Source organism: Salvia splendens, chromosome 20 (assembly GCF_004379255.2).
Source record: "Salvia splendens isolate huo1 chromosome 20, SspV2, whole genome shotgun sequence".
NCBI classification, from domain to species: domain Eukaryota; kingdom Viridiplantae; phylum Streptophyta; class Magnoliopsida; order Lamiales; family Lamiaceae; genus Salvia; species Salvia splendens.
The window spans coordinates 8,344,804-8,405,751 of NC_056051.1; the positions used below are offsets into that span (position 1 = coordinate 8,344,804).

At 39.3% G+C, this 60,948-nt stretch overlaps 10 protein-coding genes and 2 long non-coding RNA genes across 16 annotated transcripts; 3 read left to right on the forward strand and 9 right to left on the reverse strand.

Moving 5' to 3' along the window:
• The first annotated feature begins 1,453 nt into the window (after positions 1–1,453).
• Positions 1,454–3,823, forward strand: LOC121782813 (UPF0301 protein CAB604-like). Its single transcript, XM_042180773.1, has 3 exons — positions 1,454–1,788; positions 2,599–2,747; positions 2,941–3,823. Exons 1-3 carry the CDS (start codon positions 1,551–1,553, stop codon positions 3,592–3,594), a joined length of 1,041 nt encoding a protein of 346 aa, XP_042036707.1. The 5' UTR covers positions 1,454–1,550; the 3' UTR covers positions 3,595–3,823.
• Positions 3,824–3,929: 106 nt separating this feature from the next.
• Positions 3,930–6,505, reverse strand: LOC121782812 (probable serine/threonine-protein kinase At1g54610). The gene is made up of 8 exons (XM_042180772.1): positions 6,074–6,505; positions 5,714–5,998; positions 5,329–5,646; positions 5,025–5,252; positions 4,834–4,934; positions 4,688–4,760; positions 4,309–4,605; positions 3,930–4,229 (listed from the first exon to the last, which is right to left on the reverse strand). Exons 1-8 carry the CDS (start codon positions 6,503–6,505, stop codon positions 4,008–4,010), a joined length of 1,956 nt encoding a protein of 651 aa, XP_042036706.1. The 3' UTR covers positions 3,930–4,007.
• Positions 6,506–7,999: 1,494 nt separating this feature from the next.
• LOC121782074 (ethylene-responsive transcription factor ERF019-like) lies at positions 8,000–8,476 on the reverse strand. Its single transcript, XM_042179773.1, has one exon. It carries the CDS (start codon positions 8,435–8,437, stop codon positions 8,108–8,110), a length of 330 nt encoding a protein of 109 aa, XP_042035707.1. The 5' UTR covers positions 8,438–8,476; the 3' UTR covers positions 8,000–8,107.
• Positions 8,477–13,582: 5,106 nt separating this feature from the next.
• On the reverse strand, positions 13,583–15,569 carry LOC121780650. Of its 2 annotated transcripts, XM_042178269.1 has the most exons (6): positions 15,167–15,569; positions 14,698–14,812; positions 14,546–14,627; positions 14,268–14,345; positions 14,084–14,135; positions 13,583–13,880 (listed from the first exon to the last, which is right to left on the reverse strand). In XM_042178269.1, the coding sequence occupies exons 1-6, from the start codon at positions 15,500–15,502 to the stop codon at positions 13,818–13,820; spliced, it is 726 nt and encodes a 241-aa protein (XP_042034203.1). In that variant the 5' UTR covers positions 15,503–15,569; the 3' UTR covers positions 13,583–13,817. The 2 variants fall into 2 exon arrangements, with proteins under 2 accessions (XP_042034203.1, XP_042034204.1); XM_042178270.1 differs by lacking the exon at positions 14,268–14,345 and having other exon boundaries at positions 15,167–15,562.
• A 4,234-nt stretch (positions 15,570–19,803) lies between these two features.
• LOC121780718 (40S ribosomal protein S5-like) lies at positions 19,804–21,467 on the reverse strand. Its single transcript, XM_042178351.1, has 4 exons — positions 21,313–21,467; positions 20,465–20,736; positions 20,141–20,344; positions 19,804–20,050 (listed from the first exon to the last, which is right to left on the reverse strand). Exons 1-4 carry the CDS (start codon positions 21,406–21,408, stop codon positions 19,996–19,998), a joined length of 627 nt encoding a protein of 208 aa, XP_042034285.1. The 5' UTR covers positions 21,409–21,467; the 3' UTR covers positions 19,804–19,995.
• Positions 21,468–34,970: 13,503 nt separating this feature from the next.
• LOC121781887 lies at positions 34,971–37,069 on the reverse strand. Its single transcript, XR_006046201.1, has 2 exons — positions 35,747–37,069; positions 34,971–35,126 (listed from the first exon to the last, which is right to left on the reverse strand). It is a non-coding gene; the product is annotated as an uncharacterized LOC121781887 (long non-coding RNA).
• A 3,843-nt stretch (positions 37,070–40,912) lies between these two features.
• On the reverse strand, positions 40,913–42,521 carry LOC121781840. Its single transcript, XR_006046193.1, has 3 exons — positions 41,559–42,521; positions 41,386–41,479; positions 40,913–41,071 (listed from the first exon to the last, which is right to left on the reverse strand). It is a non-coding gene; the product is annotated as an uncharacterized LOC121781840 (long non-coding RNA).
• A 161-nt stretch (positions 42,522–42,682) lies between these two features.
• Positions 42,683–44,243, forward strand: LOC121781839 (cytochrome c). The gene is made up of 3 exons (XM_042179541.1): positions 42,683–42,934; positions 43,433–43,566; positions 43,898–44,243. The coding sequence occupies exons 1-3, from the start codon at positions 42,823–42,825 to the stop codon at positions 43,988–43,990; spliced, it is 339 nt and encodes a 112-aa protein (XP_042035475.1). The 5' UTR covers positions 42,683–42,822; the 3' UTR covers positions 43,991–44,243.
• A 343-nt stretch (positions 44,244–44,586) lies between these two features.
• LOC121782423 (protein FATTY ACID EXPORT 2, chloroplastic-like) lies at positions 44,587–46,675 on the reverse strand. Of its 3 annotated transcripts, XM_042180269.1 has the most exons (4): positions 46,549–46,675; positions 46,381–46,449; positions 46,072–46,178; positions 45,416–45,624 (listed from the first exon to the last, which is right to left on the reverse strand). In XM_042180269.1, the coding sequence occupies exons 1-4, from the start codon at positions 46,583–46,585 to the stop codon at positions 45,556–45,558; spliced, it is 282 nt and encodes a 93-aa protein (XP_042036203.1). In that variant the 5' UTR covers positions 46,586–46,675; the 3' UTR covers positions 45,416–45,555. The 3 variants fall into 3 exon arrangements, with proteins under 3 accessions (XP_042036202.1, XP_042036201.1, XP_042036203.1); XM_042180268.1 differs by lacking the exon at positions 46,072–46,178 and having other exon boundaries at positions 44,587–45,624; positions 46,545–46,649; XM_042180267.1 differs by lacking the exon at positions 46,072–46,178 and having other exon boundaries at positions 44,587–45,624; positions 46,549–46,620.
• An 83-nt stretch (positions 46,676–46,758) lies between these two features.
• LOC121782422 (tubulin-folding cofactor E-like) lies at positions 46,759–51,257 on the forward strand. The gene is made up of 15 exons (XM_042180265.1): positions 46,759–47,116; positions 47,559–47,729; positions 47,930–47,976; positions 48,099–48,245; positions 48,329–48,403; positions 48,571–48,680; positions 48,783–48,931; positions 49,017–49,078; positions 49,459–49,566; positions 49,662–49,696; positions 49,882–49,947; positions 50,211–50,302; positions 50,374–50,450; positions 50,537–50,614; positions 50,864–51,257. The coding sequence occupies exons 1-15, from the start codon at positions 46,813–46,815 to the stop codon at positions 50,960–50,962; spliced, it is 1,620 nt and encodes a 539-aa protein (XP_042036199.1). The 5' UTR covers positions 46,759–46,812; the 3' UTR covers positions 50,963–51,257.
• Positions 51,258–51,438: 181 nt separating this feature from the next.
• Positions 51,439–57,148, reverse strand: LOC121782345 (far upstream element-binding protein 3-like). Of its 2 annotated transcripts, none has more exons than XM_042180135.1 (8): positions 56,755–57,148; positions 56,028–56,413; positions 55,425–55,610; positions 55,225–55,326; positions 55,019–55,090; positions 54,827–54,940; positions 52,656–52,922; positions 51,439–52,555 (listed from the first exon to the last, which is right to left on the reverse strand). In XM_042180135.1, the coding sequence occupies exons 1-8, from the start codon at positions 56,999–57,001 to the stop codon at positions 51,716–51,718; spliced, it is 2,214 nt and encodes a 737-aa protein (XP_042036069.1). In that variant the 5' UTR covers positions 57,002–57,148; the 3' UTR covers positions 51,439–51,715. The 2 variants fall into 2 exon arrangements, with proteins under 2 accessions (XP_042036069.1, XP_042036070.1); XM_042180136.1 differs by having other exon boundaries at positions 56,028–56,410; positions 56,755–57,147.
• Positions 57,149–58,805: 1,657 nt separating this feature from the next.
• LOC121781809 (flowering-promoting factor 1-like) lies at positions 58,806–59,412 on the reverse strand. The gene has a single exon (XM_042179507.1). It carries the CDS (start codon positions 59,321–59,323, stop codon positions 58,985–58,987), a length of 339 nt encoding a protein of 112 aa, XP_042035441.1. The 5' UTR covers positions 59,324–59,412; the 3' UTR covers positions 58,806–58,984.
• Between the last annotated feature and the right edge of the window lie 1,536 nt (positions 59,413–60,948).

Sequence of the window (60,948 nt, forward strand, 5' to 3'; positions counted from 1 at the left end):
GTACTCAAAAACAAAAATAGATTAATAGTCGAAGTCTAAATATAAATTTTTTTAACAAATAATAGTCCTATACGGCTATACATCATTTATAACACACTAACACTCCATTAATTATATTTTATCTTCCTCTTTTTTACTTTTTCTCATCTCTATCTTACTTTATCAATTATATATTAAAATTTATGTTATTTATAAGTTTATTTATTTATTTATTTTAATGTAAGAATGTCAACTTACTATTTACAAGTTTATTTATTGTTTGAGAATGGAAGGAGTATTCAATACATTGGTGAATACAGTGGCTAAGCTACATTGGGGCCAGGGTGCCCTGATTACCCCATCAATTTGTCGCTTGAGTATATATAATATATGCAAACTACACTAATCGGATAGTATCGCTAGCGCAGTTGGTTTGAGGCGTAGTTTGGCAACCGCAGAGATTCGGATAGTATCGCTAGCGCAGTTGGTTTGAGGCGTAGTTTGGCAACCGCAGAGCTTCGGATAGTATCGCTAGCGCAGTTGGTTTGAGGCGTAGTTTGGCAACCGCAGAGAGAATCTCTGCGGTGCCATATTTCTCATTTTCTATTATATGCTAGTTTTTTTTTCTAATTCAATATTACTATGTATATTCTAATTCTCTCTACTTTATATTTTTTGGAACATACTTTCTATTTGTTATTTTTTACACTAATAATTATGTGAAGTTTAAATCTTTGTGATATGCTAGTTTTTTTTCTAATTCAATACTACTATGTATATTATTATTCTCTCTACTTTATATTTTTTAGAACATACTTTCTATTTGTTATTTTTTACACTAATAATTATGTCAAGTTTAAATCATTGTCATATGCTAGTTTTTTTTCTAATTCAATATTACTATGTATATTCTTATTCTCTCTACTTTATATTTTTTAGAACATACTTTCTATTTGTTATTTTTTACACTAATAATTATGTCAAATTTAAATCTTTGTCACTTCATAATTGAAAATTCGTTTTCATATATACTATTCTTATATAAAAATTGTAAAAATATTAAATATTAATTATTTTGAACTTCTAACATCATCGACATCGAATGAACTCCATAACTATTAACAGTGACTCGGGCCCATCATAGAATTCCTAGCTTAGCCACTGGATGAATAGTATAGGTGTTCTCAACTTCTTAATACTCGAGGACTGTGGTCATGCTCAAAATCACAGGAACAAGGTCATTGCTCGAGTTTTTTGTGTTAGTCAATACCCTAAATTTTAACTTCGAATAATAATAATAATAATAATAATAATAATAATAATAATAATAAAATCTATGTTAGGAGCTTAGTTTGTGACGGAACTATTATGGCCATTTAATTATTCTTCTCCATAGTAGAAACGTTATAAATTAAGGAAGCGTCGCTTGTAGGGCCCGCCGAAGCGGCGCAAGATAAAATATCTGACTTAAACTCCGCTAACTTGTACCCATCTCCAGTACACAGCGCTATCCATCTCATGACCACCATACTCTCTTCTCTCTCATTTCTGCTTTGAATTCTGGACAAACTATGGATCTGTGGTGTGTGCATGTTAAAAGCAGTGGCTTTATGCCGAGGAATTCCTTCTCGGAGAAACCGTTTTGCTGGATTTCAAACAATTATTCGATGAATTCGGACCTCCGATTGTCCAAGCCAGAATTTGTGCCGAGTAATTGTAGGCTTCGATCTGTTTCAGCTAGAGCTATGGCGAAAATAAGCTCCGGAAATTCCAGTAATTCTAATTCGAATTCCTCCTCTTCTGATTCTGGTAAATTTTATTTCTAATTAATTGATCATACAGAAATTTATAATGCTGATGCTAGAAGGTGTTTGATCAATTGACCATGATCAATTGATCAATTGACAACGGAACATAAGCCGTTGCTGCTATAAAGTTCTTGCAGTAGAGAAATTCGGTGATCGCTGTATTTTTTTTAGTCAGGATTGTGAAAAGCAATCAGGATTTTAGTCAGGCTTCTTTATAAGCATATTTTTGGGATGCTAAAATCGAAAATTTCTGTGTAGAATGCTAAAATATAAATACTAATAACATGTAAAGCTCTGTTCTTGAAAGGTTTATGCTCATTTAATGGTCCGGGTTGTAGCCATATAAGTTAGTACTGTATGAGTATACTTCGATAAGTTTTGTTTGTGACATCAAGGAAACCTCGGTTTGGTTGTTTTCCTGCCAAATTTTACAATGTGTGAACCATTTCGCTAAATAAAACAATTTGAGAAGTCTTCCTTTGGTTGTTCCGGATCCTAATATTTCAAGATTAGGTCCTATACCATAACAAACATTAAGAAAAGATTTTTCTGTAACATAAGTGTTTTAATCTTTCTTGCTATATGAAGAACATTTTACACTGCCATGTATATTCTTTAATCCATGTCAGTCTTGTTTCCTCCAGTACTTTAATGTTCTTTATAAAAAGCGGATTATTTGTTTCCTGTAGTAGTCGTATGCTGAAAAGGGAATGTATGTTATGTTTGTTGTGGCTGATTTCTTATAACAAGTAACATAAAGCGAGGCCTCTGAACCGCTTGTGGACTTATATCTCTGGTTTTGTCTTTGCAGGAGGGAACAGTGATAATTTGAAAGCTGGAGGAGATGGAAACACTCCTTCTCCCGGGATCAAGAAATCAGATGGTACAAACTCACAGAATCCCCAGTGCAAACCCTTGGATTGGAGAGAGTTTAGGGCTCAGCGCTACTTTCTCGAACAGGTATTTATCTTTCCACTTGATGTCATTCATTGTTGAGGTTTTCAGATGTTTAAGACTTGCATTTGATGTTGTGGGTACTTAGTGTAATTGGAAACCCGCTGCTTAAATAAATGCTAAATTTGGTATAGAAACTTGAATTTGAGTTACAAAATATTGTCCTTAAAGTTGACTTTTTACTGAAATATTCTTGCAGGCTGAAAAAGATGAAACATCACCCGGACTAAAACCTCTTCCCTCCAAGTGGGCACACCCTATTTCAGCACCAGAAAATGGCTGCCTCCTTATTGCTACGGAAAAACTTGATGGTGTCCTCTCCTTTGAGAGGACGGTAGTGCTTCTTCTCAGATCTGGAACCAGGAATCCACAGGAGGGGCCGTTTGGGGTAGTCATAAACAGACCCCTTCACGAAAAGATGAAACATATGAACCCCACTGGTATTGTATTGGGAAACACGTTTGACGATTGTAGTTTGCATTTCGGAGGACCCCTCCATGCCAGTATGTTTCTGCTAAGATCTGGGGAAACTACGGGTTTTGCTGATTTTGCAAAGGTCATTCCAGGGGTATATTTTGGTTCCCGAAATAGTTTGGGCAAAGCATCAGCAATGATCAAAAAAGGGAAACTTATGTCTCAAGATTTTACATTCTTCACAGGATACGCGGGATGGCAGCTGGACCAGCTAAGAGAGGAAATCGAGTCAGATTACTGGCACGTTGCTGCATGTAGTTCCAACTTGATATCTTGGGAGTCACAAAGTTCTCCCCCCGACAACTTGTGGGAAGAAATTCTGCAACTAATGGGGGGTCCCTACTCAGAGTTGAGCCGCAAGCCAAAACAGGACATCTAGTGCTATCCGAGCAACTTCAACTCGGATTCAAGAACGTGGAGGGAGCTTGGTCATATGTACAGTATTTGCCTCAAGAGTCTTAAAATAATGTGAATAATGTGATGATGACCTTTATTAGGAAACTTTTGAAATATAAGATGGAGGTTTTGTTGACATTGATTATTCAGAGAAAATACTGCTCTGTAATTGTATGTCATCCTACACTTTGAATCTACATTTTCTGCCAAAATATAAATCTCCTTATATACTCGTATGTTTTACTTAAATTTTCTCGACTAACTGAGCTAACATTAGCGGAGCTTTCCCTCCTTCAGCTACTTTGACTCTCATCTTCTGCCCGCAACAAATTATGCTTCTACATTAATCCTCTTAAGGAAATTACTTCCATACACATTTCATATATGTTTTTTTTTTCATTTTGCTGCATTGTCTAGTAGACATATTCTTGATCGTTGCGGTTCGTTTATCATCAGATTGTCTCGATCTTCTTGGTCTGACCTGACTTTCTTGACCTGTGCCTTGCGCACTGCCACTTGGATTTTCCTCTCGTGCTCTTTAAGCATTTCCTCCATGTTCCCTCCCAAAGGCATCAACGACCCTGAGTAAATTATCCTTTTTCTCAACGGCATGTATCCCTGAAAACGGGTCAAATTTCAGACAGGTGTTTTAAACCACTGAAGATAGTTAATTTGCTGTGTTTTTGAAGTAACATACTGTTGAATCGTTATTAGATCTCCTCCAGCCATTCTTTGGATGGAAGTCTGAGGAGCCTTCTACAGGTTGACGTAGTTCTGTCCCCTGTCTCATGAGCTCTGTAGGATGCTGGTCGCTCAGGCCGTGGACTGGATGATTGAGACCATCATTCATATTCTTGTTCCAAGAGTACCCTGCTGCGTTCGGGTGGATGAAAGAGTTCGACTGGTGAGTACATCCATTACTAACTCTGGGAGGCACAATAGGGAAGGCACTGTCTAGATTATACTGATAATTCGTGCTCTTGTTTGGTTTCCCCTGTTTTTCAGAAATGTTGTTTATAATCTCGATTATTGTGAAATTGCAGGATAATAAAGGCATGTGAAAATAGATAGAGAACCTGTCCCTCTGGAATAGCTTTCTGTGTGTTTGAAATCTTGCCTTGACCTCCTTTAACGCTCTTGCCTCTTCGCCTGTATTATGAAGGAAATATATTTTTCTCAGAGAATAGTGCGTGTTTTATGCATTTTTTGTTAGCAGGCTTACCTCTTTACTTCCCCATCCCTAGTCCAGGCCTTGACCTCCTTACTTGAAGGGTACCTCGCCATTTTAGATGGCTCACAGGGCAGACGCATCGAAGTGAAGAACTGAAACCAAGAGACGCGCAATTTTGCACAAGCCAGTGATTCAATATGGCTTTTTTTCAAAGAGAGGCAAGAAGAAAGTAATAGATATACCCCACTCCTGAGCGCGGAAGAAGCAGTGCCCCGTTCCTGTGGATCCATGGAGAGGAGGACTTCGAGAAGAGCCAGTGCAGACGAGGGTAAGTCCTTGAACGTCTGTGAAATGTTACGTTTGTAGACACGCTGCGATCTGAAGCAGCTCGCAAGTGGTAACTCAGTCTTTTTCCAGAAGGCTTCTGTTGGTGAACCACACAGCTTAAATATCTTGTGCGTTTGTTCCACCTGAAAAGATGATACAGTTTTAATCAATTTTTGTTGTTATTAAGTAGTATAATGTTTTGATTTGATTTGAAAATACCTCTGTTCTTCCAGGCATGATAGGCCTCCCTGTGAAGAGCTCAGCAAGAATGCAGCCAACACTCCATAAATCAACGGCTGCTCCGTAATTCATTGTTCCGAGCAAAAGCTCCGGGGCTCGGTACCACAGAGTCACAACGCAGCTCGTTAACTGGCACTTCTTGCGAGGGTTGAGGATTGTGGCCAACCCAAAGTCACCGATCTTGAGGGCTCCGTTACTGTCAACGAGGATGTTTGCACCCTTGATATCGCGATGAAGAATTCCCCGGCTGTGGCAATGCTCAAGACCGCGTAAAATTTGCTGCATATAGAATTTGATCTGCACAAGGAAGTTGTTAGTTGAAGTCATGCCTCCTAGAATTTCACTCAAGCCAGTTTTAGTTCACCTGTGGTTCGGTGAGTTTGAACTTGGAAGACTCTAAAAGTTTAGCTAGGTCATGCTTCATGTAATCGAACACGAGGTACAAACTCCCTGATATGCTCGATATCACGATGGCTTTGAGCCTCATCACGTTCGGGTGGTCTAGCCGTCGAAGGATGCTAATTTCCCTCGCCATGAAACGAACACTCTCCGGATCCATCTGATGGAATTTCACCTTCTTCATTGCTACGATGGTGTCGCTCTTGAGATCGCGAGCCTTGTAGACAGTACTATACGTCCCTTGTCCTATCTGCACGGATCAGTATAATTACGTTAGCAAACCAATGTTGTGTGCAAACTCAGACGAGAGTTGGAGAAACCTCACTTTCTTTAACTTCTCGTATGAGTCCACACTCCGTGGAGACCATCCTTCGACGGCCTCCCCAGCAACCGAAGTCAACCAGGGTGGCCATCCTGCGGCTACAGCCTCACCACGGGGAAGTCTCGTGATACTTGGGACAGGCGCTTGCTTCCCTCTTCCTCGCGCAGAACCGGACCTCTGATGTCCGCTAGAGGGCCGCTCGATGATCTTTTCCTTGGGGTTTTGTTCGACATGTTGAGCCTTAACATAACCCGATTGCAAGCTCGATTTTACCGACGACCGGGAGTGCACAGCGGAGCCGTTGTTGCCTTTCACTAAGACCTCCACCGGTAGAGTTAGCTGAGTTGGAGATTTGCTTCTCTCCAATTCTTTCGTTGCTTCATATTCGCCAACATGTTTGTTAACATTAGCTCCTTTTGAACATATGCACCCCATAGTAGGTTTATAATTTCTCAAAAATTAACACTAAAATTCTCAAATAACACATAATGCCCTTGAAAAATCTTGATGATATGTGGAAATTCTTTCGCAATCTTGAAATTTCAAAATTGTCAAGAAATCCCAAAATCTATTGAAAGTGTATGGAAAAAAAGTCCAAGGGGGGAAGAAATATGAGAAAAGGGTTTGAATTTCAAAAGCCTAGACCGGATTTTAGCATTACATCATAAGGTTTTGCATATGTTTTCGTCTAACTGCATATGAATATATATATATATATATAGATTGAAGCTATATGATTTGTTACAAGAATCCTGGTCAAGGTTTGGAGGTGCCTAATGGGAGATTTTGGGTTCCAGAAAACACTCTATCTTCTTTCCTTAAATACCATCGACACTTATTTTTTAATATTATTTTTTTTAAATAAAAAAACAAAACAAAAGGAAATTGGAGTAGTAAAATCTGTTTACTCAAGAATTGGAGCATTTAAAATTGCGTGCGATCATTTATTTTGCAGAGTAAAGTTCAAACTTAAACTGTAATTTGTGTTTATTTCATTTTTAAAAATAATAATTATTGCTATTATATTATTATAAATTATTAATTAATTTAATGTAAAATTATGAGTCATATTTAATTAGAATAATAAATAACTATTATTGCAATAGAAAAATATTATTATATATTTATATTACTATGATTTTATCAACTAGTAATAGTATGTATTATGTAAACGTAATTATTAAATTTAGAAATAGTAATAAAATCTAGAATTATTATTTTTATGTTTTCAATTACTCTCTTATTAAGCAAATCTTAATGTAAATTAAAATTATGGGTCGTCCTATTATTACTTTTAACTAAAAATCTTATATTAAGTCAATTGGTTCATTCACTTATTACGTCAATTAGTTAATTGAATTTAATATATTCATATAAATTCAAAATTCTAATAATATTTCTAAATATTTTCAAACACATGATAAGCAGTCTATTAAAAATTATATACCTTGAAATCACATTCCAAAAGTCATATTCCTTGAAATCACATCCCATGAATCACATTTCATATAAGAATTACATCCTCAACTTTTAATTAGCAACATTAATTAGTTGATACAAAAATTGATTCTCTATCCATTATATAAAAAATAAAAGATGAAACACTTAATATTTGTCCCAGGGGTCCATAAATTTTAAGAAAACCCTGTAATTGACTTTTTTACATGCGTAAATCATAGTAGTAACATTTATTCTAAATATATATAGAGCCAAGACATTTAGTATTTGATTTCTTAGCACAGTGTATATTATAATAGATTTAACTGTTTTGTTTTATTATGTGGTTGAACTTCTAGAAGTTGAATTAAGAAGACCATATTTTAACCATAAAAGAAGACCATATTTTAAATGTGTACTAGAATATTTATTAGGGGTAAACCCACTATTACTCAAATCAAAGTACAACGTAAGTAGAAAGAAATATGACAGCAGGAAGAAAACATTTCGAATGAAATTGGTGTTTCAATAAAACAAAATTCATGTATATAACTAGAGATAATCTTGAAGAGGAGAAATATAGAAATATATGTCTGTCTGTCATGAAGTAGGTCTGTGTAAGACGAAGTGGGCGTCGGTGGCTAATCCAGCGTCGGACGCCGCCCTCTGCACGGAGCGGGGCGACAACCCCATGTAGACACCTGGGGGCAACTGCAGCGCCTGAAAGTTGAGATTCTGCGGCGACGAGTTCCCTCGCAGGCAGTAGAATGCCACGTCGTGTGCCACCGCAGCCGCCTCCGCGGTGGCATACGAGCCCAGCCACAGCCGCTCTTGGGTGCCGGGGACCCTTATCTCCGACACCCATTTCCCCCACTTGCGCCGCCGCACGCCCTTGTACTTCCTCTCACACTCCTCTGATGAACTGCTCATTTTCTTTATGGAGTATAACAATAAATAAAATAAAATAAAATAAAAGATTTGGTTGCACGTTTGTGTGTTTCAATTCTGACTTGAATGTTGGGACTTTATATTAGGTTGAAATATTGAAAGTCAGCGAATTTCATAGTAATCTTAATATCTCTAGATAAATAGTAGTAGGAGTATTATTTTGTGGTGTAGTGACAAGTCATGATTTTCAACGGTCAAAGTAAATCCTTTTAAGTTAATATCTTGAGCCCACTTGTGGAGGAAAGTTTATGTATATATCAACTTTCAACTTGGAGAAATATTGATTCATTACTTCATATATATGGCTTGTCGTAATATTTCATGCCCTGTCTTCTTCGCAGTCTATTTCATCAACTATTACTATGACTAATTTGATCTATTTAAAATATATTTCGTTTGATCTCATATTATATTTCAAAATTATCTTATTTAACTTACGTCATTAATGTTAATGAAGTTATTGTTTATTGGTTAAGAAATTTGGGTCTTGGATTTATTGACAATTTGGGTCCTGCATTAGATACCAAAATTAAAAATTGTGACATAGGAGTAGATTGATTATTCCTTAATTTCGAAATTGACTCACATGCTGCAATTTGCTAGTGACGTCATCATAAAACTGGGTCAAAATGCTGCAGACTTGGCCATATACTATACGTTTGTGGTAGTTTCCGTCATGCCTGACATCATTTCATTTGGTCGGCTTCATCTATATTCACCAAACCAAACTAATTTATGTTTTTCTTACACGTCCAAATCGCTAGTTTAATTATAATTATCTTTTGCATTTAATACTTTCATCTTATTCATTATTTATAAAATAGGTTTTTAGTATTATTATCATGTTAGTCAATGACAATCTAAAAGGTCGCAAACGATTCAGAAGGCAGAACTAGGTTGATGGGTATCACTAATAACGAGTAACAAATGAAGAAAGAAAATTAACATCAATCTAGAAGAATTTAGAAAGAATTATTGTATCATAGAATTATTAATGAACATTGATTGTTTATACTAGAACTTTCTTAGTCTTTGTTTAAATTCAGCCATAATCAAGATTATGACCTCGAAGGTTTTAGTCTCTTAGATGTAGAGCTTGTTTCTAAGAATTCTAATGACATCAATTTAAGTGAGGAGTCTTCTTAACGATGGTAATCGAGAGAATTGAAAGGGCTATGCATATTGGAAGTGTTAGAAGAAGATAATTGTGTTTATTTCGATATGTATAATACTACAATTCTTCTCCTTTATATAGTGAGGTGTACAATATATTTAATGTAGAAGATAATTCTATTCTAGGACAATGAATGCCATATCAATTATATATCTTTTCCTTTTAATGCCTCCTCTGATTTAGATAAGGTAATCTTCGATGATTCCACTAATTTCTCCTTTGATATTTGGTAGGTTTGACACTCCCCCTCAAGTTGAGCAATGGTATCTCCGATGCTTAACTTGCCCAATATTTCTTTGAAGACATTTGGGTGAACAGGCTTGGTTAATATGTCCGCAAGTTGTTCTTCAGACCAGACAAAAGGAAATTCAATAATGTCTCCTTCCAGCTTTTCTTTGATAAAGTGTCGGTCCACTTCCACATGTTTTGTTCTGTCATGTTGCACCGGAATTTCTGAGATGCTAATGACAGTCTTGTTATCACAAAACAACTGACTCTTCCGAGTAGGTGGGAAACCAATCTCAGTGAGCAATCTTCTAAGCCATAGGATTTCCATGAGTCCACTTTTCATTCCTCGGAACTCGGCTTCAGCACTAGACAGAGCTACAACCTTCTGTTTCTTGCTCCTCCAAGTAACCAAGTTTCCCCCAATGAACGTAAAGTAACCCCCGGTAGATTTCCTATCCACTGGATTGCTTGCCCAGACAGCATCCGTGTAGCCATCAACTTCTAAGTCTTTTCTCTTAGCTAGAAATATTCCATAGCCTATGGTGCCTTTCAAGTAGCGTACGATCCTCAAAGCGGCCTCCATGTGATTAACTTGAGGTTGGTGCATGAACTGACTCACAATGCCCACTGCATATGCGATGTCTGGTCTAGTATGTGAGAGATAGATGAGTTTCCCGACAAGTCGTTGATAACTTTCTCTGTCTGCTGGTTCCGCTCCTTCCTCTATCTTTAGACCATGGTTCGGAACCATTGGGGTGTCCGCAGGTTTGCTTTCGAGGAGACCTGCTTCTGCCAACACATCTAAGACATGCTTCTTTTGCCTTAGGAATATTCCGTGTCGATATCTCAACACTTCTATCCCCAAGAAGTATTTCAGTGCACCTAGATCCTTCATCTCAAATTCTCTGAACAGGTTTTCCCTCAACAGCTGGATTTCTTCTACATCATCTCATGTGATAATCATGTCATCAACGTAGATAATCAGACATGTTACCTTGTTGTCTCTCCTTTTTGTGAAGAGCGTGTGATCGGAATGGCTTTGTTGGAATCCATGCTTAGTCATAGCCTGGCAGAATCTTCCGAACCAAATTCGTGGAGACTGCTTCAAACCGTACAGTGTTTTTCGTAACCGGCAAACCTCTCCTCTTCCAAACTCTTCAGAGAAACCTGGTGGAATCTCCATCTATACTTCCTTGTTTTGTTCTAGCTCTCCTTGGAGAAAGGCGTTGGTCACATCAAACTGGTATAGTGTCCAATCTTTACATGCTGCTACTGATAGTAGTGTTAGCACGGTTTCCATCTTCGCCACCGGGGAGAATGTCTCTTCGTAATCTACTCCATAAACTTGGGTGTACCCTTTTGCCACGAGTCTTGCCTTGTATCTCTTGATTGAACCATCTGCTCTTCTATTTATGGTGAATATCCACCGACATCCAACTGGCTTCTTTCCCGCTGGCAGTGTGCATTTCTCCCATGTGTCATTTTTCATTAAGGCGCCTATCTCCTTCTTCATGGCTTCTCTCCAGTGTTTATGTCTATTGGCCTCTTCAAAGGACTGTGGAATGTCTTCTTCCTCATATAAGGCAGCTTCGAATGCCTTGGCCATTTCTGAAAGGTGGCTGTGAGCAATATTAGATACTGCATATTTTGCCTTTCTTCCTTTCCACTCCGGTGAGTACCTTCGTGGAGGGACTCCTCTTGATCTTCTTGGGGGTAACTCGTATAAGCCACTTGTCTCTCCACTAACTCCACATTCTTCATTAGTGCCCCTATCAAGGTTAGTGCATTCCGAGGGTGAACTCTCAAAATCTGAACTGCTTACCTTAGGAATCGAAGACGAGGCTGATTGTTGGTCATTGCCACTTTGGTCTTCGTTCTGTACTACAGGACTTGACGGCCCGGCGGTGTTGCTAATTTCCTCAGGTGGACCAACGTCTGTGACAGGGCTTGGCTGTGATTCTCCCCCTGTCTGTGACTCTCCCCCTAAATGTTGGTTTCCTATATAAGGTAGGCTGGGGTTGGGGACCGAATATAGGGAAATTTGGGGTTGATTTTGAATTTTCAGAAAGACGGCCATTTAAATAGGGTTTTGAAACCCTAGCCGTCTCCCAAACCGCCGTCTCCCATATTTGGCTTGGGGGAACCCTAGCTCTCTCTTCCGCCCCATTTGCGCTGCCACCACCGTTGAGGTCTCCGATTTGTGAATCGTTACCTTCTGACCATGTCCTCGCTAGTGCGACGGACGCGATTTGGGGCTTTTCGGCTGCTCTGATCTCGCAGCCACTGGAGTTGACTCCGCCGCCGCTGCCTCCGCTGTCGCCCGCCGGTATCTCGGTGCAGGTGGCGTGTTCGAGAGCAATGGCCGCTGAGGCTCGTACGCCTCCTCTGCCTCCACCGTTCCGACTAGCATTTCGGGCTTGTCTTGCCCGTTTCATCTCTTCCCACCATTCCGGGAAGCCGTGAATATGGAAGCACGTCTCCCTGGTGTGTTTCCCCCCCCCCCACAGTGGCTGCACACTAATTTACTCTTATCTTCATCTCTGAGATTCCTCTTTGGTTGGTTCTGTTGGATTGTGGGCGTTCGATTTCGGTCGAAAATGGCAAGTCCGACACCGATTCCAGGTTCTGGATTTAATAGCTTTTCATTGACGGATTCTCGTCTTACCAGCCCGTACGCTTTCCTTGCCGACGGGATTGGGTCCATATTTAGGATTTTCCTCTTGATTTTGCTATATCTGTGGTCGTCCAAAGCCCATACAAATTGATATAACATGTGCCTCTGTGTGTTTTGGTTGAATCTTTCAATGCTTGACGGTGTGTCCATCGGGTTTGGATCTCTGGGATCGATTGATATCCAGAGATCTTGAAGTTTCTGCCATAAATTCTCCAATGTCATTTCGCCTTGTTTGATGGTGTACGGTTGCCTGTGTAGGTCTGAAATCTGAAATTGGTCGGCGCCGCTCCCATATGTTGTGGCTAGACTATCCCATAGGTCGAATGTCGTTTCGTATTGGGAGACCTCGTTTACGAGGCTGGCGTCAATGTTGCTTATAATCCAGTTGAAGCAGCAATCACCCCGCTGCTGCCACCGATTGTAGCTCGGGTCCGTTGGTAGGGGAGGGTCTGTAACTCCAGTTATGTGAGATGCCAGACCCTTCCCACGAATTCCTCTGCTCATCAATTTTGCCCACAAGGGGTAGTTATCTCCATTGAGTTTTTCGGCCATGCGCACTTCGCCTAGTGGTTCAATGGATTGAGGCTGCTGAGTTTGGTTTTTCTGACACATACTAAGTCTCATGAACTCAGCGAACTGTTTGGCTGAGAGGGTCACCGATTGGTTGGTTTTTGGTGGGCTGTCTGACATGGTTTTTCGGTTTTGTCTGAGTCTCAATCCCGAGGATACCTGCTATGATACTATCTTAACGATGGTAATCGAGAGAATTGAAAGGGCTATGCATATTGAAAGTGTTAGAAGAAGATAATTGTGTTTATTTCGATATATATAATACTACAATTCTTCTCCTTTATATAGTGAGGACTACAATGTATTTAAGATAGAAGATAATTCTATTCTAGGACAATGAATGTCATATGAGTTATATATCTTTTCTTTTTAATGCCTCCTCTGATTTAGGTAAGGTAATCTTCGATGATTCCACTAATTGCTCCTTTGATATTTGGTAGGTTTGACAAGTCTGACATTAATCTGCCTCCAAATACACAAATTTTCAAGTTTCTATGTTCCAAATAAGGACATAGACATTACATAAGCAGTGTGTGTATAACTTCTATTTTTCATCCATAAAATACAATAAGCTACTAGCATGTAATCATACACATATTTACGAGCCAAAAGTCCTCGCAACTACAAGAAAAAATAGATACGACATCACACATACAACATCCGTTTTGTCAAAAACTGGCATTGTATGGGTTTTTCCCGTTGTCGTTTATTTGTAACTATAAACGCTCGCCCAAGAAAGGGAAGCTCTGCAGCAGCCAAGTAACTCCTCTGATCACAACCTACAAATATTTAGACATTATAATGAAAATATATTAGAATTTGGCTGTTAAGCTGAACTGGTTTATGGTTCATGTAATGGCTGAATGGTGAATAAGTATATTTGATATTGACAAACCTTCTCTATAATTAATCCGGTGCCTAATACTAGTATTTTATAATGGCTGCGTGCTAAAGATGGTTGATTGAGTTAGAAAAGGCGTACCAGGGCAGTCTCTCCAGGCTTGATGGCAGGTTCCACAGCATCTCTTCCGAATCTGTCCAACAAAGTCCAGACCAATTTGGTTGATAGATGATATTGAAATCTTGGTCGAATAAAACAAACAAATTCTATATTTTCTTCTGAAAATTAGCCAGAAATATTCATGTCATTCATGTTCTTCACTTGCATATGCATGAATGAGAGCCATTCAAAGCTTATACAGTCTTCCGGCTCCATACATATTAGAACAGTGTAGCTACTGCATCTGAAAAGGTAAAATGGATAAACGAATCCCGATCATTCACTCGAGGAAAAATGTGGCCTAATGTGAATATATATGTGGATGTCATTGTCATAAACTAGCTTATGGGCTTGAGCATATGAAGAAAATCCTATTAACATTGTTTCCAATAAGCCATCTACAATGATTCCATCACAAAAATCAAAACAACCAAATTCACTCACACTATTTGTCTCTGCCCATTAATCACATCCAATCGATAGAAGCTGCATCCTCTGCTAAAGGGAAAAGGTTTTCCCTTCCATTCTGTTGCATTAAACTGAATTTAACCTCAGGAACTTCGAAATATCAAAAAAATAGTAATATTGCAAGTTACCAAGATGCCAAGTTACTCCTACAGCAGAGGTGTCTTCCTCGGATATATCGTCAATTGCAAACTGTAAATCCCCACTGATAGAATCACTAAACTGCTTGAAGAAATCAAGGATTGCCTGCGGAGATTATTGATGCTTTATATTTTAAGAGCAAGCATGGAAAATGTTATGACTTTTTAATAGTACTAGTAAGTATAACATTGTATAAATCTACTACTACTATAGAAAAAGGCATATGTCCTACTTTCTTTTGTGAGTGCTGAAATTATAGTCATCTGATTTAAGCTAAAATTAGGCCATTTCACAGATAACTGTAGCCAACTGTTACAGTAAAAAAAAGTTGTACTTGCGAGCTAAAAAATAAGACTAGAACCTAATTACGAATTCGCCTATTTCAAAGAGGAGTCAATCTCCTATCTCATTATCACAAATTCATCATATCATTTGATTGAAAACTGAAATTTTGGTAACCTTACGGCCGGAAAAAGGGTGAGAGAAGATGAGATCTTCGTAGACGCAATTGAGAGCGATGAGATCCTCCATCGACGCCAAATCGCGGCGGTTGATTCCGTCGTAGAACTTCCTGACAGTGGTGGCCGCGGAATCTAGCTCAACGGTGATGGAGGCCGCCGTCGGGGAACTCCGGCGGAACACTGGTCCGCTGGTAGCCGCAGCTCCAGTGCCGGCAGAAAGAGAAGCGAGTGAAATCGTGTGGGAAGTGGAAACAGCAGCGGTGGCGGAAGTTTGGAAGTAGTCTTTTTGGAGGTGAGGGAGATAAGAAGCGACGGTTGGTATTGAGCGAATCATAGCCTCCGACTTCAAAGCTTAACTGTTTTGATAGCAGTACGAGTATTGATTTTTTTTTATAATAATAAAGAGATATACTATATCTCATTTGCTTCATAATCATTACGACTACTAAATAATAGGAGTATTAATAATTCATCAATAATTATCATACTTCAGGAAATACTCCTTCAATTCGAGATGAAGCATTCTCAGGCCATCCACAACGCTGTCTCTATACCGTCTCTTAAACCGTCTCTTAACTACTATTTGAGCACTATTTGAGGGCCCCACTGTCCTTTTTTCCTCCATCTCTTACCTAAGAGACGGAACCTGCAACGCTCCGTCTCTTAACCGTCTCTATACCGTCTCTTAATTACTATTCATTCAATTTAATTTATAATTTTTTTTAAAACCCAATTCAATTTAAACAAACACACTTTATTAAAATTAAAACAATATTACAACTTAACATTAAAAAAAACGAAGACATAATTAAAATTCTAAAAAAATAAAAATGACATAATTTAATCTTCTCTTGCCCGAATAGCCAACCGTTCTTGTATAGATGGATGCGCTCCACTTCGCGGCGGACTACTTGCGGTTGAGCTTCCGGGGGATTCGGGGTCGAACCAATTTCCGGCATCGGGTCCTTCGTCTCGGACAATCATGTTGTGCAAGATTATGCACGTATACATGATGTCGACCATGCTCTCCATGAACCACGAACGAGCCGGGGCTTTGATGATGTTGAAGCGCGCTTGGAGAACCCCGAACGCCCTCTCCACATCCTTGCGCGCAGCCTCCTGCTTCTGCGCAAAAAGAGCCTGCTTTGGGTTCGCTGGCCTGCCGCACGTCTTCACGAAGGTCGGCCACTTCGGGTAGATGTCGTCGGCGAGATAGTACCCCATTTTATACCGCCGGTTGTTGGCGACGAAGTTGATGGCCGGCGCTTTACCATCCAAAACTTCGGTAAAGAGGTCGGACTGTTGGAGCACGTTTACGTCGTTGTTCGAGCCAGGGACCCCGAAGTACGCGTGCCAGATCCAAAGTCGGTAGTCGGCAACGGCCTCGAGTACAACGGTTGGGTGGGTGCCTTTGTGGCCGCTCGTGTAGGAACCCCTCCAAGCCACCGGGCAATTCTTCCATTGCCAGTGCATGCAATCGACACTGCCAAGCATCCCGGGGAATCCGTGCACTTGTTCGTGCAGGTTGAGGAGGAACTGACAATCCTCCGTGGTTGGCCTCCGGAGAAATTCGTCATTGAAGGCTGCCCGGACGCCTCTGCAGAAGTTGAGCAAGCACAAGCGCCCAGTGCTGTCTCCGATGTGCAGGTATTCGTCGAATATGTCGGCCGTTTGTCCAGTCGCAAGCTGCCGGATGGCTGCAGTACATTTCTGCAGCGTCGTGTGGCTGGGACGACCGACCGCGTCGAACCCTTCTCGGAAGAACTCCTCCCTGGCCGCCAAAGTATTCGCTATGTGGAGAAATAGCGGTTTCCGCATGCGGAAACGGCGACAGAAATAGGTATCTCCCCAAATCGGGTTATCGCAGAAGTAGTCGCGTACTAACCGTGTGGCGGCTTCCTCCCGGTTCCGATTGATGTACTTCCGGGAGCGTCGTGGGGGTGGTGCGGCTTCCTCCGCCTCTCGTCGTCGATCTTCTTCGAGTGATTGTTCCATTAATTGGCGCATTTGCTCAAAAGGATCCATTTGTTTGAGTTGATTGAAGATGGAAATTGGAGTGATAGAGAGGATTTGAGAGGAATAGATGTGTGTTTGTGTTTGAAATGAGTATGGAATAGAATTATTTATAGAGTAAAAAAATTAAAAATTTAAAAAATGAAAATAAATATTTAACGGTAATATTACCGTTTGAAAAAAAAAATTTTTATTAAAAATCGATTTTTTTTTTAAAAAAAATGAATTATTGCATCATCAGTGACGACGCCCACTCGCGGGCCAGCGAGTGGGCGTCACGCACGCATGGGGACGTGCCACGTGTCCCTGGCGCGTGGCGAGACATCTCGTCTCGTGTCTCGCCGAGACGAGCTACGCGACGAGACGGTCGCGAGCTGGAGACGAGATGGGCGCTGCAATGCGTCTCGCGGGGGTCTCGTCTCTCCGAGACGAGACGCGAGCCCGGCGCGAGACGCGTTGTGGATGGTCTCATCGCCACTTTAGTCCATACGTAATTACAACTATTCAGGTGGTTGTTTATAATTCGACTAACTCATTCTATTCACATTTTATTATAAAAATAATAGGAATATGTATACGTGAAACTCATATATTTTAATATTTTTTTCATTCACTTTCTTTTATATTACTCTCCTTGTTTTACAAGAATATGCACTTTCTAATTTTAGAAACTCTTTTCACTCTAATAAAATGGGGGCGTGGGGCTATTCTCCACTAATAATACTTTAATTACCTTTTCTCTCTACCTCTCTCTTACTTTCCCAATTTTACATTAAAAATCATGCCGAAACCAAAATGCATACTCCCTCCGTCCCCAAAGAGTATGCACTTTGGGTTCGGTACGTGTTTTAATGCATTATTGGTAAAGTAAGAGAGAGATAGATAGAGAAAATATTTTAAGTATTGTTAGTGGAGAATGAGTATCACCTCATTAGAGAGAAAAAAGTTTCCAAAATTAAAAGTGCATACTCTTTAGGAACGGAGGGTGTATTTTTTTAGGATGGAGAGAGTATTTCTTAAAATTAGTGTTGAACTCAACTTGGACTTCTAATCACAAAAGAAAGGACTAATGTTTTTCTAGTATCGATAAATCATGTCAGATCATCAATAATGTTTTTCGGTAAAGTTGATCATCGAGCCTCAGTCACTGCAACTCCCTCCTTTGATAGGGGAATTGGCTGTGTATATAAGTAGCAAAGTTAAAAAAAATATTTCCTCCGTCCTTGAAAGTTTGTCCCATTTTTTATTTCCGTCCATTCCTTAAAATTTGTCTCATTTCACTTTTTACCATTTTTTGAAATAAACCTATATTCTACTAACTCATTTCTACTCATATTTTATTATAGAACTAATATATAAAAGTAAGACACACGTTCCACTAACTCTTTCACTCACTTTTCATTATATTTCTTAAAAGATGTGCCGAAAGTGAGACAATATTTAGGAGATGAGAGAGTAGTAAGCTGTCTCAGCACACACCATAGCATATGGGCGACATCAATATGTGGCACCACCGTTTTATCCACGGACATAAATTTGGTTGGAATGCATTGTAAGTTTCATTGGAAAAATGATTGTATGGGGTGATTATGAAATTCTAAAACTTTGATTTAACTATTCTTCATTATTTATCGGCAATTTGCCATTTTATACTCCATCCGTCTATGAAAAATATGACACATTGTGAATGACACGAATTTTAATGTGGAATTGATAAAGTAAGAGAGATGTGAAAAAAGTAAGAGAGATGGAAAAAAGTAAGAGAGAAGTAGTGTTAGTGAAATGTGGGTTCCATATTATTAGTAAGAGAAAAGGGTAAAAAATAAGAGAGAAGCAGGGTTAGTGGAATGTGGGGTCCATATTATTAGCAAGAGATAAGGGAAAAAGTAAGAGAGGGAAAAAAAAGTAAGAGAGATGTAGTGTTAGTGGAATGTGGGGTTCATATTATTAGTAAGAGAAAAGAGAAAAAAAGTAAGAGAAAAGAAAAAAAAAGTAAGAGAGAAGTAGTGTTATTGGAATGTGAGGTTCATATTATTAGTAATAGAGAATATTAGAAATGGGTCACTCACCCCTTAAAAGACCTTATAAGGGGGAGGGGTATCTATACTTTTATAGAAGAGTCAGAATCATCACAAGTAGATGTGGGACAAGATTTAAGAGTTTTAACACGCCCCCTCACGTGTTGGTCAGAATGACACATCGAACTTCCATCACGTAGGTAGGCAAGAGAAGAGATAAAGTGATAAAATTCATCATCGACTTGGGCCCGCTCTGATACCATATTAGAAATGAGTCACTCACCCGAAAAAAATAAGAAAGAAGTTGTTGAAAACTTTCCTTTTTTAAATGTACTCTATTTTTTATGGATGGAGTATATATGGAGTATAAAACAATTTTTTATTTAAAATTTTCTTATTCATTTCTTCACCAAGTTACGAAAAATTATTTTCTAAATCACCATTGAAATATGACTTATGAGCACAGAATTATTTCAATTCCAAACATCAAACAACATATAATACCAAATTGATCAATAGATTCGATAAACATTCCACTGGCACATGATATTATGCATACTACCAATAAATATTGCCTTAAGATAACCAGGATTAATAGGAGTAATTAAATTAAACTGGGACAATTTATAACAAACCAAAATAGCTCAATCGTTTTTAACAGCTTTCGGTGGTCTTAAAATTTTAAAAAAAATGAGAGTACTCAGTAGATATGATAGGGAAGACAGAAAGCACAAAATCCCATAATGTTCAATCCTACTAAGATACAACTCCAAACCAAAACTGCTGCTCAATGTTCTTAACGATTGGCCTTGGCCACCCTCTCGATTTCATCCTTCTTCTTGATGGCATAGCTGCAGATAAACAAAAAAATGGTGGTAAACTGATGACAACACACTTATAGACAAACATAGGGATAGCTGTGAGTCTAAATCCCTTCTTACCTGTTAGATGATCCTTTAGCAGCATTGATGAGCTCATCAGCAAGGCATTCAGCGATGGTTTTGACGTTCCTGAAGGAACTCTCTCTGGCACCAGTTGTCAGGAGGTATATAGCTTGGTTAACACGACGAAGAGGTGAGATATCAACTGCTTGGCGTCTCACAACACCAGCAGAACCAATCCTGGTTGCATCTTCTCTTGGGCCACTGCAAAGGAAAATAGAGTGAACACCCAAGTTTGGCCAAAACAAAAGACTACAAACTATTGAATGAAGAATATATCTTTACAAATGATAGGTGCAATGAGAAATCTGACTGTTTTTATACCTGTTGATGACAGCATCAACAATGATTTGAATTGGGTTCTGGTCAGTTAGCAAGTGGATGATCTCCATAGCATGCTTGATAATGCGGACGGCCATGAGCTTTTTGCCATTGTTTCTTCCGTGCATCATGAGGGAGTTGGTCAGCCTTTCAACAATGGGGCACTGGGCCTTTCTGAACCGCCGAGCCTGGTACCTCCCAGCAGTGTGGGGCATGTAGATTGGGCGCTTTGAAGCAGTTGCAGTAATGTAATCCTCCACAGAAATGTCACTGACCTATATATAACATTGATAAGGCTAAATTTAATAGTAATTGCATTTAAGCTAACTATCTTGCAACTAGGTATCTCGACATCGAACTTGTTTATCTCCACCAAACATCTTGTTATATTACATAATCATACAAATTCTTGTGAGCTAAGCTCATAATGATGATGATGATGATGATGGAAATTCTGAGATTCACTGCAAAATTAATCACATGGACAGGCCAGCTACGCAGATTTAGCACAAACAGCAACAATCAAATTACTTCTTCAGCTAAATAATACTAGTACTACTACTAACCATTCTGCATAAATTCTACTCCTCATAGCAAAAGAGACAGGTCGAAAAAACATCGTCTCAAAAACCAATTACGCAATAAAAAATTAATATCAAAGCAACGATCTGGTATGACCTAGAAAAGGGGAAAACAAATGGAGTAGTATCATACCGAAGCATTCTGACGAAAATCACAAGCAAGGAAATACCAATAATTCAACGCAAAGTAACTTAATAAACACGAAATAATGAACATGAAAAGATCAAATCGAATGGAATCAAATATGAAGACAAAGGAGAAAAGGTTACCTCAACTCCGTCGTAAGACCACCGGTTGAAGAGCATGATCTCGCTGCCGCTTTTTTCCTGAACTTCATCTACTACGGCGGGGACGGCGACCTCCATGGCGTTGGATCTTCTGTGCAGCGGCGGTGGAGGGTGCGTATGAGAACGTAAAACCTAGTTTTGGGCTTATTTTGAATTTATAGCTATACTTTTATGGGCTTCTCTTCAATTTATGATTATGTTGTTTGGGCTTACACTAGATTTCGTATAGTTTATTGGACATACAAATTAAAACTGAATAACTTAGCTTCATAATTCTTTCACACTTAATTTTAATTATTGAATGTAGTTTGGTGACTTTAGATTTGGATGTTTATAGGGTTTTCTTGTATTGATCAGACTAGATTAGAATGTGTGAGAAAAGGTTTTATATATTCATTCAAGTATATTTACAGTGAAGGGAATTACACGCCTGAGAATTACTTATATATGGTATGATTTACCCTTGCTATAAATCAGGAAAGAATAATTACAATTAATTATAATTGATTCTATAATCTTTGTATATCTTCCTTGATCTCTTCTAACACTCCCCCTCAAGTTAAACAATGGGATCTCCCATTTTTAACTTGCCCAATACTTCACAGAAACTTCTTGCATCCACAGCTTTCGTGAGAATATCTGCTAACTGTTCTTTTGAACGAACAAATGGAAGGTCTATCACCCTTGCTTCTATATTCTCCTTGATGAAGTGGCGGTCTACTTCAACATGCTTTGTTCAATCGTGTTGTACTGGATTCTCAGATATGCTGATTGCAGCTTTATTCTCACAAAAGAGTTTGCACGGCTCCTTTAACATCAAGCCAAGTTCTGTCATTAACTTCTTCAGCCATAGGATCTCTGTCAATCCACTCTTGATCCCACGAAATTCTGTCTCTGCACTTGATAGAGCTACCACCGTGTACTTCTTACTCCGCAGTCACAAGATTTCCCCCCACGAAGGTAAAGTACCCTGCAGTCGACTTTCGGTCATTTGGGTTCCCCGCCCAATCTGCATCTGTGAACCCATGCACCTCCAAGTTTCCATGGTTCTCGAATAAAATCTCGTGCCCTGGTGTCCCCTTCAAGTAGCGCACAATTCTCAAGGCTGCTTCCCAGTGATCGGCTTGAGGCTTATGCATAAACTGACTAACTACTCCCACTGCATACGCAATATCCAGTCTAGTATAAGAGAGATAGATAAGCTTACCCAACAGGCGTTGGTATCTCATTTGGTGTGTGAGTTCAGCTCCTTCAGTCAGTCGAAGACCATGGTTCTGCATCATTGGGGTTTCTACAGGCTTGCAATCTAGCATTCCTATTTCAGCCAAGAGATCCAAAACATACTTCTGTTGGCTTATGAATATTCCCTTCTTGGATCGCATTACTTCAATGCCCAGAAAATATTTCACGAGGCCCAAGTCTTTCATCTCAAACTCGGCAAACAGGTCCTTCCTCAGCTGCCTTATTTCTTCCTCATCATCCCAGTAAGGATCATATCATCTACATAGATAATCAGACACGTGATCTTCCCTTCTTTTTTCTTTAGAAACAGAGTATGATCTGAATTACTCTGTTTGTATCCATACTTCTTCATTACTTCCGTAAATCTTCCAAACCATGCCCTTGGTGATTGCTTCGAAACCATAAAGGGTCTTTTTGAGTTTACACACCTCTTCTGCCTTGAATTCCCCATCAAATCCTGGTGGAGCTTCCATATAGATTGGTTTAGTGAGCTCGCCATGCAGGAAAGCATTAGTCACATCAAACTGATGTAGTGGCCAGTTCTTTGTTGCAGCAATAGAAAACAGTACTCATCTTAGCTACTGGTGAGAAGGTCTCTGCATAATCAACTTCATAGGTTTGAGTATAGACTTTTGCTACTAACATCGCTTTGTAGTGTTCAATTGACCTGGCCGGTCTCCTCTTGATTGTGAACACCCAGCGGCATCCCTCTAGTCTAGACCCCTCTGGTCTCATACACACTTCCCACGTTTTGCTTTTCATCAGTGCCTTCATTTCTACAAGCATTGTCTCACTCCAATGTTGGATTTTCATTGCTTCCTCCGCCGTTCTGGGAATATCATCTTCCTCATACAGGGTTTCCATAAAGGCCCCTACCGTCTCTGTCAGATTTGCTTTAGCCAAATTTGCCACTGAATATCTACTCTTCTTCGAGATACGCTCTTGATTGTACCTCTTGGGTCCTTGTGCTTCGATATGGGAGTATGTACTGCCCAGTATCCCCGTCAATCGCAGCATTCTCCGTTGGTTCTGCGGCAGAGTCATTAGGAATATTTGTACTATTGACTCCAGTTTCAGTAATTACCTCAGATATCACTGGAGGAGGACTATTAGGTGACGGCGATTGAGGAGGCTCTGCTGGTGACGAGACAGGCTCGGCGACAGTATTAATTATCTCTGTTGGTTCCACGGCATAGTCGCTTGGTAGTGACACAAACCAACTTAGGGGTCCACTCGACCTATCAATAGTTCTACTATCCCCCTGACCACTAAGGTTGGTGTAGTAATACTCACACTTCAAGAAATTGCAGTTCATGGTCGTTATTATCTTCTTAGACGACGGATCAAAGCACCCATAACCCTTTTGATTGATTCCATACCCAAAAAAACATATTTTACAGCGCAAGCGGAAAATTTTGTTCTTTCGTGTTTGGGAACATGAACATACACAGAACACCCAAATATTTTAAGGGGTAGGGTAAGAGGTTCGGGTACGTCGGCTAGTAAGGATAAAAGTTGCAACGGAGTTTTCATTTTCAAGATTTTTATAGGGAAATGGTTCACCAAATAAACAGATGTAGCAACTGCCTCATGCCACATAAATTTTGAAACATTAGAGTCAAAAAACAAAGCACGAGTGATTTCCATAATGATCCTATTTTTTCCTTCGGCTACTCCATTTTGTTCGGGGGTATATGGGCATGAGGTTTGGTGAACTAACCCTTTTATCCATGAAAAAATTTGACATTTCCCGATTGACAAACTTCCTCCCGTTGTCAGACCTAAGGACTTTAATGGTTGTCTGAAATTGAGTTTGGATAAATTGTAAAAAGGACAAATTTTTCATAAAGTTCGGATTTGTTTTTTAAAAAATATACCCACGTCATTCTCGAACAATCATCCACAAATAACAAGAAATATTTAAAACCATGATCACTAGTAACGGGCTCAGAGCCCCAAACATCAGCATGCACAATGGAAAAAATACTCTTAACACGAGTTTCAGTAGACTTAAAAGATTGTCTATGGCTTTTAGCCAAAATACAAGATTCGCAATCAATATTCTTGAGATGGGAAAAATTAGGAAAAAGTAGTTTAAAATAACCAAGCGATGGGTGACCTAAACGTCTGTGCCACAACCAAGCTTCTCGAGTCGCAGATCTGTGAGCCAGCATTGCGGCACTGCCTTGGTGAGCCATCTCATCAACATAGTAGAGGCCTTGACGCTCAGTGCCATGCTCAATTATCCTCCTCGTCCTGATATCCTGTAATACACAGAAATTAGGATGCATTAGCAGTGTACAATTTAATTCATTCGTCACGTGGCTAATAGACATCAACTTATGTGCCAATTTGGGAACATAGAGACAATTCGACAATTTTAACGTTAGTGAAATCTCAATCGTTCCACTACCCTCTACTGAAGTTAATTCCTCATCCTCAGTCTGTATCTGACTTTTCATAGTACCACAAAAATTTACAAAATCCTCTTTATCATGTGTCATTGTATCAGTTGCCCCACAATACAAAATCCACATTTTATCTTTTTCACTAAACTTATGTTGTACAATACATGCAATAGGCAGTTTGTGCAGTATTTCAAAACTATTGGGACTGACAAACATATCATCACATAATATGGGGTCTTTTTTCGAATTAGTCGAAGTATGGGGGCAGACTGCAAGGCATGGGGTATATCATGTAATTTACAGAAATTAGGAGGACTAGGCATTAAATTATAAAATGGGCTGAGTTTTGCAAACCCTAGCCCATTACCTCCTTCAAGGAATCCGCCGCTCCCTCCTCCTCCAATCCGTCTGGAAAATGCCGCCTACCCTACCTCCCTCCTCGTCTGCCGCCGCCGCCGCGTGGGGTCTCTCCTTCAGCACCCCGCCCAAGGGTGGTGGTCTCTGCTCCGCCGTTCTCCTCCACTCCGATAGCCAATTTTGCCTTCCCCTTTTGACTTTCATCCCACCATTCTGGAAATCCGACCAATTTGAAGCAGGTTTCTCGGGTATGCTTGTTCATCCCGCAGTTTGAGCACCATAGTTTGGTTTTATCCGGCTTGTTTCCTCCGCGGTGGTTGTTGGTGGCGGTGGGGTGTGGTCCGGGACGGGGTGACGCTTGCTGGGATGGAAAATGTGTGTTTCAGGCTCCAAATCCGAAGCCAACTCCGTTCGCTGCGACGGTTGGGTCGGGGTTCGCTGGCGGCATGATTTTCAGCCGTGTGGCTTCCCGTTTCACCCAACCGTATGCGACGTCCATTGGAGGCGTTGGGCTATCTTAGAGGATGTCCCTTCTAGTTCCCTCGAATTGAGGGTTTAATCCAGCCAAAAACTTGTATAATCTCCGAGTGTTGATGATGTCTCGATACTCACCAATCCCTTTGTCGCAGCAGGTGATGGACTTAGTTTGGCATTTATCAATCTCGATCCACACTCCGTGGTTCTCCAGTAGGTTTCCAGATCCATGTCCCCTTGGACAATCAGGCTGGCTTTATCTTCTAAATCGTATATCAGATACGAATCTGACGTACTTTGGTACGTCACAGCCAAGCTTTCCCAAATCGCCTTCGCACTTTGGTGATGTGCAAAGTCTCTGACAATATCGATCTCCATATTGTCCACGATCCAGGAGAAAACCACTAAATCGGTCTCCTCCCATTCCAAATACTCCTTATCGGTTGGTTTCGGGGGCTCCGGCACTCCAGTGATGTGCCTCAACGCCCAAAGTGGATATTTTATTCCATTTAGCTTGAATGCTACTGTAACATTCTTGCTTGCTTTAAGTTTGATGTTGCCTGTTTTAACATCTTCTTCTCCTGACATTTTCAGGTTCGGTTGTCCGCCTTCTGGTCGGGACAAGGTATACGACGATGATGAGTTTATATTCTGAGCCTTTGATTATCCTGCCCTGATACCATGTTGAGAAAAGGTTTTATATATTCATTCAATTATATTTACAGTGAAGGGAATTACACGCCTAAATAGGCTGAGAATTACTTACATATGGTATGATTTACCCTAGCTATAAATCAAGAAAGAATAATTACAATTAATTATAATTGATTCTATAATCTTTGCATATCTTCCTTGATTTCTTCTAATAGAATGGACTTGTTAGATAGATTAATCAAGGTTGAAATTGAAAGTGTCATCAAATTGAATAGTAACATATAAAAATTACATTGGAATCTCACTTGACCAAACAACATTTTTGAGCTCATATGCTCTCTCTGTCCCTCATACATGATTTACAAGCATTCTCCTTCATTTCTCCCACCTCGAAAGAGCTAATATGACATTATCAAAGGGGACAAGAACGAGGGTGAGGTACATTGGTGTGAGGAGACGGAAATAAGACTTGTATTTGGTTGGGGAGTTGGCAGCCACGGCCTATGATGTCTACCTGAGAGGGCAGGGCGAGAGCCTTGATTGAGCATATGGGCAATGGCAAGCCAGCTTGCTACGGCTCTAGCTTTCTCATTAACTTGTCTTACTGATGGAGGGAGCAATGGTGAAAATTGTTAGAACAAATCTGCACAACAAAACTCTATGCCCTCTCCAAGTTCAAATCTTAAGAAGCCATTAAATATTCGTATTTGGGAGGCAAGACTAATCAAACATTGTTTATATGTTTCCAAAACTTTACTACGATCAAACTTGAATATTCTAACATACTATAAAGCTCGAGTCTCAGTGGCTGGCGGACACAGTAAGGGGTGGAGAAGGGCTTAAGCCCTTCCCAATTCATTTTTTTTTATAAATTTTCTGTTGTTATTTTTCTCAAAATTTTCAAAATGCATACTTAGCCCTTCCCAAACTAATGAGACTTCAGACTAAATAAATAAAAGTTGGATGTTAAAAGGGGCTGAATTTGATTATTTAAATTTTAAAGAACAGTAACAATGACTACCCTTTTATTTGGAGAAGAAGACGTATTCAAGAAGGACAAGAGTAAGACAAAAAAGTTAAATAATAGTATTATAATAATATTTTTTTACATAAAAAATGTGTGTGAAATTTGTTTCACTTCTGGCTTGTAATTTCTCATATCACGAGGATATTAAAAAATTTAATGACCTTTAAAGAGTGATTAATCATTCCATTAAGGGATTTTTAAAAATTAATTACTAAGCAAAGTCTCATTTAAATTATACACTCTAACTAAATTATACACTCTAACCGGTTAACCTATGTTAAAAATTTCAATAACTTATTCCTTTTACATTAAAAACTTATTTTTTACTAATTTATATTTTTTTACGAGAAACTAAGATATAAATATGCATAGTTATATTTTTGTTAAATACATGTTGGGCTCGTTTTTATGTGTATGAAATATTTATGTATTTTTATACTTATATGATTATTATTATTTAATGTTTCACTTTATTTTTTCATATCCTATAAAAAATGATCCCTCACCTCTTTAGGAAATAATTAAAATATATAATTGTATTTCATCTCTCCTACTTTAAAACACCCAATAATATTTTTCCTCTTTTATTTTATTCATATTTCGTACTTTTAAATACTCAACAATATATTCTCTATGTTAATTTATTCATTTTACCTACTTTAAAACATCCAATAACTTTTACTCTCTATTTAAACTCTTTAAAATGAAATTACATGAAATCTTGTATCGTCCTAAGGACTATCTATCCTGAGAGTGCTCTACCTAAACTCACAAGTGAGGATTGATTGCAAACTTGGAGTGTCTGCTCTCCAAGTCTCTAGACAATTTTTGCGTAAATGCTGGAATTCGGTGTCGGACCTTTCTCCATCATCATCATCATGTCTACAAGATACGACTTTTTTCCAAGGTGTATATCGTATTGGTAGAGGTCTTGTACACTATTTTTGGTCTTGGCTTGATCAAGAATTGGTTGAACAGTAGAAACAGAATTTATAAGAATCTCAAACGTCATCGCATCAAGAGGGATGTACTGACACTGTATTAGTTTTCTTTCCAAGACCCTAGAATAAGAATTCCTAAACCATAAGCTTCCAAGAAGGTAACTAGTACAATGAGGCCGCCTCATCTCTCGGATTATTTTTATACCATGTGCGAGTACAACAAAAGTAGAGAACACCACTCCTTGGCTTGCCCCCAGAAAAATCCTCTTATTGTGTCTGGAATTCTGCCCTTGACTGTAAATTTGTAATACGCGTATGAGAAGGGGATAATCGGGGAAGAAGACTACAGTTGGGCTTGAGCCCTGAGTTCTACTTAATATAATTAGACTTCCGTTAAAAATAGGGGAAGAGGAGTATTTATCAAAAGAGATAAAATAAATTACTACTCCTGAATATCTTATAAATATAATGCTATTCGACGTACTAAAAAGGAGTACATACAGTATGAGATTATATTTTATGTGAGCATTATTTATAATAATTTCTTATAAATTTCAGATTAAAGTAAATTTTTTTAAATTTTGTTCCACTGTTTTATTTTGTGAAATTGGAATTTTAAAAACCGAACATAACAATATATCAAATTATATTTGGTAATATTTTTCCCTAATTTTAATTAATATGATCATTATTTTTATTTTTTTTATTATTTGATTTGAATTACCTTTCCATTTAGATTTATGGATAAACTTTCTTGAAAAAGACGTCCAATAATTGTTAGTTGTTCTAGGTAATGTTGAACAAGAATTGCGACTAGAAGATCGTGAGATAGTTGATAATAATTCAAACAAGATTGAAATGATGAAAAAGAAATTAATTGTTATCTCAATTTACGAAAGTTTATTGATGTAAATATTCTGAATTGTTCATGAGAGCCAAATATCGCGTTTAACCTAAGATAAATATATTTCATTTATAATATATTTGTATTAAAAAAATATTTCATTTATAATGTATTTTTATTAAAAAATATATTTAAATATGAAGATGTAGATTTGGTGGAGTTTAGGAATGAGCAATACCACAACAAATTCTGATCAGCCTCTAAGAGTATCCACAATGGTCTAGGACCTCTCATAGCCCTCACATAGCATTCCCACTGCCACATCATCCAGCACTAAAATCCTCCTGCCACATCATCTGGACATGCAACTGGACATCAAATAGCCCTCACATAGCCTATCCACATCACTAATAACAATTATATAAATTTAAGTTACAATTGTAGCAACATACGGAATTTAATTTACGAGATAAATACAGGAAAATTGAATAATACTATTAAAATTTCAAAAAGTACAATAATTTTTAAAAAATACATTTAAAAAAATTACATAAATTCAAATAAAAACTAATGCCTTCCAATCCTCCGTGCCCACAACTCTTCAATTAAATCCTTTTGGAGTCGAATATGAGCCTCCGTCTGACGCATGTCGGCATGTGCTTGGAGGAGGGCTTCTTCATCGTGAGGTACCCCACCTCGTACGTTGGCGGCGGCGATGCCGTGGCTTGGACCGGCTTCATCATCGTCATTGGCCCAATCAGTCAGTTGTACACCTTCATCTTCGACAATCATGTTGTGCATGATAATACAGGCGTACATTATATCAGCAATGCAGTCGACATGCCACAAACGCGTTGGTCCCTTAACTGCAGCCCATCGCGCCTGAAGCACACCAAATGCGCGCTCCACGTCCTTTCGCACCGACTCCTGCCGCGTCGCAAAGTAGGCCTTCTTCGCATCTGATGCGCACCGGATCGTCTTCACAAAGACGGGCCACCTAGGGTATATCTCATCCGCCAAGTAGTAGCTCATATTATGCTGGTTGCCGTCGGCGACAAAACTGATGGCCGGACCGACGCCCTGGCACTGCTCGTTGAAAAGGGGCGACGAGTTGAGGACGTTTAGGTCGTTGTTCGAACCGGCTATCCCAAAATACGCATGCCAAATCCACAGCCGGTAATCAGCAACGGCCTCGAGGATCATCGTGGGATTCTTTCCCTTGTAGCCGGTCGTGTAGAACCTCTTCCAGGCAGCGGGACATTTCTTCCACTCCCAATGCATACAATCTCTGTTGCCTAACATTCCCGGGAACCCATGTTGTTCCCCGTGCATCCGCAGCAGATCCTGACAATCTTCGGGGGTAGGCTTTCGGAGATACTGATCACCGAATACTTCAATCACGCCCTGACATAAATACTTCATACATTCAATGGCAGTCGTCTCACCGATGTGGAGGTATTCGTCCCATATGTCTGTCGAAGTGCCGTAGGCCAACTGCCTGATTGTCGCAGTGCATTTTTGAATAGGGGTGTGACCGGGTTTGCCAGCCGCATCGTGCCTGAAGCGGAAATACAGATATCGCTGCTCCAAACCGTTAACAATACGCATAAACAAGTCCCACCTCATCCTAAAACGATGCCTGAAATGGTTGGCGTTAAAAGCGGCTCCTCTGCGAAGTAATCTGTGAACAGGCGCTGATGTGCAGCTACATGATCACGATCAACCACTTGTCGATGGCGGACAACTGGTCATGGGCGAGGTACCGGCGGCTGCATATAACTCTGCATCCATCGATCAACCTCACGACTCGTATAGCCATCTAGCTCTTCGTTCAGCATACGCTCTTACTCATCAGCATCCCCATCACTACCACCACCACTACCACCGGCATTACTCATTTCTTAAATTGATCTTGTACAGAAAGAAAGATAGAACCGGCGTAACCACACGAATTCGCATGGGTACGCCAAAATTGACGCCGATTTCGCCGACGCCGGTCGCAATGGTTCGGCGTCAGAACCGGCGTCGGCGAAAAATCGGCGTCGCGGTTTTGACGCCTCCATTGCTGATGCTCTAAGAGCATCCACAATGAGACTGGACTTCACATAGCCCTCACATAGCCTTCACACTGCCACATCATCAGCACTAAAATTCTCCTGCCACATCAACTTGCCACATCAACTGGACATCAAATAGCTCTCACATAGCCTTCCCACTACCTATCCACATCACTAATTTACGAGACAAATAAGGAAAATTCGAATAATACTATTAAAATTTAAAAAGTACATTAATTTTAAAAAAAAGTACAATAATTTTAAAAAAACTAAAAAAATTAAAAAGTACAATTAAAAAAGTAAAAAAAAAATCACTCCTCGCCGCCGTCCTCATCTCCGTCGTCACCCAGCCCTTCTTCACCGTCGTCGCCGCCGCCTTTGTCGCCGCCTACGCCGCGGCTATTCCCGCCGGTCTCCCTCCTCATCGCCTCCAATTCTTCACGCTGGCTCTGGAGCAATACACGAAGATAATCCTTCACCTCGGGGTCCACCGCCGATTGGAAGTCGGCTAAGGTCTTCACCATTTGAGCGCGCGTTTGTTGGCGCACGAAGAATTTGAGCTCCTCGGTAGACCTGCCGAGGGGGGATGCCGAATGGACCCCCTGGGAACTCGGGGTGCCCGCCCTCGCAACCTGTTGCACCCGCCTTTGGCCAACCGGGCGTGGTCGGCGACCGAACGAACGAGGGGTCGGGACCTCCTGGGCCATCTCATGGAGGTCTGTCGAACCACCGCTGCTGCCGCTATAATCTCCGGTATAGTTCAGTTTCTGCTTCTTCGGCCAGCCAGCGCTGACACCTGCTCGGAATTTCTCCGACTCGTTGAGCACAACGTAGCAGTTCCAGTAGATGAACTCATTGTACTTCTTCTGCGGATCGGGGTAGGCTCTCTCCGCAATCCTCCTGCAGTCTTCCTCTGTTTGGCCACTGGTCTGCATGCGGAGGGCGTTGGCGTACAAACCCGAAAATCAAGAGACGCCAGACCTGATTCGGTCCCAGCACTTCCGGCACTCCTCCCCGGTGCGCGGTCTATCTTCAGGGCAAAATGCCCTGTAGGCTGTGGCTATCTTGGCCCACACGTTGACGATCCTCTGGTTGTTCGAAACGAGAGGATCGTCGCAGACACTCACCCACGCCTTGGCAACCGCAACGTTCTCCGCGTCCGTCCACTTCCTCCGGACCCGGCTATCCTCCTCCGGCTGCGACGACTCGCCGACCTTCTTGGCCTTGCCCTTCTTCTTACCCCGCCCTACTCCCTGGCTTTGAATGAGAGTTTCCGGAACCTCGTTAATATCAAAACCCAAGTCCGCTAAGGAGAAGGTCTTCGTATACTGTGCATCCGTTGGGGTCGATGTGTGCGAAGAACCGATGGAAAAATCAAAAGTGGGCCGATAGGCGTTGTCCCCCCCGGGCATCCCCTGCGGTGGTGGAATCATCTGGTGCGCCGGTGGAATCATCTGCTGCGCCGGTGGCTGCATCCCGGGTGCCCACCCCGGCATCATCTGCATAGGGGGCTGCATGCCGGGTGCCCACCCCGGCATCATCTGCTGCCACGGGTACATGTTGTAGTACCCGGTCATCGGAGGCCAACCACCTCCCCCAGGAGCCGGGGAAGTCTGGGACCCTACCCCGGGAGTCGAGGGAGTCTGAGACCCTACCCCCGGGAGTCGGGGGAGTCTGAGACCATCCCCCGGTAGTCACTGGAGTACCTTCGTAGTTGTTCTCCATTGCTCGTTATTGATCTTGTACAGAAAGAAAGATAGAGAGAGTACTCGTTAAAACAAGTGGTGCGAATGAAAATGACGTTCAAAGCGCGTATATATAGTGTTTTCGAAAAAAAAAATTAAAAATTAAAATCTGACGCCGGTCTGACTCCGATCTGGGGCCAACAATGGCGCCGTGAGGATCGGCGTTAGAACCGGCGTCATCACACGAATCGGCATGGCCACGCCGAAGTTAACGGCGATTTCGCCGACGCCGGTCGCAATGGTTCGGCGTCAGAATCGGCTTCGGCGAAAAATCGGCGTCGCGGTTTTGACGCCTCCATTGCTGATGCTCTAACTCACTTGTCATCTTCCGAAGAAAAGGGACAAAGATGGAAATACATTTTTTAATAGGTTCTTTCAAAAGTAAAAAACAAAAATTACTACGAGCAAAATTAGTAAGAGCCATAATAATAGAAACTCAAAGCTCAAATCTTTCTAATGATTTTACTACTAGTTGATATGAAATGATTTATTTATATAAATGTTTAGTGAACTAAACCAATCAAAATACTACTACTATGAGAAATTTAAGTTAACAAAAGAAAATGAACAAAAGAACAAAAAAAAAGGAAATTTGGAGAAAAGAAGAAAAACAGGAAAATCTATAGTACTAAAAAGGAGAGTTGATTAAAATTAATGTGATACTCTTTTTGAAGGAAAAATATATATCATGTGAGATTGTTCTTTGGTAAATACAGTTATCTCAATTTGGAGCTTAGAGCATCCCAGCGGTGCTCTCCCGTAAGGACGGCGTCCGTGTCGTTGACGTGGCAACCCCCCGTCCACTGCTGTGCTCTTGCCGCTGGCACGACGCTACTCGATGCATCGAGCACGTCCGTGCCGCTGAGCTGGGCGACGTGGAGCGTTTCTATTGCCCGTTAGCATTTTCTTTTTTAAAAATAAAAATTGAAAATAATACCAAAAATTAAAAAAATATATTTTTGGATTCCCAAAAATATAGCCGTTTTATTACCGTTTTTTGAAATTTTTTAAAAAAGTTTTAATCCCAAAATCTTCTATAAATACACACATTCATCATCCATTTGGACGAAATTCGACCACGAGTAGTGAGTTTTTTAATTTTATGAATTTAATTATGTAACTTTTAATTTTTAGGATTTAAATTATGTAATTTTTAATTTTTAAGACTTTAATTATGAAATTTTTAATTTTTAGGATTTTAATTATGTAATTTTTAATTTTTTAGTAATTAGTAATAGTATTTTGGGTATTTTTAATGCATTTTAATATTGTGGAAATATTTTTATTTAAATTGAATAATAGAATGGTGGGACCCTTGAGCATGTCCTTGCGAAAGAGCATGAATGTGAGTGTTGTGTGCTCTTGGGAAAGAGCAGGGAGTAAAAAAATAATAAAAGTGGGCCCGGGCCCACATTCGTGCTCTTTGGCAATAGCACGGATATGGATGCTCGTATATTATGTTTTTTTTGTATGTATTGAGACTGCAACCTATATTTGATAGGTTGCAGTCTTTACTAAAAAATTGATTCTACTACAATATATATATTTATTTTATTCTTTCAAAGTTGCTGATCCATTAATCAATTTCCAATACCTTTGTCCCTGAAAAAAATTATTGATATTTTAGTAATTAATTTAAAATTACTTTCAAGACTACACTCAAAGAATCTACAAGCAAATTTAGAAAAAAAGTGTGACAACCTATTAAATATAAATTTTTTTGAATTAAGTAAAATATTCATTCAGTATGTATGACATGTTATATCTACCAAAAATAATGAATATCCCCTAATTCAGTTATCAGCCCATCGTAAATCTTATTTGGCAATGCAAACATTTGATAGACTGTCACACTATTAAATAAAATAAGCATAAAATAAAGATTTAAAAATGACCAAATAAGAAATCCCCTTTGTATAGTAATTTGGAGAAAAGTGTACAGCCTACTAAATATTAGTAGTATCATCTTGCCTTGGAAATATTATGCAATTTATATCTGCAAATGAGTACTTATTTGTACATTCGCAGTTTCCAATCCAGTTTTTCCCTAAAAAAAAATTTGTTGATATGTTAGTAATCAAGAGAGGGAGAGATATTTGTTTAAATACACAAATATCCAATAATAACACATTTATTGGGCAGTTAGATGAGTCATTTAATGAATGAATAGCTTTTAATGAATCTTTCGTATTCCCAGATACAACTGCCACTCTTTTTAATTCCTTTTATAAATAGTTGGCTGTTTAATTACCCTAATTTTGTTCAGATACTCTAACACTCTAATTATAAATCTGTTAAAATATTATTTATTATATATTTTATGTTAGATAAATGAAAGGTTCATATAATCGTTCTGTTTTTTTGGGAATGTGCATTGGTATACAGACGTGCACTGCAGGCTCATCTCCCCTCTTCTATAAATACCATGATCTCTCAATTTATGAATCACTTAGCATAATTCTCTTCACAACTTACATTCTACTCCAACTTATAGTCATTAGCTCTATTTTTAGTAGTTCTATATTCTTCTCTCCATTCATCTTCTCTCAGTAAACTAGCAGATTAATAAACTCTGATTTATCTCATTGATATAAAGTATCTGTTTCAATGCTTCATGTGAATGGAGTTATACACACATTTTGGCTTTAGGTTTTCCAGAACTCTTACCATGCTTTTAAAAGATCTTCTTGACATTCATTTCCTTTCTTTTATCTCCTTCTTCAGTAGTATAATACCTGCACAAAAGTGGACTTTATAAGAAAATCTTATGAAGTTTGATAAATATCTTGCTATATGTGTATCCATGCTTACTGTTTTATCATGCAGTAATGTACATTCTTACCATGATTTTATGGACATGTCTTCTTGACTGTGAAATTTACATTCTTTTTATCTCCATCTCAGTAGCATAAATCTTGGACAAACTTGGTATTTAAACTTATTGATCTTATTGTTATATACTCTATCTCAGTAGCATAATTCCTGCACAAAAGGTCTCATTAAAGTCTCATTTGTTCAGTGTTCTTTAATTCAACAAAGTCTTATTTTTGCCCTTCTTCAATCTTATATTTGCAGGAAAGCTAAGCATCACTATATTGAATAGGGACACTCTTTATTGAAGGTTTTATGTTATTTTCCAGTTTTTCCTCCATATTATATATTTTAATGTTTGACTCTATTTAATGTTTAAATTATATCATTAAGGTCAGTAGAGGAGTATTGATTATTAAATCCTAGACTTAGAAGCAATTCGATAACAAGATGTGTATTGTCTTATATACATTTAAATTTATGAATATCCGTTAATCATCATTATGCAGATAAGTCATGCAAACATATTCAAATTAATTCAGGTGGTCCAATTTTCAAGAAATGTGATAGGCATATGTTTTAGTTCTAAATCTCATTATTATATCATTTTGAACTAATGAATGTAGTAAAATCTCCAAACATTATTATATAAACTCTCCTTTACATAAAATCTGATTTATATCTACTTTAAAGATATGTTTAGGTCTTTTATTACAAGCCCTGCAGTCATATCTTATTTCCATGTAAATTCTCCATTTTTCAAGAATTAGGGTACTCAAATGGGATATAAACTAAAAGGTCATATAGCCCTGCAGTCATATCTTATTTCCATGTAAATTCTCCATTTTTCAAGAATTAGGGTACTCAAATGGGATATAAACTAAAAGGTCATATTGGTTTATGTGTTGTAACACCCGACTTTTTTCTACTTTTTATTTGTTCTTAAAACGACGTCGTTTGTGTAGCCAAAAAATTTCCTTCAATTCTTTTAGATGTTAATGGATTAGCCAGTGTTGTTATTATTGAATTTGGGCTAGGATCTTTTTCTTTATTTGTATGAAGCCCAATTCTTCGTCACGCGTAGCGAGCTGGCTCGCCGCCGCCTCGTCTTAGAGGGACGAGATACGAGACACCCGCGGGATGCGTTGCGGGTGCTCTTAGAGCATCCGCAATGGCGGACTTCGACGCGGAATTCCCACGGATTTGGCGGAATTCCGTGGCGGACGTTCGCCATTAGGCCACACACGCGCGGATACGGAATTTGCATGAGGACGTCGTAGGTCTGCGCCCTTCTGCGGAATTTCGTCCTGACGTCCGCCATTGCATGGATTGTCACGGAATTCCGATTTTTGCATTTAATTTTTTTTTTGATTTTCTATAAATACTTCTCGGTGAACTTCATTTCCTTCGCACCACTTGTTTTAACGAGTATCTATCTCTCTAAATACATTTCTTTTGAATCATCAATGGAGCACCAGATAGCGATTCTTCTCCCGCCTCGGGCAATTCACCGGCGCCGCATTTTTCCATCGGCAGGAGTATGCAATTTTCCTAATCGATGTCCCAAATTCCGGGGATGCTGCCCCAATCTCAAATGCCATCGGGCATGATGCCGGGGTACTACAACATGTACCCACAGTGATATGGGTTGATGCCCCAATCTCAAATGCCATCGGGCATGATGCATGGATCGTCTGGCGCTCCGGGGTGAGTAGGTCGTCGGTCCCCCAATCGCCGGTGGACAACGTCTATCGGCCCTTTATGGACTTACTGTCGACGAACAACCCGGTGAGTCCTCCTCTCGAGACTCAGTTCACTGGGGTCGACACGTTCTTGTTTGAGGAGTTGGGGCTTTCTCCGGTCCGGGAGACTCCGCCGGCGACCGAGAGGAGGGGGAGGCCAGGGCGAGGGAGGGGCAGGGGACAGGACGTCCCGACGTACGCTGTTGACGTGGGGGAGGGATCCAGCCGGACCAAACGGACCATCTGGAGCCCAGACGAGTGTGTCGTGCTAGCGAAGGCGTGGATCAGTGTGGTTGAGGATCCATACGTCGGGGCGAACCAGCACATCGATCGGATGTGGTGGCGCATTAGCCAGAGCTACCTTGAGTTCAAACCAGCGGCGGGAAGCCCCACGGCTCCGAGCAATGCAGGAAACAGTGGGATCGGTTGAAGAAGGCGTTCAACCGATTTGCCGGCATTTACACAAACAACCTCCGCTCGGCAACCAGCGGCATGTCCGCCGAGGATGTGAAGCTGCTGTCTCACCAGCAGTTCCCCGACTCCGAAAAGGGCTTCGGAGAATTAAATTATTGGGATGTGTATCTCGCGGTGCAGGATTCGCCCAAGTTCAGTGCGGGTGTGGAATCCGGCTGGCCGAAGCGGACGAGGATCAGCGCATCCGGAGATTACAGCAGCAGTGCTGGTTCCACTGAACTCCCCCCAGCCGATTCAGAGTTCCCCACTCCCACATCCTCCGCCCGCCGCCGTCGCCCGATTGGGCAAAGAGCCGCGGCGTGTTTGTCGAGGGGAAGTCCCAGCGGTTCCGCCTCCGCCGATGCCCAATCGGCAGCACCCACCCAGAACGAGCCGGATCCCGAGAACCCCTCCTATGCCCGCATCGCCGCACACGACGCCTTGTTACGTGCGATGCAGGAAATGCGCATCGACTTGGGGATCGACGCGCTGACGGATAGCGACGGCGAGGGTGGCGGCGGCGGTGACGGCGAGGGAACTGGCGGCGATGGATCCGAGGAGTACGAGCCAGTTTTTATTTTAAAAATAATGTACTTTTTTTAATTAATTATGTATTTTTTTAATGAAGTATGTTTTTTTGAAAATAAAGTGTGTTCGTTTTCTCCGTATTCGCGTCGAAATTTTAATTTCGTAAATTATTTACTTCCGAAAATTGGTTAATTTGTGACGTCCTCTTCCGAATTCCGTACCCGCGCATGTGTGGCCTAATGGCGGACGTCCGCCACGGAATTCCGCCACGTCCGTGGGAATTCCGCTTCGAAGTCCGCAATTGTGGATGCTCTTATGCAAACTATAATCGGATCTCACAAAATCAGCCACTCCCTCTCCACGTACTACTTGCCCAAAATCAGTTACCACTCCCCCATGAATATAGGAGAAGATCTCTACCGAAAGGTGGATATGGAGAAGATCTCTACCGAAATTCCAACAAATGCAGTTTATTTAAGTGCAAACAAGCCTCAATCTTTTCTCACAATCACAATCATTTTCACAACTTTCACAATACCAAAGAAACAGAGAAGTCGAGAGTGCAAAGAAGAGTTTATCAAAGAATTGAAGAAATAGGAAAAAAGAGAGTGCAGAGAAACAAAATTGGGGGAGAAGTGGGAGACGGCAGTGGCGGCGAATTGTCACAGAGAGACAGCGAACAACAACGAGCAGCAGCAGCGCAACAGGCTGTCCCGGCAGAGCAGCAATGTCCGTTCAGCAGCGGCGTTTTCAGTGGTTGTAGCGGGGCGGCAACGATCCAGCAGTGGTGGCGTAAGGAGATGTCAGCAATGGTTTCTGACGAGGACAGTACCGACCGGATGCCCGGAGATGGAGGGGAAAGGCAGCACCTGTGACAGCGCTGAGTCACCGATGAGAAACGACGGAGGGACGGAGATGCGAGAACTAGAGCGAGAGAGAAAGGCCAAACGCGAGGGAGAAGATCAGCGGGGCAGTAGAGAGAGCTCGATGTTGAAATCAGTAAGAGAGACGTGGAGTTGCCAGAGGCGCTGTTTTGAGCAGGAGAAAGAGATTAGTGTGATTTATGAAAATGAGGAGCCGGTTGCTGTTTCTTGGGGTTTATTTTTGGGCCAAAGAGATTTAGATGAGAAAGGATTTAAAGTTGGGCTTGTTGGACATCTTAAATTTTAATGATTGGGCAAAGTTTGGACAGAGTAGTAAATGTTTGTGCTTTTGATAATCAAAAAGGAGAAAAAGTGGTGGGATGTTTTATTTCATGTTGGGCCAAGATGGAGCCGATGGAGATAGGAAGCTCAGGCATGGGCTCAAGGAGGAATTTCTCTGCGGACAAAATTGCAGTTGAAGTAAGCAAATTCAAGTTCAGAAAATTAAACGAACGATGTGGGCTTTCTTTTAAATAAGGACTATGTCCTAAGTATATTTATTTTTGCGAAATATGTTTATCATGCCATATTTTTGGGTTGCTATGGGACCTATGGCTTTTGCCATGTATGGTTAATCGAATTCGGGTCTGACTAGGGAGTGAGTCCCTACTCAGGCTAGTGTACACCTCGTAGATTGTGCGCTATCTCTTTGAGTTGGCCGGTCTAGTGGCTTGGAATGTGGTCACATTCCTTGTCATGTATGTTCAGATATGGTATGGTGATGTTGATGATGTTGAAGATGATGTTGATGATGATGTTGGTGAAATGTTTTAGTGACTCGGGCCCTTTCAAAGTTAAAACCCCAAGGTCACTCGTTAATGGCATGATAAATATTTTTATTGAAAATGTTTTCGGCATGAGTCCACTGAGTGCATCAAGTACTCAGCCTTGTATGTGTTTCTCCTATGTGCAGGTTGAGCGGTGACGAGCGCGGTGAGTGCTGAGCATGAAAGTGAAGAAGATAGTAAATAAATTTTTTTGAATATATTATGTCTTCATACATAATAGTATTCTACTCTCGAATGCTTCCGTTGAATATTGTTTATTTTGGCAATTATTGTTGAGATAATATTTGTTTCGAGTTGCTAATTGTCGAAATGATATTGTGATTTTATTTGAGCTATTCTAACTCATTTTGAGCTATGGTCGAGTTGTGTTGATTTTCCCCTTTCTTCATCGCTTCTTTAACCCTCATCTAGTCGCGATCAACCACGTTTTCCATCATTAGAATATGCAGGCGTGACATGTGTAGTTAAACCTTTAAAATGCCAGCTTTATGTTTATCATTTATCTTTCTCTTTTTTCATCAATTTTATTTCTCTTAGCCTTCATATTATCCTACAATATGTTACTGCATTCAATTGTCAAGGCCTGAATGAATGAAGAATTGAAAAAATCTTTAATACTTAAGAGTATGTCATCTCAGCAATTAAAACATTCAAGTTCAGGTACTCATCTGCTTATTTTCTGAATATCTTTGGATGCTTCTGTCTCTTATTCTCTCTTTTATTTTGAGCTGTTACTGTTTGAATTTCCTGTTGAAAAAAGATTTAAATTTAATATTTGAAATAATACATAGCTATTGTTTAAGTGTAAAATATTGACTAGATAATATTTGACACATGTATGATTTGTTTCCATTTTTGAAGCTATTATGTCTAAATTTTTAACATGCACTCAAAAAACAATTCTGTTATGTGTTTTTTGAAGCTGTCATACATTTTTCTAATAGGTGTTTAAACCTAATTTTGAATCCTTTCGATTTTTTGCTTAGATTTATTATATTTTCACCAATATTTGAAAATAATTTACAAATAGGCAGATGATTCTGGGAAAGGATTTTAAAAACCTTCGGCTGTTTACGACCGTAGTTGATTTTCTCTCCCGTCGATGTTCAACCGCCTTCAAGCGGTGTCTGGTCCCTTAGTTTTGTTGCCTCATTCCTGCTAGCAGTTTTACCAATTTGTGAGAATCGTTTAGACAAAAAAAAATTTATAGGGTTGGGATAGAGTTTTGGATTACCTTTTCGTCTTGATTGCCGTTGATTGTTTCGTGATTTCACCGGAAGCTCCATCGTTTCCGTCGCGCTGCTCTCTGATCTTTTCTCGATTTTTGACTTTTCGAAGTCTCTTCTAATAGCGGAATAGGGCAAATCTGATAGTGCTTTAGGCAGATGTGTGTTGCAGCATTTTAGATTGGCAGGAGGCGGCGTTGTGGTTGTCGAGGGACGGCGGTGACGGGTTTGGGTAGTCTTTTGGGTATCCGATTGGAGAGAGAGGGGGTATTTTTTTTGTATCTCTAACCAGAATACGATTAGGGTCATTAGTATTAGTTAATTTAATCTTTTATACAATATCCTAATGTAGTGGTATTAATTGTAGCTAAAACGTTTTAGGTCAAAAAATTTTTTTTTGGATCTTTTTAATTTAACAATTGGGCAATCTTTTAATCTATTTGGGGTATTTTGTTTGACATTTTAATATATTCTTATTTGGACTGTTTGGAACACATTATTTGGGTTGTAGTCTTACATCTATTAGTTGCCTTATTTTTTGCATGCAATGTTTTTATTTAAAATGTGTATATTAATTAAAAATAAATTGAGAAATATATCATTTAGTTTTTTTAATTAGTGTGTGATTTGGTTGAATTATTCCCATTTCAAAGTTTTTTTGTGTAGCTAATGTAGGTGTATCGGTTCGAAGTGTTGGGTGGCCATAATATTGGGCATAAAGTTTTGATTCCTCAAATGTCTTTGATTTCGTTTGATCTAAGATTGTCATTCAAATTTCAGCGAAGACAATTTTCTTTGGCTGTGTCGTATGCAATGACCATCAACAAAAGTCAAGGTCAATCTTTGTCTCATGTGGGATTATTCTTAAGAAAATCAATCTTTAGTCATGGACAGATATATGTTGTTATATCTAGAGTTACGAATTGTGCAGGTCTGAAGATTTTGATTTGTAAAGATGATGATGATGATAGTAGCCGTGGTTCCACTGTTAATGGTCTTTACAAAGAAATTTTCCAAAACTTATAAACTAATGGTTTATTTTTACTTACACATATTTTCTGTCTATTTATTTTATTTTGTATTTATTTTATAAAACTCTTATATCCTGTGGATGGGCATGGTGTGTTAATACTAGTGTAAGAAAAAGGAAACTAGGAGTAGTAAACAGTTCCACGCCGCCCAAGCAATTTCATAGATACATTCGCCTTGTCGGTCTTCACAAACAACAAACCCTACAAATTTCTCTCTACCTCTAAATTCTAGCGAATCGAGATGGCGTCGTTTGATGAAGCGCCGCCTGGAAACAAGGCCGTCGGAGAGAAGATTTTCAAGACCAAGTGCGCTCAGTGCCACACCGTCGATAAAGGAGCTGGCCACAAACAAGGTACTCAACACTCTCTTTCTCTGCTTCCGATTTCTAGATCTCATCACATTTTTCTTAATGGATGCTCTTTCTTGTATATATTATTACTGTTTTTTTGGTTGGGTTTGGAGACATCTTGTGTTGAATTCCTATTTTGAGCTAGCTATTGGGATTGTTAATTACTAATGTGAAGTTAGTTGGAATCTAGAAAACATCAATAAATTAGCTGCAACATAGTGTAGAATTTTACTTCTTCGCAGATACTTACATACATATTTTAGGATGATTGTGAACGGAAAATCTATTGTATTTTTGTAGATTGGGTGTTATTGCTACATTATGCTCACTAATTGTAGCATTTCTAAGACCTGTAGGCTGTCTTGTTTAAAAGGTTTTAGTTCGAAGATTGATAAACGAATGATGCCGGCAGCCTCGGGCTTGAGCTATATAGCCTGAATAATAATCTGGAAATCATGTTGTTCTGTTTTGGATGCTGCATTAAAAGGCTTAAATTTGCAGGGCCTAACCTGAATGGTCTCTTCGGAAGGCAGTCTGGAACTACAGCTGGTTACTCCTACTCTGCTGCTAACAAGAACATGGCTGTCATTTGGGAAGAGAAGACTCTCTATGATTACTTGTTGAATCCCAAGAAGGTGACATATTATTCTATGATGTTGTTTGTTAATATCCCTATTAGGATGTCAAAACCATATGTTTTCATTGTTAACAGAATCATGTTACTAATTAGACCACCCTGGACATCATTGGTTTCCTGTTTTGTGATACATGGTTAGTTAGACAAGTATTCAAGTGAGGATGCATCATGAATTCAGCTAATAAGCAAATGCAAACTAAGACCTAACAGAATGAAACCTTGGGGTCAACTTTTCCATCTTTCCTTTTGACTAAACTACCATTACCCTTCTCATACTCAACTTGAGTCAGCTTTTTGTATCTGATATCTCTTTCATCTTGTCCCTGCAGTATATCCCTGGCACTAAGATGGTTTTCCCAGGATTGAAGAAGCCTCAGGACCGTGCAGATCTCATTGCATACCTGAAGGAGTCCACTGCTTAAGCGCCCAGCACTTTCCACACTTTTGTCATTTTGCAGTTGAGAGTTGAGTAGCAAAAAAACACAATACTCTCAAACAAATAATTCTTTGGACTACTTTTTGTTATCCCCAAGGGTCAATGCCCTACTTTGGAGACCCTCTTGTAAGAGATAATAGTTTGTCAGATGGAAATAAACCTGAGTACATTATGCTTTATGCCCATCTAGTGTAATTAAAGGTTCAAAGCAATGTTTGCTTGAACATTCTTTCCATTAACATTCTCTTCCTTATGATTTTTAATTTTTTATTTCCAAATGAGACATATTTATTCTATATTGTTGTGGTTTAGTGAAATATGTTTTCTACTGCATAGATCTTCGTAGGCCGTAGTTGTGTTTTGCATGTCTCAAACACTTCCTAAAATCTGGAAAATTAACAAATAACATAGTTCACTCACACCAAACCCTAAATTAATGGCACTAGTCTTTGTCTTTCATCGTGGATTTATGAATTTGTTCATGTGTAAAAACCTCATTCTAATTATATCTATCCATAAAATAGGTAAAGTCTCTCATAATCTTGGAATCAACAGGATTCTAATGTTATTTGAAAGGCTAAATATCGAATATAAATAGTCTTTTATAAGATAAATTGCAAGGGAGATGATTCAGTTGGACATAATACAGCAACATTGAGTTTTACATAACAAAAAGACAGTTTCATCCAACAAAACATGATACTCGCTGCTGCTTGTTGAAGCGAAAAGCCAACGGGCTTGTTGATCAGTGTAGACCACGAAGAATTCCATGGAAATAGCCCCCAGTCATGACTAGCGAAACAAAAGAGACCACGCCAGTTGGAAAGATCTTCCCTGACTTCTTGAAACGCAGTCCCATCACTCCAAGAAGAGAAGCAGAGAGAAGAAGACCGACTGAAGATGCGAGAAAAGGGTTTGATGGAAGCATTGCGTAGACAAAAAGCAGCACTGATGCGGACACTCCACCCGCAATTAGTGACTTCTGGCTTCCACCCTTGAGATATCCCATTGCTCCACCGAATCCAACTAAGGCAGCGTAGCCTAGTGTCAGTTTCTGGAACATCGACATGCCTCCCTTTTTCTCATGGCTTTGATCTTCATTTTGCCCATCTCCATTATCACCGTCATTGCCACCACCTCCACCACCACCACCGTTGCCACCACCTCCACCAATGCTGTCATCGGATCCACCAGAGTCTGGTAGAATATCAATGCCTTCCCCAGCTGAATCAACTGTAAAGGTGGTAGGCACCTTGGAATCTGAGACGACTCCAGGCACAGTCCTCCAAGAACACTGGTTCCACCCACTGTTAGACGTGGGAAAGTTGCTAAGCCTTTTTGACAGGTGAGTGCTGGGTGGTGTAGTTACTGATAGTGATGACAGGCTGAAACAGGTGAGAAGATGATGATTCCTTGAATAGCATATGGGAGACCGGGGTAGTAACAGCAGAGTTGACTGAGAAAATGCCAAGAGTTCTCCCATGTTGATTCAGAGGTATCTATGTCAGGATACTTGTCTCCAATACTGTGTCGAAGAAAATTATCGTGCAATCAGGAAGATGTTTCTGCGGGATTTGTAGTTTTTGCTAATTCTACAAAAATCAACCGGCTATTCACCACCTGCAGTTTCCACACAACTGGGTGACTCAGATAAGGTAATTCCACACAGATATTATTGATGCACTTTATATGAAGATTGGAGAAATGGAGAGGAGCACATTCACAAGTGTTGGATTTAATCACATTGTCTACATCAAAATTGCGAAAGACGAGAAAACTGAAAGCAGAGATCAAGAGCGCCAATCATACATGTAAAGGACATATTTCATTTTGTTCCTAAAACCAGGTCATTTTTGAGAACCAGTTCATGGTCCACGCCACCATATAAAGGAGGATAATCTAAAATAGAATTGATGAAACTTTGGTTGACCAATGAAGCACAAGTCTACAATCTATAATACACAATCGTCTACAAGAACAAAAGTAACTCAAAAAGCAAGAATGCAATTCAAAAGATGACACAAAAATCACATGGAGCATAGCAACACTTAGCAAAAGGGCGATTACCCTGCCATTCATAGCCTTGAGTGCATTTTTAGCATCTATCTCACGTGCATATTTGACAAAACCGAAACCTTTAGGCCTTTGGGTCCTAGGATCTTTGACAAGCCTTACTGCAACATTAACATACAAAAAACGACATTGTCTAAAAACATAAGAAATAGTACTATCTTCAGAAAAACAACCAATTATTCAAAAATAGGTGTATCATGACTGCATCTATAACATACACATATCAAAGACACAAATATTATCTTGGTTGTTATGAACTGAGACATATACGAAATAAGAGTCTAAACTATAACAAATTTTTACCTTGTTCAATTAAACCAAAGGGCGAGAAAAGCTTCTCCAATTCTCCAGTAGTTATGTAAAACGACAACCCTAATGACCAAATTAAGATGATCAACAATGAATAAATCAAAATCGAAAAAGGGATGAATAAGCTAAAGTTAAGAGTAAGAGAGCAGGAGCAATACATACTGCTTACAAACAGCTCTGAAGAAACTCTTCTAGCCATCCGATTTCGGTACTGCCATAATTTTGTGTGGAATTTGAGGTTAGGGTTTGTGAATTGAGAAGAAAGGGCCCCATCCCCAGCAACAGCAATTTATATGCTATGATCTATTTGACATATGTGTAAACAATAGGGGTCGGAACATAAATACAGAGAGTTTTACTCGGTCAGACTCAGTCCTCACTTATTTAGTTGTCCATTTATTTAGTTCAGATTTAGTAAGATGTAAGATGCAGAACTCAAGCGATCCGACCCGGGTGGGGCAGCGGGTGCACTTTGCTGGGCAGCCTAGAAGAGTCGGAACGGTGAGGTACGTGGGCCCCGTGGAGGGTTACGGCGGTGATTGGGTGGGAGTCGATTGGGATGCCGACGGCCAAGGCAAGCACGACGGATCGCACAATGGAGTCAGATACTTCACGGCGAGGGGCCTTCATACGGCGTCGTTCGTGCGATCTCACAATCTCAGCTCCGGCGTCTCGCTCTTGGAAGCATTCGAAACTCGCTATCGAGCTCAATCGACTAAAGAAGAAGAAGGTATGTAGCTCAAATGAAAGGAAGTTCCAACGCGGTTAGTTGTTTGCTAATCAAAATTGTTTGAGATGATTGTGCATAAATGTAGTACTCCTACTACGTATTTCCAGAGGTGAAGCCTTTATTTTATCTATAGCAACTTAGGATAGATACAATTATAAGTATATGACTTGAATGACAAAATAAGATCCAATAATGTATCAAGTTGCAGCTATGCTAATATCTGCAAATGTGGTTTCAATTACAATTTGGCTTGCTGCTATTTATTGTTTCGTTGTTGGTGTGATATTTAACTGTTTGGTAATTGTGGTTTACTTATTATCTTCTCACTACTGTGTTATATTTAATCCACTTGAAATTTATTTACTTTCTCCTTTAACTATTAACTTTAATATTCTTGTGAAATATCTTCTGAAATGTGGTTTTTGCACACTGTTGCTATTAGATGAGATGTATGTCCTTTCTGCAAGAAACAAAAAGGTGACCGTTGAGCTTCTTGGGAAACACCAAATCGAAGACAAATTTAGTCGGTTTGAGGAGTTGACTAGTGCATCCTTGTCTTATTTGGGGGTCAGTTTTCCTGGACCTAGGGACAAGATCAGTTCGACATTACCTAGTAAGTTGTTATTTCTTGAATATGGCCCTTTTTGGCCTATGTTGTGATTCATTCCTATCAATCTGACACTGCCTGAAGTCATCTTTTATTCACTCAGAGACTCCTATATTTTTATGGCTGTGTATAGATTATCCTATATATCTCGATATGTCTGCGTCTTTGTAATACTATATTTGTTGGATTCTATATTTCCTCGGCAGATCTTAAAGAGCTGGACTTGACTGGAAACCTACTTTCTGATTGGAATGTATGTGCTCCTTTCCTGTTACACTATGCACCTATCAATTAGTCAGATGTGGTTATGTTAGGGGATTCCTTGTTTAAAAGTCATTGTTGGATAAAAGTCATTTTTTGTGGCTGTCATCGCAGGATATCAGCATCATCTGTGAAGGATTACCTGCTCTAACCGCACTTAATCTATCCAATGATTCCATGTCACCTGTTATACTTTGCATGCCCCAACTAAGCAACATTCGCATTTTAGTCTTGAACCAAACTGGAGTCCTTTGGGATCAGGTAATGCTTTGGAGTTTGGGTGTTTTCAAAAAATTTCTAACTCAAATGAATCATTTATAAGCATGAGTCATTTCAAATTCCAGGTGGAAGCTCTAAAGGATGCACTCCCACAAGTGGAAGAGCTACATCTCATGGGAAATCATATCAGAAAAATAACGGTAAGCAGTTATTACACTACATTGCGCTGCAAGAAAGTTTTTAATTATAAGTTTGTCACATATCTGTCATTAGTATTCAGTGATCACCAATATACATTGGTTTGTTTTATTTCTTCGTTTCTTCCCTTATTTCCAATAATTTATTTTGTTTACTGTCCGTTGTCTAGCCAATGTCTTCAGATTTTGTCCAAGGTTTTGATACCCTACGACTGCTTAACCTTGATAACAATTGTATATCAACGTGGGATGAGATCGTAAAATTCTCCCAGATACGCAGGTAGTGAAGATGAAGGAATGTTCTGATATTTTTTAAAAATTTTAATAGAAATTGCAACAGTCTGCTTTGTTACTAAGATTACATGAGGTTTCTATGTTTTAGACTGGAGCAGCTCCTTTTGAACAACAATAATTTGAATCGCATCTCGTACCCTGATTGTGGTAAACTGGATCAACCATCCAATGAATGTGGCAATGGGTCTCAAGAAAGGAGTAGTATACCTTTCAAGAGTTTGCGTAGCCTTTATCTTGGTACAATCATTAAATTCTATAATGCAGACTCTCTTTTATTAGTACCTTTTTCATTCAGAAGGGTCTTATTCCTCACTGTTTTCAGGGGGCAACAACATTGAAGACCTGCCATCTCTTGATTCACTCAACTCATTCCCTAACTTGATGGTGAGCATTACTTTTCAGGACAATATATCCTTAAAGGTTGTGAAATGATCGGAAAACTTGTAGGATCTAGTGAAAAATGATCGGAAAATTTCTATGAGCTTGTGAAAAATGATTGGAAAACTTCTAGGAGCTTGTGAATAATCATTTGGAAAACTTCTAGGAGCTTGTGAAAAATGTTCGGAAAACTTCTAGGATCGAGTGAAAGGTGTTTGTGTAAGTAGTACTCTTGAATGTTCATATCAGTGCAGCTCATTCACTTCACAGTTATTGATGTTTCCTGCGCAGGCATTTTAGTTCGTTTAATCTTCTTCCGAGATAAAACTTGTTCATTCGTTGTGAAATACCCGTCCTTGATGGTAATTGCTATATATTCTGTGTAGGATATTAGACTTTCTGGGAATCCAGTTGCAGATGTAGGGAAAGGTGGAGTTGCTAGATTTGTCATTATTGCTCGTATAGCAAAAATGGAATTGCATAATGGAAGTCAGGTTAGCTCCATATACTTAGTAGTATTTTGTTTCTTGGGTGATAGAAGGGTGGGGATCTCTTGTAATGGTCATGTCTGTACATCTCTTTGTTACAGGTTGGTCCTCGAGAACGAGAGGACTCTGAAATTAGGTATCATTTTCCCCCAATGTTCCTGTCATGCGTCATATAATTGCTAGTGGTTTAAGACGTTGGAGAGCTTTTTATTATAATTACACAAAAGGTGTTTGTGTAAGGAGTACAACAATTAAAAGCTTGAAAACTGAGAAAGCAGCCTCTTTCGGCTTGCATTATATTCAGTATTGTTTTACATGCAGGTACGTTCGTTTGGTCATGTCAAAGTGTAATGGTGACCTGGAAGAAATTAGGAGACTCCATCCCAGGTAAACATCAGTTTTAGCAAGCTCTTACAAATCCTGCTAGTTGATATCATGAAACAATTTGTTTTGTTATCCAAGGCTCCTGTTCTCTACACTTATTTTTCCCATACATAATGCTTGACAATCAATCGTAATGGAATAATGCAAAAGAGAAATCAAGGAAGAAAGTTAAACAATGGTTACAGAGCTGAAATTGCAATTTATCAGTGGCATTTCATCTTAAATTAATTGTCTGGTGAATCCAATTTTATGAACCTGATAAGCAGGTTTTATGAGCTTAAAAAGATCCATGGACTTGATGATGAAAGACCAACAACAGAGGCATCGGGCCCTCAAAAGATGGCTTCTGGATTGATTTGTACGACCCTTTTGTTATCAATAATCTTTATGATATAAATTGTATTATGAAGTTTAAATGTGCCAATGCAGCTATTTCCTTAAAATGTGTTGGAGCATCGATGGGCGAGAAGACCCCTCTTGTTAAAAAGCTGCCTTCTACTGCCACGGTGATAGCTCTACTACCAGTTTCTCACAGACGTCTTCCCCTTTAATGAGCTTTCTTAAGTTAAAATGCATGCACACTTTTGAACAGGTTGGAAAGCTGAAGAACTTATGCTTGAGTTTCTTCAAGTTAAAATCCGTCAAGCCTATACTTTTTCTTAAAGAAGAGGTTCGGTGAAATTGAACAATCGCCTCAGTTCCCTTTTTCTTCCTTCGAATTCAATATTCCATTCACTGTTACTGATCTCTCAGTTCAAGTATTTGCAAGAGCATGTGATTTGACAATTTTCAACTATTCATAGCTAATTGCTCACCACAGGAACGTCTGATTCAATGCAACCTCCTTTGCTTGGATCATGTGTGATCTACTGATCTTATAGAACCAGTTTCTTAGCATTATATATTATTGGTTTTGCAGGATTCACTCTTACCTATATTGCTTGAAGATGACATGGCAACCCTTGTTGAGCTTGGGGTTGGCAACGATTCCACCATTCTTGTAGACGAGCTGCCCTAATGTTCATTTGAGCAAATGATCGACAATCCATTCTCAGAATTGAGAAAGCAGTGGCTTCCTCAAAAGCAATAGTTCTTTTTTGTTGCGACCCCACGAGTGAAATTTATTTTTCGAAGTTTTGCTCATCCAACCAACTATAGTATGATACTCTTCGTTTCCATTATCTATATATACCTTCAACTTTATCATAAGAATTCAAACGATTGAGGTATGCACGTACATCTGATGCTATATATAGTGAAGTGCAATGATTTAACAATATTGAACATTGGTTGAATCAAAAGTCTTTTCTTTTTTTTTCTTTGCAACCTTAATTTTCAGAGAATTCGAAAAATGGAAAAAAAAAAAAATGGCCCATCTCGGAAGCACCAAATAGAACGACACGAGAGCAGGGACTTGAAACAGAATGAAACTCTCCAGGTGGACAGTTGCACAAATGCTTAAAATATATAGCCACAATAAAAATCACGAAAGTATGAATCGAAATAGGAAATAGATTCAACGGCCATTCGCTTTAATGTCAAATTTTGCAGAATCTCTGTAACATGGAGCCTACCGGAGAAGGAACTTCCAGGAGCAAGACGAAAGTAATCAGAACGACAATCGATTACATGTTTTAACTAATCATAAGATCAAATATATGAGCATTACTGGTACTGGATTGCACTGTTTGGAAGTCAGCAAGTTACTACAGCTATCGAGTCCACTCTAAAATACCTCCTTCGCTCTCATCCTGATTTCAATAACCAAAATTCAGCGATGTGCACCGTACATCTGACTAGAATCATATTGTTGATATGCAGCCTGGGGTGACGCACTCGTTCCATAAGCAGCTGCTGCTGGAGGCACATTTCCATAGCCACCAGACTGATCATATGTAGGCTGAGTTTGAGCATAACCAGACTGTCCAGTAGCAGTTGCGGGATAAGCTGCTGTGGCTGGGGCAGCAGCAACATAGGCCTCATCTGTCGGGCCTTGATACCCGTATGTTGTATTATTGGCAGCTGGTTGCTCGGCATAACCAGGTTGAGCAGTGGGGTACGAACCGTAACCTGTTGCTGCAGGTGTTGATTGAGAATATGCAGGTGGCTGTTGAGCTCCTGGCTGACCATACCCAGGCTGACCACCTTGAGGAGGATATGCAGAAGCAGATGCTGTGGCAGGTGGATGGCCATATCCGTCAGTGGTACCCCCGTATGGAGGATAGCTTTGTTGCATAGGTGCATTTGACCCGTAGTGGTAAGACTGCTGAGACGGTATGTTCTGACCGTATGGTTGAGTGGCTGAACCAGGACCTTGGTAAGGCACTTCTCCAGGTTGAGTAGGCCTAGGTTGAGTATAGGGCTGAGAATGAGGTGCTTGTCCGTACATGGGTGGCTTACCGTACTGGTCCTGATTACCGTAACCTGAGTGTGCACCACCTGGAGCATACGGTGTTGGCTGAGAGTTCATGTGGCCATAATGTTGTGCTGAAGCAGGATGATCATATTTAGCATCATTATACCCATGTCCATAGTGCTGTGAAGGTGCTTGAGGGTAAGGGGCTGAATGACTGTAATCTGGGCCATGCTGCTGCCCGTAATTGTAACTGCCCTGGTAAATGAAGGGTCGCCAAATAGAAGGTCACAGTCCAGGAAGTACTGATACCAAATAGATATAAGACATCAGCCAAAAATATATAAATAGCACCAACCTGAGGAGGTCCATGCATAGATGCTGGAGGTCTTTGCTCCCAGCTTGGACCGAAGTTGCCTCTTGGAGCCTGTGGGGGAGCGTATTTACCGTATGATGGAGGAGGATATTGTGAACTCTGAGAAGGATATAGTCCTCTGTGTGGGTAGTCGTAACCAGAAAAATAGGCATGATGAGAGCCCCTTGGTCCCCACTGTTGAGCAATAGGCCCACGTGGACGATATCCCTGCTGGTTGTATCCTCCAGAGAGAGGTGATGGTCTTACAGTCTATGCATAGAAATTGAGTAAGAATAAATAAGTAGCATAAAAAATGATAGCATAACCCCAGAAGATCACCCCAGAAAAACGTAAATGCAAGCTGCAATAGCTCATAATACATGTTTAAGCTATACAGCGTCAGAGGCTTAAACAGTAACGAAAAGAAGTGACAAATAAATAATCAAAGAACATAAAGCACTCTGGATTCACAAGAGCTCAATCATAATAAAAAAACAGAAAATAGCGAAGATGCAACAATTACACATGTGTGGTCACATACGAAAATCCAATCTAAACCTTTTCAGCAGTATGTAACTTGGGAGTCATTTATCTTCCTTCTGGGTTTATGGTGTACAAAGTCCCCAAATATATCTTATTACCTTATTTCTAAGTTCACTACGGAAATTGCTGAGCCTTGAAGAAGCCAGCCATGTGATTCACAATTAACAAGAAGAAGGAAGCTTTTCCTTCAAGAGAACTAATTCTGACAATGGTTAGATGCCTAGACAAGCACACTATTCAGTATTCACTAAAAACTTGTTTCGGATAGCAAACCAGTCATCATTAGAATTCAGAAACAGGTCAGCTTTAAAAAAAGTAAAAAAGAAGTAAACAACTCTAGCTGGGGAACTCATTTATAATTGTGTCACAGACTCACAGGAAACAATTTAAAGGACAAAATCAAAAGAGATTTCATCTTGAGCTTAAAAAAACTGACAAATGAACACAAAACAGAATGATAAGTCTAAACATTTAGCCTAGTTACCAATAACCAATTAAGCATACATAAAATTGACAGCTTTCATGTTCTCTAATACACCAAGTGGAATTGATTTAATTGTATAGATCCAAACCCCTTCACGAAGACAATTTCACTATGTGAGGCATTGTTTTCCAATAAGTCCAAAAAATATGATATAAGGCATGCCATATAGCCTCACTAGTAGTATTATTATCAGCCTCTAAGTCTCAAAGCAATCTTACCAACTATAAACATCCTGCAATGTCGAGGTTTAATGCTCGGTACCTCTCTTCTGGTGACGCAAGAGAATAGTGGTTGTTATTGGTACACCAAGAAGGCAATGCGAGCTGGAAGTGAAAAGAAAAGCCAAATCTGCATTTTTTAAGTCATCCAATTCGAAAAATTGGCACCTTCAAGACAGATAAATCATGGCAGCGGAAATCTTATTCTGAACTGCATCAGTTTAAGATGCAAAACCCTCACAATCACACTCTAAGTGGGTCCAATGAAACCATCTACAGGTTGCTTTGATGCCCAATTTATTTATCATCAATGGCATGACATCAAAGTTTATTTAGATCAAACAAACATAGCAAATTCTACAAAGCATATGTTAAGACTGAAACATGTGGGCACCATGTATAACCCACAACCAATTATAGTTTTACTAAATTATCATCCTTAAGTAAGTCAATCTGCAACAGAAAGCAAATACTATAATATTCTCTGAAGAAATATATTAAAGGAAATAGGAAGCAGCCAGGAGTGTCCAGTTATCTATCACACTATATTCTACAACGAAGGCCTTAACATTGGATTATAAAAACACTAGGCAGTACACACAGCCAAAAGTGTTATTTATGAAAGATTCAACAATAAAATAGACAGAATCCATGCCGAAGAGATATACTATACAGACATACTAATGTTCAATTTTGTACCAAGACAACATACTTGCATAGAAAGTTACATGAATTTGCGAAAGAAAGATACAATTAAAAGGTCATTATATCACCCAGTTCAGAACAAGCACAACATGCAAAAATGGCACTTAGTAATTCCACATGCTCATTCAGGGATACCAATTCCTGCCGGGCATTAAGAGGAGAGAAATCAACATGCACCAGTCTAAATGAAAGCTCATAAAAGAAGAAGAAACATCTACACAAACCTGATTCATAACTTCTTTAATCATTTCTCTTGCAGTCTCAATCTGCTTCTTGTTACCAGTCACACGGACCATCTTCTCACTAGATTGGTCTTCAGCGCCATTTGGTTGTATTAGCTGCAGACAAAAATAGACTTAAACTTTTGGCTACAGCAAGTGAACCAAAACTATCAGCAGTTATACAGTATCTATTACCTGAATGCGAGCTCCAGATCTTGTTTGCAAGTTTCTGATTGTTTCTCCACCCTTCCCAATGATTAAACCGACCTAAAGTAGCAGTACATAGATTAGAAACTCATTTCCACAAGTATAGTACAATACATAGATATAAAACATATGCACACACATAGGTATGTGTGCATGTAGAAAAAGAGATAGCAGATAAGAGATCAAGAACAAACCTTTTCAATTGGGACTTGAATTTCAAGTTGCTCGCCACCACTGGCAGCCTGATCAGTCCTGAATCCTCGAGCAACAAGTGAGGGAGACCCTCCAGCATCAGCCTAACAGCACAGAATCAGTTCCAAATTCATGTCTTAGAGCACAGGAATACAAGAAATAATTTCCAGGAAATCAAACAGTAAGTACAACAAAACCCAACCTCTGCAATCACGTCCTTTATCAACCTTTCTGCCCGGTTTATACTTTCCAAGGTTCCAACTAGTTCCAAAGGCCTAGATACAGCTCGTGGATCGGCATCTGCATCCCTCACAATCTGAATTTTCGCACCAGAATTATCCTGCAGGGAACGAATTGTATCCCCTGCCTTGCCTATAAGAACTCCAACCTGAAAAACAAAATAAGAAAGCACTTTTTAAAGGCGTCTACAATATATTAGTTGCAGTATACAGAACTCAACTATTATTTTGACAAATTTCAGAATAGTCGTCAACATTTTGCAGACATACTAGGCTAAAAAAACATTTAACGAACACTGGGAGAGAGACAGAATGCGCTAGTAAATCAGACAGGGGTGCAACTGTGCAAGACGTTCAAATTAGCTCTCATGGTTTAAATACTTATTCAGATAGATTTCTTTTATCAAAGAAGGTCAAACACTCAACCCGTAAAACAGAAACACTTATCCACACCCTGATCAAGTATCCACGACAATGTAAAAACATAGAGAGCAGGCTATGGCTTAGAAACTGATGGGACAATGCAAGGCACAAAATATAAATAGTAAATTGCACCATTTATTTACCTTGTCATTAGGAACCTCCATTTTGCGCGACAGTATTGTATCTGAACCTGGCTGCCTGTCAGCAGACTCAACTGGAACATCCCCTTCTCTCGGAAGACTGGATGGCTCTACGTCAGATTCTTCATTTGGTTGTCCTGCTTCTCCAACACTTCCAATATCAGTTTTCTCATTGTCATTAGGAGCTGTTTCTTCAGTGGCTGTCTCAAGAGGTTTTTCAACAAGTTCTTGGGCCTCAACAGACTGGCCGTTAGTATCCTCAATTTCAGGCAGCTCAGACTTTTCTTTAGGTTCGTCTTCTTTCTCCTCTTTAGGTTCCTCCTCAGGATCCTCTTCAGGATCCTCTTCCTCTTCAGGTTCATCTTCCGTGTGTCCATTTTGTGGAACTGCTAAGAAGTTAAACGAATACAGTTAGAAAAGTCTCCATTTCAACTTTTTTTGAAAGATAGAAGCTCAGCATCCCATATATCAACACATAGTAGCACCTATTGTAAACAGATTGTAGTCATATAGTTTCAAAAGTAAATAACTTCACTGTAATATTTTTAGAAAAAAATATATATAAATGAATTAGGAAATGTAACCTTAGACAGTGTAACAATACTGTGCATCAAAAGCATACGCACGCGCACACACACACACATATACTAACACCTCGCAAGGCTGCATAGCTGAAAAATGAAGAAAACAGCAGAATCTCACAACAGAGAAACCAATCAGCTAAAACCACCTGATTCATCAGCTTCGGCAACATTATCCCCATTGCTCTCCAAACGGGGCCGTTTAGTCTCAGATTCATCAACACCGCCATTCCCCTCCTCCTGCGATCCGTTCTTCACCGCTTCACGATCCGAGCTGTTCTCGGACTCCGTAACAACCTCAGGAGCGTCAAAATCTTCGAGCTTCCTCTTGTGGCCATCTCCGGCGGATGCTACGGGGCTAGCTTCTGACGGCGTGATCACGCTCTCATCAGCCATAGATGGATTTTGCTTCTCTCCCCAGAGCAGATAACGTCGTCGCAGAGGCAGTTCCGATTAGGGTTTCCAGTTGTTCGCTATTACCAAACGAAATTGCTACGCGGGTGAATCGTGAGCACTTTTTCCGGTTTAATAATTTTTTATTTTTATTATCTCCACCTCCACGCATTTTCATTTTTATATTTTCTTGTTGTCTTTGGGCTTAGGCCATCACTTGAGTCACATGGGCCGGATTTTTATAGTTGAACTTATGCAATTATTTATTTGAAATATAGCATTGATCCACATACAATCATTAATATCTAGTTGAGTTTGAAAACCATATCCAATTCAAATTTCGGATCGAATTGATCAATCTGACTCGGATACAAATATTCAATTTTTTTAGATAATATAAATCCAAACTGATTCGAAATAATTCGGAAATGTGAAATTTCAATTGGGATCAACAATATTTATGAAATGAAATTTGAGAGGCTGTCGATCATTCATAAGTCGAATATATAAATACTACCCCACATCACGTGAAGAACTATGGAGTACTACTTTTTTTGGATTGGGGTTCCAAGTGTTTATATCACGAGATTCAGCCTCCAAAAATGTCATCCATCACCTATGTTATCTTTATTTCTTTCCCATATCTTGGAAACTCCTAGAGTATCGAATGCATCTTCCTTGTGTTAGTAACAAATGTATATACAAGGTTAACTAAAAGAAGAATTATTTCCGGTCATTCAATCACAACGATATATTGTGAATTTATGCAACACCTATGTTGAATCCTGGAACAAATAATTCCATTCTTTAAAATATGTGTGGTTAATTTTATTGTGGTTTGATATAGTACGTTTATTACATTGTTAGAGAAAATATGAACAATTAAAGAAGTAGTACGTACGTTTTTACATATAAAAATCTCATTAGTCATTACTTTATGGCATTATGCGTCTCTCACTCTATACACGTCATACGATTTCTCAATCACATATTTATGGTCGAGATATAAAATATGTTAATGTCACGTAACGCCAATCAATCACGATGTGTACTCTACAATAGAAAGTATTGCATGTGAAAAAGTTTATGATTCTCGTACCCTAATTTGTCATAGGTTCGTACGTTGTAATAATATATCAGTCCATTTTTGTTGCTGCATGGAACATGCAAAATCAAAATATGACCTACCAATTATTGTACGTGGAAACATTAATGAATAATGATGGAGTAAAATGCGGGGGTCAATAAATCTATGGCACTTTTTTTTAATTATAAGTCTAAAATATACTTCACTCCGTTCCTATCTAAGTGAACCATTTTTCTATGGGAGATGTCACACTCTAAATGACACATTTTTTAAAATAGAAACACCATTCTCTCTATTTTTTCCCTCTATTTTACTTTATTCTCTCCACTTAACTCACAAAACAACACTATATAAAATTCTGAGCCGGAATAAAAATGATCCACTTAAAGTGGGATGAAGGGAGTAATTAACATGACCAATAGATTTGTGATATCATGAAACATACGATGAGTTTGTTTTGATAAGAATAAACAAAATTAATTATATTAATTTAAAAGGTCACGTATTACAACTTTACTTATTTTATTTTAATAATTTAGCAAGTGAACAAATGTAATTATATAAATTCCATACTATTCAGTAAAATAAATGTATGGAATATTAATATTTTAAAACAGTAATGATATTGATTTAGATTAACATATTTTTCAAAATTCACAATTTATACATACATCACAAAAGAAACATTACAAGATTTCATCTAAACTAATGTGACGCCAAAGTCCAACAAGAAGTGTCGATTTGATGAAATAAAGAAAAAATTATGAACATGACAAAGTCCATAGAAGAAGGAAAAAAACGAAAAATCCTACCGATTTATCCATCCTAGAAAGCACACTTGGAAATAACTTTACAAATTAAAGCCCATGACAGCACACTTAAGAGAATCGGAATGGAAGCTACATGTCTTTGACATGAAAGAGATTAGGGTTCTTGACAACGATGTCGTACATGTAAACGGAGCTGAACTTGTTGAAGTCTTTGGGGAGAGAAATGAGGTCAATGGAGGAGTGTTTGTGGAACTGGTAGAGGTCGGGGTCGCCACCGTAGTACCTCTCCCACCCCAAATTCCGGAGAATTTGGTCGAGGGATTTGTAAGAGGACACCACTTGCCCAGACGGTAGGTGCACCAACACCTTCTGCTTGGAGGCACCGCGCTTACCCTCAGCATACTCGGACCCGGGATTCTCCACGAGCTGCATAACCCCGTTGTTCTTGAAAACCCAGACGCCAGCCATGTCGCTTGGAATGAAGTAAGTTGTGATGATTTGAAGTAAGTTGTGATATGTTTTGAAGTGAAGGGTTGGAAGGGTATTTATATATGAGATGAAGAAGTATTTTGATGGTGGAATGAAAAAGATGTGTAATGTTGATAGGTTTTGTGTAATAAAACCTATATAGATATTGTGGGATCCATTACATTTTTATGTACAGATGTTTTTTTTAGGAGAATCTATGGTTCGATTGTAGGCTTCTTCATTTTTCTTTCTCTTTATAACTTCATATTGGAGAATCTAAGGAGTGGGGGTACAATATTCGCACGCATTATGTTTGGAAAATATGTGTATTATACATATATTGGGGTGACCACTTACATCACATGTCCCACACGTGAAGGGGGGTTAACAGAGGAATTTTTGTGATTCTTACTCTTTGATCAAAGTGAAATCACACTAGTCATGTGTGAACTCAATTTTTGTTGTGGACATACATCACTACCATAGATAATGTATATTAATAATTTACTTTTTATATTAATCTCATGAGCTTCAGTACTATAGGTTGTTATTATTTTTTTATTTTATGATATTCAACATATATACTTGGCGAGTAACAATGAATGTACTGATCCCGTGTTTGAAGACACTAGCTACGTTTAATCTATACTTTCTGATCATATATACTCTCTTTGTTCCATGTTAATCGTCTGCACATTATTCTTTCTTTTACTTTATTATTTCTCAACTTTAACTATTTATTACTATTTCCAAAACGAGTGCAGAAAATCAATGCATCTATTAAGCGGAACGGAGAAAGTAGTTAGCAACACACAATTACACAAACATGTGTGATATGTTTATCCTAAGATCATTACAAATCGTTTGCATCCCACACTTGTACTCAGTAGAGAGTTCTTAATCCAACTTGATCCATACCTTTCATAATAAATAGATACGAACATCATGCGTTGTCCCATAGTAAAAACCAGTTGAGTTTAATTATCAGAAGTGTCGATAACTTACCAGTCATAGAATAAAGACAAATTTGGCCTATTAGCTAGCATATGACATGGATATACAAGATGTGAACTCAAAAAAGATCTTAAAATTAAATTGATTCCATCAATATAAAGAATTAATGTTCATCCGATATGTTTTACGAGAGGACCACAAACCAGCTTTCAAATCTATCACGTTGGTGCTTAAGTTATCTATGTTGTGGGAAAATTAAATACAAGCCTATGGCTCACATGTCATCACATGGAGATGTGTGGTTTTAATGGTCCTTCCCTCAACCATATATATGCATTGTTTGAACAACAACCAACTTTTATTACAAACATGTCTCTTTAATTCCCATCAATCAATCATAGAATAAGTCAATTACGGGGCATTTCGTCCGAAAGATTATGTCTAATGATTGAATATGAAGGAGTAGTAATAAGTTATAGTCATCCCCTTCAACTAAAATAATCTTGACTGCAAATTAAGGGAAAAGAAAGAAATAAGGGATATTTAAGTAAAATACTAGGTATGTGCTCATGTTGGAATCATGATCAGTCAAAGGGTTTTGATCGGGTCGCACATGTGAAGGAACATTTAATTTTTAAAATTAAATAATAAGAGACGATCTACTTTCGGAC

Coding starts and splice junctions, on each gene's coding strand:
- LOC121782813 (XM_042180773.1), top strand. CDS start 1,551: ATGGATCTGTGGTGTGTGCATGTTAAAAGCAGTGGCTTTATGCCGAGG. Junction 1,789..2,598: donor TTCCTCCTCTTCTGATTCTG/GTAAATTTTATT, acceptor TTGTCTTTGCAG/GAGGGAACAGTGATAATTTG. Junction 2,748..2,940: donor AGCGCTACTTTCTCGAACAG/GTATTTATCTTT, acceptor ATATTCTTGCAG/GCTGAAAAAGATGAAACATC.
- LOC121780650 (XM_042178269.1), bottom strand. CDS start 15,502: ATGATTCGCTCAATACCAACCGTCGCTTCTTATCTCCCTCACCTCCAA. Junction 14,813..15,166: donor ACCCTTTTTCCGGCCGTAAG/GTTACCAAAATT, acceptor TAATCTCCGCAG/GCAATCCTTGATTTCTTCAA. Junction 13,881..14,083: donor AGCCTGGAGAGACTGCCCTG/GTACGCCTTTTC, acceptor AAATATTTGTAG/GTTGTGATCAGAGGAGTTAC.
- LOC121782812 (XM_042180772.1), bottom strand. CDS start 6,505: ATGGGGTGCATATGTTCAAAAGGAGCTAATGTTAACAAACATGTTGGC. Junction 4,935..5,024: donor CTTCCGCGCTCAGGAGTGGG/GTATATCTATTA, acceptor TCTTGGTTTCAG/TTCTTCACTTCGATGCGTCT. Junction 4,230..4,308: donor GATCTAATAACGATTCAACA/GTATGTTACTTC, acceptor ACCCGTTTTCAG/GGATACATGCCGTTGAGAAA.
- LOC121782345 (XM_042180135.1), bottom strand. CDS start 57,001: ATGGCTGATGAGAGCGTGATCACGCCGTCAGAAGCTAGCCCCGTAGCA. Junction 55,611..56,027: donor TGGAGGTTCCTAATGACAAG/GTAAATAAATGG, acceptor TTTGTTTTTCAG/GTTGGAGTTCTTATAGGCAA. Junction 54,941..55,018: donor GATCTGGAGCTCGCATTCAG/GTAATAGATACT, acceptor TTTTGTCTGCAG/CTAATACAACCAAATGGCGC.
- LOC121782422 (XM_042180265.1), top strand. CDS start 46,813: ATGCAGAACTCAAGCGATCCGACCCGGGTGGGGCAGCGGGTGCACTTT. Junction 47,730..47,929: donor GATCAGTTCGACATTACCTA/GTAAGTTGTTAT, acceptor TTTCCTCGGCAG/ATCTTAAAGAGCTGGACTTG. Junction 49,567..49,661: donor AATTGCATAATGGAAGTCAG/GTTAGCTCCATA, acceptor TCTTTGTTACAG/GTTGGTCCTCGAGAACGAGA.
- LOC121780718 (XM_042178351.1), bottom strand. CDS start 21,408: ATGGAGGTCGCCGTCCCCGCCGTAGTAGATGAAGTTCAGGAAAAAAGC. Junction 20,345..20,464: donor GTTGATGCTGTCATCAACAG/GTATAAAAACAG, acceptor TTTCCTTTGCAG/TGGCCCAAGAGAAGATGCAA. Junction 20,051..20,140: donor GCTAAAGGATCATCTAACAG/GTAAGAAGGGAT, acceptor GTTTATCTGCAG/CTATGCCATCAAGAAGAAGG.
- LOC121782074 (XM_042179773.1), bottom strand. CDS start 8,437: ATGAGCAGTTCATCAGAGGAGTGTGAGAGGAAGTACAAGGGCGTGCGG.
- LOC121781809 (XM_042179507.1), bottom strand. CDS start 59,323: ATGGCTGGCGTCTGGGTTTTCAAGAACAACGGGGTTATGCAGCTCGTG.
- LOC121782423 (XM_042180268.1), bottom strand. CDS start 45,487: ATGGGAGAACTCTTGGCATTTTCTCAGTCAACTCTGCTGTTACTACCC.
- LOC121781839 (XM_042179541.1), top strand. CDS start 42,823: ATGGCGTCGTTTGATGAAGCGCCGCCTGGAAACAAGGCCGTCGGAGAG. Junction 42,935..43,432: donor AGGAGCTGGCCACAAACAAG/GTACTCAACACT, acceptor TTAAATTTGCAG/GGCCTAACCTGAATGGTCTC. Junction 43,567..43,897: donor ACTTGTTGAATCCCAAGAAG/GTGACATATTAT, acceptor TTGTCCCTGCAG/TATATCCCTGGCACTAAGAT.